This window comes from Haliotis cracherodii, unplaced genomic scaffold, assembly GCF_022045235.1.
Source record: "Haliotis cracherodii isolate W230 unplaced genomic scaffold, xgHalCrac1.p SCAF_27, whole genome shotgun sequence".
Lineage (NCBI taxonomy): Eukaryota > Metazoa > Mollusca > Gastropoda > Lepetellida > Haliotidae > Haliotis > Haliotis cracherodii.
In genome coordinates, this window is record NW_027266283.1 from 5,479,043 (window position 1) to 5,551,131 (window position 72,089).

At 41.3% G+C, this 72,089-nt stretch overlaps 1 long non-coding RNA gene across 1 annotated transcript; it reads left to right on the plus strand.

Moving 5' to 3' along the window:
• The first annotated feature begins 26,561 nt into the window (after nt 1-26,561).
• LOC139473296 (uncharacterized) lies at nt 26,562-46,614 on the plus strand. The gene is made up of 4 exons (XR_011653928.1): nt 26,562-26,658; nt 27,835-28,023; nt 46,071-46,211; nt 46,562-46,614. It is a non-coding gene; the product is annotated as an uncharacterized lncRNA (long non-coding RNA).
• Nucleotides 46,615-72,089: the final 25,475 nt, after the last annotated feature.

Genomic DNA, 72,089 nt, shown 5'->3' on the forward strand with positions numbered 1-72,089 from the left:
TCTATTTCTTTACACTATATAAATAATTTTATTTCCTCTTTGATGCACGTAACCCCCCGGCGGTACCCACTGACTGACTGTGAGGTTTTCCATCCACTTCACAGTTAATATATTACGTGTAGGTGGGGAAAGATAAATCTAAAAAATGTTTCAATATAAGTAAATCACCATACCCCAAAAAACTGAGGGAATAAACCCTAACACTAACGCCTATCCCTCTCATATATACAACTAGTGATTAATATCTATGGAGAAAAATTAAGTAAGTAACAGGAAGTATAAGCTTAAAGAGGAGATAGGTTTATTTCTCGATAGTGAAGTGTCCTTAAAGGTAAACAAGACAACCTACAACTATCCTATTGTGATTCAAATATACTGTTTATTATGTATAGAAGGAGTATAGCATAATGTGGAGTAAATGTGCAGGTGGAAATAGCTGCAGTTGGATATAGGGGCCTGATAAAGAAGAAAATGGGAATAAGAGCCTAACCTAAGTCTATAACGGATGGGGTTGTGGTGGCGAGGTGATGAGGCTGTTGATTGTTGTGTCAGTGACTGGTGACCTTGACATTTGCAGGTGGCTGTTTAAACGGTGTGTTCTGTTTAAGTGGTATGGATACAAGATATTTTGCGCGCGGGGGACGTCGTAGAAGACATTCCGCGCTGGATATTTCGATCCTAATCGGAAATGGGAAAACGTTTGTTTACATATGAAATTTTGAAGCAGAGACGTTCCACCCCCACCACCACCCCAACCCAAACCCCAAAGACTAAAACACAAAACCCGACACCGAGCACCCTCACACCCACGACAATACACACAAACAATAGTAACGGCCGACATCCACCCCCCAGCCAACCCCCCCCACCCCAAACATAACCTGACAATCACACCAGCCCCCACCCCACACCATACTTCCAACCCCAAAACCCTGCTCCCGACACCACAAGCCACCATAACAAACACTCATACACAAACATCTGCCCAAAAAGGCCTGCCCCACCCCCACACCACCCCCACCAAATAAGACAGCTACCCACAACAAACCAACCTTCACTCAACACCCCCCAATCACCTTCCCACGCCCAATCCTACTCCATATATCCAAAAACAGAAAACAATTCCCAGATAATAAAAAACAAACTCTTAAAGCAGCACCATGCTCAGCCATCACTCCACAAAAATTACACAATAACATCAACAAAATAGTTGAATTTAGAGTTGCCGCCATACTCATGAAAATGCCCACTGCAAAAATATTACACACACTGGCTACCAAATCCAAAGTCTACCAGAAGTCATTCGCCTCCCTACAAACAGCCACCCTTAAACTCTTTCTTTTTTTATTCAATTCAGTATATGATATTACAGAGTAATACATTGCTAGCACGTGGTGTGGTATTCTTATTAGGTGGAGGTTACTATACATACCTATACAGCAGACAGCAAAATGTAAGTTGGCTACAGATGTCCAACAATGTTATAAATGGTGTTACAGCTGACAGCAAAATGTAAGTTGGCTACAGGCTTTCAACAATGTTATAAATGATGTAACAGGCAGGCTACATTTTGAATCTTTATTAACTTAAGCTAAATCCTTACAGAACATTAGTGGAAATTGTTCATGTGAAAAAAATAATAGAGACACATTAACCAGACAATTCATTTACCAAATTCTTCCATTTTCTGTCAAACTGTCTTATAGTATTGTTTTTGTGTGCAATTGATTTCTCTATCCAAAATATATCAATTAAAGTCTTCAGAAACTTTTCAAGTGACAATTTGTTTTTCCTAATACTTGATACATGTATATATTGTTTTGCATGCCAGTATGATCCTTCCATGATATATGATATAAGTCGAGAATGGTATCCCATTTTTCACAGACTGTTGTGGGATTGGCTGTAGTTCTAGTCTTTCCATTAACATATCTGGTGCCTTTAGGCGCTACAAGTAAGTCCATCAAGGTTTTATTTAAATGTTGATTGTATCAGATAATGTGATTATTTCTAATAGTATCTTTCCAGGATTTTGGTATGTTTAATAGAACTTGGTAATAGTCAGTAATTGTGCCTTTGATTAGGTATTTTCTTTTAAGTTAATTAAAGGGCATTATATCATCTTCATTCTTTAATTGTGTATAGTCCCTTAAAAAAACAATTTCTTATAATGAAATCGTTTTTTAAAGCTGATGGTTACACCAAAGAGGTTCTTACATCCTTAAACTTAAAAAAAACTAACTCTTCTCTTAAATATAAGAAATCTTACTACCCATTCTTCTTCATTGATCCAAATTAGCCCCAACCATACATTTGATAAAGTCAGTTATCACCCGATCAGCCATGGCGATTTTACAATGGGACTGCAATGGTCACCAAGCAAATGGGCATGAGCTTAAGGCCCTCATAGCCCAACATAAACTTCAACCCCTCATAATAACTCTCCAAGAAACCCTCTTATCACCAAAAAAGGCCTTCAAAATACCAGGCTTCCAATTCATTCAGCAAGATAGACCCCACCCCATGAATAAACCAGGGGGACTCGCATTTTCATAAAAGACTCTTTAGACTACAACATCATTGACATCCCCACCCCCAATCAAGAAGTCCTGGCTATTATTACCACTATAAACAAAACTAGGTTAAGATTGATAATTATTTACCACACTAAAACCAAACCATTCAACATTGAGGACTTAGACATACTATCTAAATACATTAAACCAAACACTATTATCCTAGGGGACCTAAATGCTCACCATCCATTGTGGGACACAAACAATTATACTGATGAATATGGAAGACTCCTGGTAGACTGGATTGACAGACACAACCTCATTTCTCTTAACGATAACCCGCCCACCCGTTACCCTAAACACCATCTTCAAAATCCAACAGCAGTGGACCTATCTTTAACAACAGACAATTTTTCAAAAAAAATCAGCTGGGAAGTTCACCACTGTCCCATTAAAGTTTCACTAAATCTAACTCAGCGTACCTCTACCTCCCCTACTGAACCCCCATTAGACACCACCCAGCAGATAAATATCAATTTCAAAAAGGCCAATTGGCAACTATTCAATAAACTATGCAATCAAATACATAACACCAATATTGACCCCTTTCAGCTCCAATCTCACCAACACCCTATATGATATAGCAATCAAATGCATCCCCACAAGCAATTCAAACCCCACCCATAACCCAGTCCCTGGTGGAGCTCTGAAATTTAAAATTTAAGAAAACTAACGAAAGGAGCTCTCAATAAAGCAAGGAGAGATAAATCAAAATTACCACTTTGGATTAATCTCAGAAATCAAGCCAAACAAACTCTAAAGGCAGCGAGGAAAAACCATTGGCAATCTTTCTGTAACACCCTAAAAATTGGCAAAAGTAACTCTAGAAACCTGTTAATAAATTAAAAACCATCAAGGGTACTTATAAAATAAAAAATTACTCAGATCTTAAGGACCAACCCACAAATAAAATCAAAGGTAACACCATTGCTGCCAACAGCACCTGCGTCTAGAATGAATACCCTACATTTACAAAAAAAACCTGACCTCTCCCACCTCCCTATCAACAAACTATTTAACATACATGAATAACAAACAGGCATAAAAACAAAAACACAGCCTCAGCCACAGGTCTGGACAACATAAGTTACACAATATTAAACAAAATTCCCATTAAAATGCAACATTGTTCACTTCAACTCTACAATAACACATGTCTACAGGCACAGCACCACAAACATGGAAACTTGCCAAAGTCTTAACAGTCCTGAAGCCAGGAAAACCCCCAAATGAGCCTGATTCACACCGGCCCATATGTCATCCCACCTTTGTAAAATTCTAGAAACAATTGTAAACAACATGCTCAAACATCACATTTCAATAAATAACATTTTTTGCCCAGACCAGAGTGACTTCACAAACAACAGAGAAACTTTAGACCATATTTTACATTTAGCACTGGACCTTAGGACAGCACAAGCACAGAAACAATAGACACAGGCCATATTTATGGACGTCAGTAAAGCTTTTGATGTGGTTTGGCACAATGGCCTCATTCAAAAACTAGAAAATAATGCCATTAATGGGAGAATTTTAAATTTCATTCACTCATTTCTAACCGACAAAAACATAACAGTAAAATCCCATGGAACACTCTCAGACACACACCCATAACCAAAATGGCACCCCACAAGGTAGCATTTTATCGCAGACATTATTTAACTTCATGATCCACGATATTTTTCCAAATTCTATAAAAACAAAGACAAAATTTGAACTGCCAAATTTGCAGACTTCCTCATCATCTATAAATTTAATCCAAAACAAAATGCAGTCTGCACTAGATAATATTTAAAAAATGGGCTTTCAAATCAACACTAAAAAAACATTGGCTTAATATTTAAAAAAACAACATAACACCTCAATAATGAATAAATTATCTTAAAAAAAGGAGCCAAATTCCAAGGAGTTACATTTGTTTGTTTGTTTGTTTGTTTGTTGTTTAACTCCACACTCAGCACTATTCCAGCTATATGACGGCGGTCTGTAAATAATCAAGACTGGACCAGACAAACCAGTGATTAATGACCAACATCTAACCTGGACTTTAAAAATTGGTCACCTCATGTGAAAAAGATTTAAACTTAATGAGAGCTGTCATAGGCAATGACTGGGGATCTGACAAACAAACCCTCCTCTCCATATACAAACACTAATACAATCAAAATTTGATTATGCCGCTCCGGTCTTAAGTAGCATATCCACCCAAACTATAACAAATTAAAATCAGTTCAATATAAAGCCCTTAAAATAGCTACTGGCACCAGGACTGGTACCTCCCATAACTCCTCATTACTCATGACCAACCAACACACTCTCAGTTACTCACAGAAGATACCAAACTATACTTAATTACTGGGCTGAGGCCCAACACAACCCAATTTATTAAACACTCAAACACAAATATGACAACATTAGCAAATCTACAACACACAAGTTAAAAAAACACCCAGACAAAGCCCCCCACATGACCCACCTACACAATCTCACCATCTCACTAATATCACCCCTTCCACCCCCCCCCCCCCACCCCCCCACCCCACATGACCCACCTACACAATCTCACCAATCTCACTAATATCAGCCCTTCCACCCCCCACCCCCACATGACCCACCTACACAATCTCACTAATATCAGCCCTTCCACCCCCCACCCCCACATGACCCACCTACACAATCTCACCAATCTCACTAATATCAGCCCTTCCACCCCCCACACCCACATGACCCACCTACACAATCTCACCAATCTCACTAATATCAGCCCTTCCACCCCCCACACCCACATGACCCACCTACACAATCTCACCAATCTCACTAATATCAGCCCTTCCATCCCCCACCCCCACATGACCCACCTACACAATCTCACCATCTCACTAATATCAGCCCTTCCACCCCCCACCCCCACATGACCCACCTACACAATCTCACCAATCTCACTAATATCAGCCCTTCCACCCCCCCCCCCCCCACCCCCACATGACCCACCTACACAATCTCACCATCTCACTAACATCAGCCCTTCCACCCCCCACCCCCACATGACCCACCTACACAATCTCACCAATCTCACTAATATCACCCTTCCACCCCCCCCCCCCCCCCCCCAACACAGCACTATATAGCAGACCTACAAGCCCCCCATCTGACACATCACTTCATAATACACTTCTCTCACACCACCCCCCACCCCCACCCCCACACTGCTAAAACAAGACTAATACTTCATCATATCCACTCTACCTGGCCAACACACACACATATTTACTCAGATGCATCTCAGAATTAAAACAATAAACCAGGGCTAGGTATCCCTAGAGACCAGACTCCCCCCATTACCACCAACTACCATTATGACAACTACAGCAATAACCACACTGGTGAGCTACTAGCTATACTCACAGCCATTCATTCAACTAAAACACTTAAACAAAAAGAATTCTTAATTATCTCTGACTCATTAGGCTCGCTTAAACAAAAAAAAAATCAAAACAAACACTTAAAATGCCGCCCTGACCTCATTAACAACATCATACACCTTAGAGCAGAATTAAAAGAAAACAATAAACAAACAAGTCTACTATGGACACCTTGCCATTCCAAAATACCTGGCCATTCCAACATACCTGGCCATTCCAACATACCTGGCCACAACACAGCACACAGAGCAGCAAAAACAGCCCCCACACACTCATCACTACCTAGTCACTTTCATACATCCAAAACCTAACTACAGTCAAAAATTAAGAAAAGATTAAAAAATAAAAATTACCAGTATATTATTAAAATTCTAATTCCAACTGTTTTAATAATTCAACAAATGCCACAATTATAACATTTCGACATATCTCGACCAAACCATATCAAGAATAATTAGTGGCAATATCAATCTGAACTATTATCTCTTTAAACCAAAGAGACATGATAATAGCATCCGTCCTCACTGCAATAGCCCAGAAGACCTTGACCACATTTTTAACCACTGTCCTTTCTACAGCACCCTTCACTCCAGACTTTATCACTCTATCCCATCTCACTATCAGCACAATATTTCCTTGATGCCAACTTAATCGAAAGATTTTAGAACCATAAACCATACTACTAAAGCAGATAGCCATTCAGCCAGCCAGCTGCAAAGGTCAAGGACGCCAACATTCTGCCATTTGACAACACACCAGAAACAAGCTCTTCGGACCCCTCTCCCCGACCCCAGCCTATATAGACTTACGCTAGGCTCTTATTACCTTTTGAACTGAACTGCAAGGTTTTTAACCCCATTATGCTATATTTTTTCATTAGGACTAGAGTAGTCACATAATAGGTTAGATTAAGCTGCGCTCTTTACCAACTTTTGACCACAATACTCTATTAACTGTGGCGTGGACGTTAAACCCCATAAACAAGAAACAAGCAAGTGGTATAGTTGAGAGTGAAAGGTGCTGTAAAGAGGACAGTGGTTAAAACCATGATATAAGTCTTGGGGGGTGAGGCAGTTGGTGCAATTACCATTAGGGTGCCTATTTTACTTTAAAAATATAGTTTAAATTGGTATTGCCACTAATGATTTGTGGCATTTGTAGACTGGTTTATGAAATAAGATCTTAATCCAGATAGAGTTACCATTTTGAATGAGGTTTTGGAAATTTTGAATTTTGATGGATTGTTTTATTGTAGATTTCAACTGGGCTTTTGAAGTATGGAAGTCAATAGATAGGGATGTGTGTGTTATGGCTAATTAAGCTGCAATGTCTGCAAGGCTGTTTCATTGTATGTTAGAGTGGCTAAGGACCCATAGTAGAGACATTTATTTGTTAGTTTTAGCTCTGAAATGAAATGGATAATATTGTTGATTAAGTCAGGTTGTGTTTTTAAATGTTTGGTTTAAAGTTTGTTTAGGTGAGCCACGGGAGTCAGAAATGATTAAAAAGTTGTTTTGTTTGAGAGATGGGTGATGTAAGTATAGCTTGTAATTCAGCAGTATTAATATAAGTGAAATGTTTATAGTGATAATTAGTACTTATAGGTTGGGCCTGGTCTACATGGAGACCTAGCCCAGTGTTACTGTTCTTGTTCCGTCAGGCATCTGGGTATATGTGTGTATGGGATGGCCAGGTAGAGTGTATGTGATTGAGTATTGATGTTGTTGTTTTTCTGGTGGGGAAATGTTGGTTTGTGTAAGTAGAAAACTGTGGAGTGTGGTGTCTATTTCTGGAGCTGGTTGGTCAAGTATATAGTGTTGGGGTGGGGGAGTGTGTTTGATATTCATAAGGTTATGGGTCTGTAGTAGTTTGTTTAAGTGGGTAACCTAAGGGTCTCTTTCTGGATGAGTTTTGAATTTATGAATTGTAGATTTCTTAATGTTGTCCTTTTTGTGTGTGAGTGTTTTGTGTATTGGGTTGGTTTTGTTGGGCCCCAGTCCAGTAATATAGGCTGGTTTGCTGCCTGCCATGAGTGATTGAGAGTGTGCCTGTCACGTGTAGCAGTGCATTATGGGAAGTACCAGTCCTGGTACCAGTGGCTATTTTTAGGGCTTTATATTGTATAAATTTTAGTTTATTATGATTTGTGATAGAAATGCCATTTAAGACCAGAGCGACATAATCAGTTTTTGAGTGTATTTGTGTTTTATATATACTAAGATGTGTTTGTTTGTCTGTCGGTGCCTCCCATGGCCCTAATAAGGTTCAAATCTGTTTCAAAGAGCAGACCAATTTTGAAATATGGGGTGTCCAGGCGAAATGTGGGTCAAATGTGACTCCTAGAAATTTTGCTTCTTTTTGGAATGTAATTTCTTCATTGTTTAGTGAAGTTTGCATGTATAATTCAACATATGTTCTTTTTTCAAAAGCATGTCAATAGTTTTTTAGAGTTAGTTTAAAATCCCCACTTAGTTTTTTTAATGCTGTTAAGTGCAGACTGTATTTTTGTTTTAATTAAGTTTAAAGATGATGATGAGGTCCAGAATGAAATGTCGTCTGCATATTTTGCTGTTGAAATATTATTATTTTTTATGGAATTTGGAAAAATGTTGTCGATCATGAAATTAAATAATGTCCTAGCCAATATGCTACCTTGTGGGGTGCCATTTTCTAATGGGTGGGTATCTGATAAGGTGTCATGGGTTTTAACTGTGATATTTCTGTTTGTTAAAAAAGAAGTGAATGAAATTTAAAATTCTTCCATATATGGCTTTTTTCTAGTTTTTGAATTAGGCCATTGTGCCAAACCATTTTGAAAACTTCACTTAAGTCTATAAATATGGCCATTGTTTTCGTGTCTGTGCTGTGCTGTTTGTTTGTGAAGCCACTCTGGTCAGGGCTAATAAGGTTGTTTATAGAAATATGATGTTTGAGCCTGTTATCAATAATTGATTCTAGAATTTTACATAAATGTGAGGTGAGTGATATGGGCCGGTATGAGTCGGGCTCATTTTTGGGTTTTCCTGGTTTCAGGACTGGAACAACTGGGGGAGTCTATCTTTCCGAATAAATTGAAATCCTGGAATTTTGAAGGCCATTTTAGAAGATAGTCTGGTTTCCTGTAGTGCTATTAAGTGTGGTTGAATTTTGTTTTTGCTGTTGAGGCCCTTAAGTTCATGCCCATTGGCTCGGAGACCATTGCAGTTCCATTGTATGATCACAGGGGATGAGAGGGTAAGAAATGTATTTATAACTAGTATGGTGGGGGCTAATTTGGACTAAACATATGGGATTAGGGTGACGTGAAGTGAAGTAAGTTATTTAATTAGTTCTTGAGCTTTAAGGTGGCTGTTTGGAGGGAGGCAAAGGACTTTTGGTAAACTTTGGATTTTGTGGCAAGGTTATGTAGTTCTTTGGCAGTGGGTAGTTTCATGAGGATTGCAGCAACAATGAACTCAACTATTTTGTTTATGTTGCTGTGTGGTTCTGGGGGTGTGATGTTTGTAGAGGTTGCTGTTTTTAAGTTTTGTATGTTGTTAGCTTGGTAGGTTTTCCGGGTAATGTAGTGGGGGATGGGGTGGGGTGGGGTGAGGGATTGTTGGTGTGCTGAATATTGTGTGGGGTTCTGATGCCTGATTGGGCTGGTTGACTGGGTTGATAAGCTGAAAGATGAGTCTAGTGTTTGGTCGGTGAGTGGTAAAAGTAGTCTTCTTGGTCATCTGTAGTGTAATTCTACAAGGGAATAGTTGCGGGTTTGGGAAGCATGGGCGGATACAGAGGGGGGTGCGGGGAGCCGCACCACCCCCCTTTTTATTTCGAAAAAAAATCTTTATTTCTGTATAAATTACCACAAAAGACAACAAATAGATCTTAATTGTGCACCCCCCTTTTCAAAAAAGCTGTATCTGCCCATGGGGAGGTTTGATTGTTTGATGTTTTTGTTAAGTTTTAGGATGTGTTTGCTTGATGGGACATGTGTTCTGGTTGGATGTGTGACCTTGGTCTTGACAATTGACACAGGAGGGGGCCAAAAGTGCATTCTTGAATGGCATAAGGGGAGATGTTTTGCAGTTTGTTTTTTAAGGCCGTATGAGAGACAGTGTTGACATTGTTGGAGATATTTTTTCTAATGGGATGGACTTTCTATTTTAGTGCGCTGAAGGTGATATGAGTAGGTAATGTTGTTGTCTTAATTGTGATGAAGACTGTTTTGTGACTGTTCTAGCTGGTGTTGATTGTTGTTGTTGATTGTTTTGAAGTCGGCGGTACTCACAGCGATCACTACATTTATTAAAAACATCAAATTACTGTTTTACTACCGGTAACTTTTCTCATTTCGGATCGGGATCGAAATTCACAGCGCGGACTGTCTTCTCCGACATCCGCGCGGTAAAACTATGCTATCAAGACTATACAAGAAGAGAGACGCGTGAAGATCCCGGGGTAGAATAGGTCTTCAGCAACCAATTGCGTGGATCGATGCTCATGATGTCAATCACTGGATTGTCTGGTCCAGATTCGATTATTTTACAGACCGCCGTCATATAGCTGGATTACTGCTAAGTGCGGTGTTAAACAACAAACAAACAAACAAACACATATTGCTGCAGGGCGTCAATTGCATATAATGCAATGTGCAGACGAAGGAACTGTAAGTTATGGGAGGAGAGAATCGGTTTAAAGTACAAATGGTCGTTTTTAATGTAGTTATCTTTGGAAAGACCTGCATCACTTCATGATTTTTTTCCATCAAGCTGACACACCAGTAAATCAGATAAATCTTTAACTAAAAACAGTCCCTCTGCCTTCGCAACGTTTTATTGTATGCTTAGTGCTCAGCGCCCAGTTCCACCCTGCCTAGCTCACGGCTGGTTTACATGCATATTCCTTCTAAAATTGTTGATCATATTCTAAATAAAGTAAGACGGCCAGATCAGGTAGTACCCCGTCCACAGTCCACACGCCACCAGTGCAGCGGTCGTCCCGATGATCTTACTCTTGGCCTCTGAGACAGGAGCCCCAGTGAGATAGGAGACTCAAATACAAAAGAATCTATAGAATCAAGATAAAGCTCATTACTACATTACACTATTTAATGGACCGGCAGCTGTCCCAACTTGAAGATGTCCTGAATATTGTATACTGAGAGAGTGCTATACAAACATTGTGTGTAATAAGTACGTGAAACGTCAATCAGATGAGGTCTTCCTTTAAAGAAACGTGTAATGTAGAACAATCAGGCGTTCGTGGAAAGCTGAGCGTATCCTCCCCACGTGTGGCACCCATCACACACACATGCAAAGGCAAGTCAAGTGTTCACCTGAAAAAGACACGGGAAGATATGGTACAAGTCCAAATAGGGAATTGCATCAAGTATTACCTTATTAACAAACAGGAACGCACGTGCGATGATTATGTAATGTGTTCAGCTATGTCACAGCGAGGAAGCGATACATGATATGAGTGTATAAGTTTATTTGACCACTTATTATTATTCCGGATCACAGTGGGCCTCGACTCCTCACAAGAGCCAACTTATTTGGGGATAAGGTACATGTTTCAAGATTCAAGAGGCGTCCATATATTTCTTATACAGCAAACCACCATCAATGGACATAGGCAGCTGTATACAATGTTAAAATAAACACATACACAGATCGAGATAACATTTACAAAAAAAATTAAGTATCTAACGTTTAGTTTGTCTCAATAAATATAAAGCTAAATTTGAGTGGGTGACTTTTTCAGTTTATTCAGATTTGGATGTTAAATATTTCTTTAGTGCGAGTATATTCGATCATTGGTATATTTCTGTGGTATATTCAATAACTTCACATCTAAAGACATAGTGGAATTCATCTCCTAAGGAGGATGAGCGGCGTAATGTAAACACACTGTCATTTCCGTACAGACTGTCGTCGGCCGGTCGCAATGGGAACATTGTGGCTACATATTCGGAATGTTAACATTGGCAAGCACCTGTACATGTCATTTCCGTAGTGATGAATACAAGATTAATACACAATGTGTGACATGTTTCATTGTGTGGAATTTTAGTCTCCTAATATAAGGGACATGTATTGTTGTTCATGGTATTAACCACTTGTGTGAAAGGTTATACCCCAGTAATCTACAAGTTCCTGAAATAGTGATTAAATATTGATGTATAAGAAAAATAATTAATGAACTATTTTGCAATCTTTTAACATCTTAACAATGTGCAAGTCTGCTGTCTGCTGGTGGCTGAAACTATAGCCTTCAGCATCCGAACAAATAAGACAATGAAAAAAACCTGTTTCAATTAAAAACATATAATTAAGCCAAAAATACTTCATTTGAGGAACACATGTTCAATTGTACACTTTCCAATTACCCTGTACACTTTATTGGGTGCTGTTGTACAAAGCGATGTTAGCGCTAAGGAGACGGTACCTCCTATAGCCTAACATGGATCTTAGCGCTAAGGAGACGGTAACTCCTATACCTTAAATGGATCTTACGACAGTCCTGGCGCTAAGGTTGTTTTGTACAAGGGTGCCTATGGTATTGTCTCCGATGTGTCGATGGTTATCAAAATAGACTATCCACGGCCCTCTCTGCATGGATCAGCACAGAGCATGTAATTTTGTAACTTGAAACTCCACAATCTCCGCTCAGATCCAATCAAATTCTGACCACTAGAGGACACAGTCAAAAACTTCTAGCCTTGCTCCAAGTCTGTCCTTGATGATATGTCCATGTATGTATAGTAATTCTATCCTTATATTAGGCAAGTCTAGATAAGCGGACGCTCTAAGGTCGCGATTCTTTTATAGGGACACATGTTGTTATTATCAATATAATCTTGAAATTATTATTTAAAAATTAAATCGTATTGTATCTTAATATGTGAGAAACATTTAATGATTAAATAATAAAATTCATCAGTTCCCATGTTCAGATGACAATAGATACCAATCGGTCACCATCAGTAAAGATAATTTATGACAGCGGGCAAGTTACTCAGTTTCTTTGAGCTTTATTATCTTCTGAGGAAAAGTACATCCTGCACAAGAAAACGACTGTAGTCAATTACAGTAAACTATCTGTATACCAGGTATTGAACTTTGTACAAACACGCCGATCATACATGTTTGTGGAACAGAAATTCTGCGAAGAGTGTGAGATCGATTCCTCACAAGGATTTTAATATATCAAAGTTATTCCTTTATCAAACTATTTCATAATGTACATATACCCTGGTACTGTTTCATGTTATAATTCAGACTGTTCCATCTCAAAGTCATCTCATCTAGATGTCACTAAGGACGCTGTTTTGGTGAGGGAGATAGACCTTCGTCCCCTTTCAATTGTTGAAGAAGGTGACGGAAGGTCTACAGTACAGTCTCCCAGCCATACACATAAACATTACGGGATCGGGTGGTCAGGCTCGCTGACTTGGTTGATGCATGTCATGGATCCCAATTAGGTGGATCGATGCTCATGATATAATGTGGGGAGTCCAGGTTAGATGTTGGTCATTAATCACTGGATTGTCTGGGCCAGATTCAATTATGTACAGACCGCCGCCATATAGCTGGAATATTGCTGTGTGCGGCGTTAAACAACAAACAAACCAACCGGACCAGTTGCACTGCACGTGGAATATTCAATGATTAAATTAGTCATCTTTGGGCTTCAGTCATTTAATCAAATTCACATAGATCACACAGTTTCTCCCCGAAACCAAAAGTGACATTGTTTCACTGTTTAAAGTGAAAATGCATTAAATAAACTATTTAACCACAGTTATTAACTTCCTAAATCAAAACAGAACTTACATACTTGTCATTTTAATTGAAATAACAGCTGTTTATCTCCGATTTCAGTCCTAATAAAAGGGACCCCATTATAAGAAATGCGACGTGCAAGAAGCACCAGGCATCACTTTGAAACAGTGTTGCCTTGGCAAGTTTCATGACTGTGTTTGGGGCTCTTGTCAAGTGTTAATGGAATACGTTCCCCCGTGTGAATTTTATCATCGAAATCTTCCCTTATATTCTTGCAGGGTTATAAGTTTGCTTTTCGAATCTGCCCCAACAAGCACAATGTACATGGTAACAATTCCATGTGCAACAGTGTGAGATTTATACACCAGGTGCACAATTACTTCCTGGGAGTTGAGTAACCTGACAACATTGTTCTCTACACACAACCGTGTCTGACGTACAAACCCATATTGTAATCTTTATTTCGGTTTTAAAGTGCCCATGCTTTTACTCACAGCTTATCTCGACTGACTACACTCCCATCTCCATATTGTACATTCATTTGGGGATTGTACGCTTACAACATTGTATATATGGGAAGGAAAAATGTTGTTCGCGACCAATAAACACTGTCGCCCAAATGCATCTGTCGCTTTGGGTAGGCAGTTTTGGCTCACATCCAATTCCTGATCGTGGGAAAAATGGAACTTTTGTCAGCAGCTTGGTTTATACGAAAGCCTTTTAGGGCCATTTGTTGTTATCTTGAAAGTTCAAGATACTAAGTTGAAATTTCAAGATACCATCTTGAATTTCCAAAGTACTAAGTTAAAATTTCTAGATACTATTTGAAATTTCAACTAAGTATTTTGAAATTTCAACTTAGTATCTTGAAATTTCAACTTAGCGTCTTGAAAATACAACTGTATCTTGAAATTTCAAGTTCGCATCTTATTTTGAAATTTCAGGATAATGAGTTGAAATTTCAAGAACCAGAAGTTTAAATTTCAAGATACTAAGTTTAAATGTCAAGTTAGTATTCAAGTTAAACTGATAATCTTGAAATTTCTACTTAGTATCTTGAAATTTCAACCTCTGTATCATGAAATTTCAAGTTAGCATCTTATTTTGAAATTTCAAGATTATTCTCTTGGAATTTCAGCTTAGTATGTAGTATCTTGAAATTTCAAGATATGAAAAAACCAAAACCAAACCAAATGGCCCTAAAAGGCTTCCGTTAAAAGGACCCACCATGTAATATGGGATGAATTCAGTATTCAAATAAATATAAATATTAGAGAAACTGCCTGGGGAAACTACTCAATAAGTACGTCACAAAGTTTGGACCAAGTTTAGGGGGGATAGGGGAGAACGGTTATGAATTGTGTTAATCAACAACACACATGCAGGTTCACCTGATCTTGATTTGATCTTGTTTTGTTTCAAGCAGTGACAAGGACGTACCTTGACTTAACACATTTTTTGACATTTGCAAATCATTCATGTCTATGCATTTCTCAAGAAAAATCGGCGACTGGGCATAACGTCTTTACACACTGTTTGTCAATCAACAAAGTTTGTTGGATCTCAAATCAACATGACACAACATCGTTAAGGTTTTTTTTTATGAATGGGCATGTTTGGATTTACACATTCCAAAACTGAGCATCCAGGGATAAAGTATATTTTTTACGTGACGAATTATTTGAAAATAAAATCACAGCATTATTGAAAACAGATCAATGTATGCAATTAAACGCTTTTCTTCCTGGGTACAAATAAGCGCCAAATTTTGCAAAGTTGATCAATCAGTGACGACCTTTCTTACACGTGTACCCGTCAATCACAGAAGTTTTAGCGGGAGCCAATCAGTGACCACCTTAGTTTTTGTTTCTAACACGTGTACCTGTCAATCATGGCAGTTTCAGCGGGACAATAAAAGACAGCGCCATCACTACGGCGTCATTCTGCTCTTTCTTTCCAAGAACACAAACGATGTCTGGAAATCGACAACTTCGCCGCGGACTCTCTGTGGATCGGGATATACAGTGCGACTGTCCATTCCTCTCCAGGTTTGCCAACCTGTTTGCTCCAAACCCGGACAACAGTGTCATCCCAACTTTGGAACTCTTCACGGAGTACAAGGCCAAAGTGGCAGCCTGGACTGAAGACCAGCAACTCGTAGCTCTCGCCGGTAGACGCCAAGCCTTCACTACTCAGTTCCGGGCGGTCGCCATCAACGTGGGCTTCGCTTACGTGGAATCTCCTCGCCGTGGGTATAAGGTTAAGAAGGTCAGGGTAGGTCGGAATTTGGGGGGAGGGGAGGGAGATAGGGACGTTTTGGGGGAACCCTTGCGGTATTCTTTGAGGGGTCACAATACTCGTAGAGCAGTGCAGGAGAGGGAGAGGAGGGGGGATATGTTTTCGGCTCCTATCGTTGCACCTGTCGGTGGAGAAATTGGGAAGGGGGTTTTTGCCACTCGGAATTATAGGAGGAAGGAGGTGGTGTGTGAGTACTTGGGCCAGCTGATTCCGAGGGCAGACGTTGCTGGGAGGTTGGATGAGTACGACAGGCTAAATTTAACTTACCGGTTTATTCACGTTCAGGGGGCTCATGGTCATGAGGCACTTGTTTTGGACGGCCATCGAAATCACCAGGGCAATCGTATTGACCCTGATTCAAATTTGGGGGCAACCATGAACCACTCTAGGGATAACGCTAACTGTAGGTTAACCCGGGTTATGGGGAGGAGGGGGGAACGGGACAGATTCTGGATGGTGACCAAAACGGGGGTAAGTGCTGGCGCGGAGCTCCGGTGGGAGTACGGGGACTTCAGACGAGGAGTGGAGGGCTTCATCGACCACAGGGAGTTCGGCCGCCGCTAACACCATGTCAGGAACCTAGTTTCCTCGACGGCCTTTTTCAAGGCCCCAAATGACCCAGAAGGAAACTTGAAGCATGAAATGAAAACTTGAATGAATAACTTGAACAAGAATGAATTTTTGAAAATAATAATGGCCCTGAATGTGCTAAAACCTATTTTTCACAAAAGGAAACTTGAAGCATGTATTGAAAACGTTAACAGAATAACTTGAACAAGAATGTATTTTTATAAAAATCAAGAATGGTACTATATGTACTAAAACTGATTTTTTTACGGAAGGGAACTTGAACAAAATGAAAACATGATTGAATTTCTTTTCAAATTACGCTATATCACGGCCTTAAATATATTGCCTAATGATGTGCCATTTTTTTCTCGCGGAAAACAGGAAATAAGATCTTGATAATGAAATTTGAAAAACAGGATAAAATGTTAAAATTAAAGAGGAACAATTCATGTTGAATGAAAAACTACAATTATATAACATTGTTTCATAGTTCACTCGAAAATTAGTAACTTTCCTTAAATATACACAGGAGCTGTTCTTCAGAATGTATGCGATCCTTAAAAACAGAAACCACGTTACCATAAATATTAAGAATAAAGGTAAACAGTACAAAAGTATTTTTTCACAAGGATGAAAAACATACAAGCTATCAATGACACCACCAGGATCCTTGCTTAAATGTGTTTGTGCCCTCCGTCCAATGATAACAAACAGCTGTGTTTAAGGTCACGTGAAGAAAGTAGGGTTTTTCCTAACTGCCTTGCCCCACTATTCATAGGGACTCGCCATTTGGTATTCTGATGGCATGTGTATATTTTTTAAATAAACACCTTTTCCAGACAAAACAATTATTTTTTTCCAGACAATTCCTTTTACAGAAATGAACTGTTTCCAAGCAATGAATGTCTCCAACAGAAAGCCCAGCCAAGAGGATAAATATTGCAAAACTCTGTTTCTTTAAGTAGACAGAATAATACTTGCTAGTGAACACTCAGGTTGATAATGATAATAATATACAGAGCCAGTTTGGTTGATGCATGTCATCGATCACAATTGCGTTGATCGATGCTCACTGGATTGTCTGGTCCAGATTCGATTCTTTTCAGACCGCCGTCATGTAGCTGGAGTGCGGCGTTAGTGAACAGAAAGTAATGCGACTATTGGCATTAACGTTTTGACAATGCATCTACAATCGTTCCACCTTATTTTGTTCTGAAGAGCTTATCTTCTAACGACTCCCTAAGAGGCGGATTAAAAGTAATTATATCACAAAACAAGAAGCAAATTTCCAACTGTTTCTGTTGATTCGTGCCAGAGATGTCAAGTTCAGTAACGAGACGTTATAACGGGGTAGTGCCCAGTCCTGAATATACCGCAATTTCCGGAGTCCTTTAAGCGATGGTCTCTCAAGCGACTTTTAGTATCGTTGCAAGGTGCTATCTCATTGAAAGATCATAGCGCGTGGAAACTTTGAAAAAGACATTCACTTGGTCGTATCCAGCGAGGGATTTCCCACATTCTACAGTTGGCTCATGCCACAAAATATTAATTATTTGTTGATCGGACAGATATTTTTTGTTTGGTAATTATACCGAGGGTGTATTTTAAGAAATTGCAACAAATTCTAAAGCCTAATGTAGCGATATCTGCCACACACCAAACTCTAAATGTTACACAATGTAGTTCAGGCAATCCTTGGGACATTTCAAATTATGCCATAATATATACAACCAGTGTTATAAAACCACGGTGTATTTATTTACTCGCAAGTTATCAATCACCTCAGGGAGTGATAGTTTTCTTTGGGTGTATTCAATGTCGCTTCTAATGTGCACCAAAATATACATGTAGTCAATTTCACAACACTGATGCATATATTAAATACAGTAAGCAAGAAATAACATGGTTAATACATATATATTGTTGTCTACAGTGTCCAGTTCTGTTCCCAAGTGAAGAATAAAGTCTTATCGAAGGCACATATGATTGTATTGTAGTGGGCAGCGTTGTTCCGAGAAGAGGTAGCAAGCAATATCCGACTCTTTGTCTCTGAATTGGACGGAAGCCGTTTGGGGCCATTTGTTCTTTGTTTTTTCTTGCAATTTGAAGATGTTATATTGAAAGTTCAGAATAATTTGAAATTTTAAGACCATAACTTTTATATAAATAAAATTTTAACTTAGTATCTTGGAATTTAACTTAGTATCTTGAAATTTAACTTTGGATCTTGAAATTTCCACACACAAAATAAACAAATGGCCCTAAAATGCTCACCAACAGGCTTCCGTAGAATTTGTCTGGCCAAGGAAACTATGTTACAAATTGTCAGTATCCTTGGCTCCCAGAATATGGCCAGTTGCATGCATGGGACACGTGAAAGTTATGCACCGGTGCCACTTCAGTTTCAACACAGTCTGCCCCTTGCCATGCCTGCTGGCATGTACAAAAATCATCGGGCATGGCCCACGGTGGCTGACAGTGTTGAAACGGTTGAAATTTAAAGATACTAATTTAAATTTGTAAGTTATGATCTTGAAATTTCAACTTAGTATGTATCTTGAAATTTCAATAATAAAAAAAAATGGCCCTAAACGGTGTTACACTATAAATCTGAAAGAAAATCTTTAAACTGTCCAAATTACAAGTGTGTTTGATTTGTCTTTTGAGATTGTGTGTCTAAAGTATATGAATAGTTACAGATAGTTATATATCAATGTTATAACTACCGGTAGCCCGTCTGGGTTCCGGGTTAGAACAGATCCCCATTAAGCCATGCTTGTTGTAAGAGGAGAAGAAATGGATCGGGTGGTCAGGCTCAGTGTCTTCGCTGACTGCATGTGCTGGAATCACAATTAAGTGGGTCAATGATCATGATGTCGATCACTGGATTGTGTGATCACACAGATTCGATTAATTAACGACCGTCGAACAGCTGGAATATTACTAAACCCAGCATTAGGCAACAAGCAAACCCCCTTGAAATAACTATAACAAGACAATATATGTCTACTGCAGTATGGGCACACACACCAACGAATGTATTAATTATTTACTTTTTTATAGACAAACGTGTATGTTATGTGTGAGTCTCATTTCACTAAAATAGATTGTGCTATCCTTGTGTCTTAATCTAGTTATGGAGCAGGTTAAAAGTTCGTGTATTCAGGACTTAATGTATTATATTCTGACACTGGGTGGGGATTCGAGGTTATTGCGGCATGGTATCTCTGTGACTCGACGTTAAACCCCATTTCACCTCACCTCACCAAGGTGACTATGCTTGTCGTAAAAGGCTACTAACGTGATCGGGTGGTCAGAGTCGCTGACTTGGTTGATGCATGTCATCGATCCCAATTGCGTGGATCGATGTTCATGATACCAATCACTGGATTGTCTGGTCCAGACTCGATTATTTGCAGACCGCCGTCACATAGCTGGAATATTGCTGTGTGCGGCGTTAAACAACAAACCAAACTAATAATCCAGCTGTATCACGGCCGTCTGTAAATAAATCGAGTCTGGACCTGACAATCTAGTGATTGACATCGTGAGCTTCAATCCACGTAATTGGGATACGATGACATGCATCAACCAAGTCAGCGGCGTGGGTCGTTATACTCATAATATCAATAACTGGGTCGTCTGGTACTGATGCGATTATTTGCAGATGATTTGAATATTGCTGAGTGCGGCCCACAATATTCTGTATTTTGGCCAGGTGTCATAGCCTGACAATAGTGGCTTTAAGTTTTCAGATTGTGTTAAACAATATAGGGTGTGCTGGACCTAATTCAATAAAATCTACAAATCCTGCAATTTGTAGGATTGATCATATTTGACCATATTTTAAGTATTTCATTAAGCCATACTTAATTTTAAATCCAATAGAATTTTTTAAAATCTAGATCTAAATCAGATTTTGTGATTTGAAAGCATGGTCCAACTGAATGAACAGGCGTGTTGCTGGGGTATGGTAGATGTGGATTCGAATGTTTGAAAAGCCGTCACAAATTAGAGTGCCAGAGTATTATATGTATTGCGAGCTATGGGACCTGCAAGAGATTCTTTTCCATTTCTCTGCCTGCCTGTAATATTTTCAGACTACTGCTGTCCTGTACATCTCCCAGTGTGTCGTGTCAGTTTCAACCACGTGAATTTCGTGCAGCGCGTGCACTACAGTCGCCCCAACTCATGGTGGACGAGAAGCCAATGGTGAAGCGGCCTTAGCCAGGTTATAACACTTGGACAGACTGTAGACAGGCGCGTGAGCCTGTAAGGGATTGAGTGGAAACTTTGACAAGCAATACACGAATGTGGTCACCAGGGGCTATCAAGAGACACAGAAGCTGGGTCGTCCTGTGACATTTTAGAATTGAATTCACGGAGATACAATTTCCTTCACTTTACACATTCGAATGGCAGCCTCAGAATAAAGCATCTTTGTTCAAGCATGTTCTTTAATAAAACCATGATTATTGAAAAATCACAATACATCATACATTTAAAACTGAAAACAGTCTTTGAATATTATGTAATTAATATTCATGAAAGCTGTTAAGTTAAAACAAGAGTCATCAGAAGATGACAAATCACCCAGGCCCCCACAAATTAAAACAAGAGTCCTCAGAAAGATGACATATCCCCCCGGCAGCTGTCTGTAAAGTAACCACAAGTAAATGTGCAATTCTCTATGTAATGAGTCAAGAGTTGAATGTTCTTTAAGAAGCATACATTGTTTACCAACAAAAGATCCACCATGGTCGCATCCATATGAAATGAAAAGTAAAACGTGTGTTTCTGTGGGTTTTTTTATGCCAACAAATGACAAATTACAAGAAACAATCGTATAGTCAACGAAGTCATCTGTATCCCCGACCCATTTTAACACGTTATGGTCCCAAACAAGGTAACTGACCAAACATTTCTCTTAGCCCATGTCAAAATAGCTGCAATGGAAATTCTAAAGTAAACATTTCTAAAACTCCTTAATATCAAATGGCACCTGTTCAGTATGTACTTTATATATAGACATGCAATGTTTGGCAAGGAAATATTTAACAGTTTATTTGTTATACTCCACAAGTGAACCCACCCTATATGAAAAATTAAATCCAACTTGTTGCCATGGAAACGTAAAAAATAAAAATTCCTAAATAGCAAAAGGCACCAGTTCAGTATGTGCCTGGTAGACATGCACAGTTTTGTAAGGAAGTATTTAACAGTTTTTGAGTTACGCTCCGGAAACGAACACCATCCTTATAGAACCTAGGTCCAACTTGTTGCCATGTAATCGTAAAAAATAAAAATTTATAAAATTCCTAAATAGCAAAAGGCACCAGTTCAGCATGAGCCTGATAGACATGCAAAGTTTTGTAAGAAAGTTTTGAATGGGTTTTGAGTTATGCTCTGAAAACGAACTCTACCCTATAGAACCTAAGTCCAACTGGCCGCCATGGAAACGTAAAAAAATTTATTTTTTTAAAATCCTAAACAGCAAAAGGCACAACTTCAGTATGTGACTGATAGATATGCCAAGTTTCAATCAAACACACTGAATTATTTTCCAGTTCTGCCCCGGAAAAGGAAATGATTACGGACGGACAGACTGGCTGATCGCTATATCCCCCCGCATTATATGCCGGGGGGGGGGGGGGGGGGGGGATAAAAAGAACAGATCATGTGTTACTTAACTTATTGCCATGGAAACAGAAACAAATATAAATTGGGTGCCGGGTGCCGTTGTACAAAACAACCTTAGCGCTTAGTACAACGGCACCCTGGTCTCTGTGTGTGCAAAGTGTCATGACAGAATACCTATAAACACCACTATGAACAGATTCAAAGTCAAACTTGTTGCCATAGAAACAGGGAATTAATAATTGTTTTGACATTCCTAAATAGCGAAAGGCACTATTTCAGCCCTTGGTCAACACATGTACCAAGTTTGAATAAAAAATGGTAAACAAATTATTAGGGTTGGACGGAGAGACAGACGAGGCGTGGACTATATGCCCCCGCATCATAGGGGGGGGGGGGGGGGGGGATGATAATTCTCAGTGTTAGAGAATAACCAGTCTTGATTATCACCACAACAGATTCCACTTGGAGAGCAAAATAGATGTAAAATTGTATGAATGGACCACCAAATATCATCCCGTGAAGATCCGGGGTGGAATGGGCCTTCAACAACCCATGCTTGCCGTAAAAGGCGACTATGCTTGACGTAAGAGGCGACTAATGGGATCGGGTGGTCGGGCTCGCCGACTTGGTTGATTCATGTCATCGTATCTAAATTGCGTGGATCGATGCTCATGGTATCAATCACTGGATTGTCTGGTCCAGACTCGATTATTTATACAGACTACCGTCGTATAGCTGGAATATTGCTGAGTGCGGCGTTAAACAACAAACCAAATATCAGTGATGACACCAGGTGTTCTCAAAAAGGGTAAGCATGTCCTGCTCTACCAGTAGCACCCGCCATAGTCACTTAAATTGCACGATTAAAGCCGTCGACCAAACAATCCAGTGATGGATGGGCCAGAAATCCAGTTACAGGATACTGCGTTTACTGATTATGATGAAACTAATAAAACTAAGCAATGAGCACATAATGCAGATTTCTCCTTAAATATTTGATAAAGGTGGCCAGGTTTAGTTTAATTGTTGTTTAACGCCGCACTCGGCAATACTCCAGATATATGACGGCGGTATCATGCTTAGTATCACTATATGGTCATGATGACATGTATACGGCCTCACCAAATTGGCATTTAAGATGTAGCGTGTGGATTGCACATTTTTGAAAGCCTAACAAAGTTATAATTTGTTAACAATATTAAGCTAAACGTTGCTGCTAACAGCCAGTTCCCAGAGCCAGTCAAACAAATGAATCAACTCTTAATAATTGTAATAACACTAAACGTTGAATACTGTTCAATCGTGTACTAATGGGATCGAGCAGGTTCGATGCATGTCATCGTATCCCAATTGCGTAGATCAATGATATCAATCACTGGATTGTCTGGTCCGCCATATAGCTGGATTATTGTTGAGTGCAGCGTTAAACAACACACAAACAAAGAAAACCATTCAATATGGACACAACAGACAATGCATGATGTGATTTTATTATACTTTTATACATTGTACGTCATCCTAATCACAAGTAAATAGGGGGCACGGGTGGCCCAGTCGTCTAAGGCGCCGCGATTCGCTGTGCAGAGTTACGTCCCTTGGGCACGCCAGAAACCTATGATTGTGGGTTCGAATCCCGGTTCGCCCCGATTATGTTTCTAGGTTTGTCAGCACCATACCCGTGCTCGTGGGTTTCACCGAAGTGGTAAACGTCTTAGACCTGCATCACTTCGGGATTTCCTCCCACATTAAGCTGACACGCCGTGATATAACTGGAATAATGTTAAAAGCGGCGTTAAACCCAACTCACTCACTCACTCACTCACTCACTCACAAGTAAATAATTCCGACGCGGCGTTAAATTTTAACTCACTACTAGTTTGTCACATGTCGCGGCAACACTGCCATCTCAGGCCGCCTGTGAATACCGAGTCTGGGCGGGACACACCAGCAGTCTATAGCATGTTAGTCTACCATACAGACCCTGAAACAAATATATCCAATACAGCCCATGCAAGTCTATAATAGATTACTTCAGTATCTGAAAATGATATGTCCCTCCTGTTCAAACCTCACTTTGAAGTCGAATAAAATTCAAAATACATCACGCACACAAAAGCACTTCACAGTTTTGAATTCTGTGGGAAATTCTCTGTGATACCGTCCACTGTCCACTGTTAGGCAAAGCAAAATCTCTGAAAATGACCTCAGAAAATATGGTACATCGTAAATCACGCCATTGTTTACACATTATAAAATCACCATTCAGGGCGTTAATCCATTTGAAATCCAAATGACGGATAATTACTCGGAGAAATAAATTGAAAAAAATGGCATATTAGTGATCACAGGTATCTGTCTTTTATCAAAGCACCAATGATCATTAAAAAACGTGCCGATAACCCTATAATCGTTTAGAATGTTTTGGAAAATAGGCAAACACCACGAAGTGAACTTTCCGCATATATATTGGATAGTGTTTACAAAATCACGTTTCACGTATGCGGTTATGAGGCGCCTATGACATCACGTATATTTCAAACTCAGCTTGTACATATATCCTTGAATGCTTTGGTCCTTGGTCCTTGCCCTTGTCACCAATACAAAATGTCTAGATAAAATCAAACGAAATAAATCAGGTGTAGAAACGAACTCTGTGCTCGGAAAACTGCACTTGTTAGTAATGTAGAGAAAGCAACATTCAAATTTTACACAGTGTAGCATTCCTCCTACTTTGAACTATCTATACGTCTATTCGTTGCATACAATGGCCTCAACATTTTCAGACTATGCATGGGAAGAGAATTGTAGCAGGAATTAGGGAACTAAAAATAGAAACATTGCAATGATTTGGTAAATTCAACTGAAATTGTCAAAGTTTCCGTCCTGCGTGACGTAATGAATTACGCAAAATCACGCACAACCACATAAGAATCAGCTACTTTGTCTACAGATCTAGAGCTGTCACACACACACACACGCACACACGCATCCATATATTATCTAGTGGAAATTGTATGCATATTTCTCAGTTTACTGAATCGCAATGTTTCCAAAGTTTGCTGCAACATTAGTCCCGTGGACATTTATTATTTAGAAAACCTATGCTACACTGAAAAAAACCCATAAAGTTTGGTGGTTCAATAGATTTATAGTAAACCAAAATTATTTTTAGGCTTTAATTCATATATACGGAAGCCTTTTAGGGCCATTTTGTTTTTTTGTTTTTTTTTCGATACTATCTTGAAATTTCAAGATACTAAGTAGAAATTTCAAGATACTAAGTAGAAATTTCAAGATACCAAGTTGAAATTTCAAGATACCAAGTTGAAATTTCAAGATACCAAGTTGAAATTTCAAGATAATAAGTTTTTAACATCCTAAGATGTAAAAATACATTTGAAATGAATTATCTTGAAATTTCAACTTAGTATCTTGAAATTTCAAGATAATATCGAAAAATTTAAAAAAAACAAATGGCCCTAAAAGGCTTCCGTACATATAAGATGCCCAATAAGTATTAAAGTCTGTTGTGAAGAACAAAAAGTCCTTTTTTCTGTAAAGGGTCAATATTTTTTTCAGTTTGCTCTGTTCTCTGTTTAATTTCTGTCCACGCCCGCCATCACAAGTCACGTTATGTCATATCCTATAATTTTTCTACATATTGCAGAAGCCTAGCTTTTTCATTAGACTATAAAGGTAAAATTTGTGGTAACATAAATCCATTCTTCCTATAAACGTATTGTAATTATTGCATGTAAGTGCAATTCAGGCAAAGAGAGTCTGTCTAACAGGGACCTTTCGATTGAAAATATTTCTTTAAATTTTTCTGATTTTCAGGCCAAGCTGAGATTTGACTTGATACCACTGTTAGCTGAGTCACTTCCAAGTTTCTAACATGCAAGGACAAAGATAATGACGTCATGTTTTTTGGCTCTGACGTCAGTATCTTCAGGCCGTCTGTGAAAAGATTTAGATCAAGATTTGCTGTGGGAGATTTCAACCGGACTGGTTTCCTTCTGTGTGTGGCGAAACGAGTTCTTGGTACCAGTTTTAATAAGCTCCTCACATCGATGTATTGTTTTCTACACATTCAATATGGTATCCATACCGCGGGTAGTATGCAAAGTAATGGAGTTTTTTTCTGAAACAGAAGGAAAACTAGTTCCACGCTATTGTTGCGCCCGAAACTTATAGACGGGGCCAAGCTTTCGCCTGTGTCCAGCGGCCAGCGCAGTAGTGCCATCCAACACGACCTTGAACTTTCTTGAACCAAAACATGGCGGCCAGGAAGTGAATTTTAGAAATCATCTTGATGATGTTTGCTGTTTTATAAGGAAAATGTGAAATGTCATCGGATACCTTACCAGCCCGTGGATACATAAGGTAGTATGTTTACTGTTAATACTTTTTAAAACTATTTTGCATGGATAGATAAAGTTGTAGACACGGATGTAGCAAGACTTGCATTCGACTGCACCAACAGGCACTGGGTGTGACCGAGGCAAGACATGCTCATTGGTGTCAATTCTGTCTCCTCTCAGGAAATATGGAGCAATGTTCAATAATATTATGACCGCTATTTGTGAATGAACATCATTCTGTAATCCATAGCTGCACCTTAAGTGTATCCAGTGTGAATTTGGATTGTTTTGACTTTTTCTAAAAAAAACAAAAAAACCACACCCAAAGAAGCTCAAACTCGGATGAGCGATATATTGCCAGGATACATTATGTTCAAAAGATAAGCATGCCATTGTTAGCCACTACGCGTGTGTTATTTTTTTCAGATAATTTGAATATATTGAAGTGGCCATTGACTAGTTTGGAATCGAAATAGCAGGTTGGTAACCATTGGTAACCTTGCCCAGAGACCGTAGCTTGTTTTATGGTCTCTGCTTTGTCTCAGTGATATCTTATAATCTTTAAAAATCTTCTTTTAAAAATAAACTGGTCACAGCTAGCAGTTAACCTGATATGATATGTAGTACAAGCAGATTTCCAATGTCCTGTCCCATACTAAAACTCAGAGAATGGAATGAAGGCCGACATGTTTGCAGTACAGTCTGGGTGCCCCCCTGGACATTTCACATCCATTCCTTTTCCTTTTAGCCAAGCACCAGTCCAGCAGAGCTCATTCATATCCTGTGTATTCAGTTCAGTTACAGCATTAGCCACCTTGTTGGAGGTCCTCTGCATACTGCTCCAGCAAGGGGGTGTGGAGTGGCCATGTTTGCCATCTGTAACCTGGCTCTTGTGTTTCCAATAGGGTGTCTGGTATTGTAGACCCAAGGCAAGTCCTGTGTTAGGTGCTACTTTATTTGGTCCAGGATTTCCTGTCTTGATTTTGTTGTACAACTTCATTTCAGGTGCTATGAAGTCACACATAACACATTTCAATGTTATTTTCAGCATGCTCCCCATTTTCTCTCCTTGGCTATCTGCAGCTGAGGCTTGTCAAAGTCAGTGGGTGTCGAACAATGCAGTCGCAGAGCTGTGTTCCATGCTTCGGCCATCTTCTCATTGTCGCATACCCTCAGCTTTGCTTGACCCTTGTTTCAGGTCTTGCTTGCTGCCGCAGTTGGACGCAACAGCCACACACAGGAAGAGATGCTGTCACAGTCTGGTGTTGACAGCCCAGTGCCATCCAACCTCGACTTGGTAACTATTGAGAAGTCTTCAGCACTCATCCTAGTGACAGTCCTGGATATCTGGGGTAGAGAGGCACTTTCTGGCTCTTCAGATTGAAAGGTGAGATATTTGTTCCAGGCAGTGTGGCCCTTCCTTAACTGTGACTTGATTCTCTTGTGACTGACTTTCATTGTGATTGTTTTATTAGAAGCTCACATGATCTACGCATTTCTTGAGCAGTTGAGGTGTCTACACTGTCTGACACTTTTGGGCGTATTGGCAGAGTGTCAGCTAGGAGTGGTCACACCTGGTGGCTCGCTGCACTTGATTGGCTGTACACAGCTACCTGGGAAACTCATCAGTGTAATTGTGGTCTGAGGCCTTCTGATCTGAGTGGCCATATAGAGCATGTATTCATGTTACATTGCAGCATGGTATCTCAGTGAGTTAACACCATAAAACTGGCATGAGTCTCGCCTGGTACAAACACACACCACACCAGGACTCTAAGTTGCAACAGTAGCCAATGCGACCTAAATTTCAGTTGGTCTACTGTCTAAAATACAGAGGTAGCCAAATGACTACCTTGAAAAATATCTTGTGGCAACTAAATTCTATTGCTACACATCTAGTAACAAAATTGCATCATTGTTCAAGTCACAAGTAACAAAATTCAAGTAGAGTTTCCATTAAGATACAATTTCAAGACTAGTGCTGTAACTGGTACATATTATAATAGTTTTTTGATAAAGATATTTTCAAATGCTTTTGGCTACCTACAATATTGCCTTGACTTCTTGATTTTACTACTGGTACAAAAATTTTACACAAGAAAAAAATACTTGTAGCCATATGGCTACTTAGTAAAAAATTAAACTTTGAGGCCTGCTCACCTCACCTCAGCTCACCTCACCTCACCTCACCTCACCTCACCTCAACCCACCCCACCCCACCCCACCCCACCCCACCTCAAATGATGGACAGAGAACATTGTGTGCACTTCAAAACACTCTAAGACTGCAATACACACCTTTCCCACAACTAGATTGGAATGAAAGTGTTTGATTGTTTCATGGTTTGTTATTTGTGTGGTACAGGTGGATGTTTGTTTGTTTGTTGTTCAACACTACCCTAAGCAGTATTCCAGCCATATGACAGGTTTTTGAATAGTCAAATCTGTACCAGACAATCCAGTGATTGACATTATGAGCATTGATCATCACAAGTGAGACAGACCCGTGAAGATCCGGGGTAGAATAGGTCTCCAGCAACCCATACTTGCCGTAAAAGGCGACTATGCTTGTCGCAAAAGGCATCTAATGGGATCGGGTGGTCCGGCTACATCATGTACATGTCATCATCCCAATTGCGTGGATCGACGCTCATGATGTCAATCACTGGATTGTCTGGTCCAGAACAGGTTCATGTTTAATAGGGATGGTCTGGAAATGAGATTTAAATTTAAGGATGGTTTGTGTAGCTTCAGGTTGAAGGCTTTCTCTGAAAATGGGTCAAGTGGTCAAATAGACTATGCATACTTATACTGCTTTGCACATCTTCAGGGTGTTTTGTGAGTTTTCTGGCTGATGTCATTCTCTGGAGATGAATCAAATGGTCACATCAACTGTGTCCAGTGACCAGGGTGTCTTAGGGGTGTTTTGTGTTGTTTCTTGTTAAGGTCATTCTCTACAAATTGGCAAGTGTTCCAATAGGTAGTGTATAGTAACAAGACACCTCATAGCAAGGGTAGGTGTAGATTACAAGGTGTCAAGTGTTCCAATAGGCAGTGTATAGTAACACATCATAGCAAGGGTAAGTGTAGATTACAAGTTGTCTTAAGGATGGATTTGTGCAGTTTTTGGATAAAGTCATTCTCTTGACATGGGTAAAGTGTTTAAATAGACAGTGTTCTTAGAGCATAAGGAGTGAGTGAGTATGGTTTTACGCCGCTTTTAGCAAATTTCCAGCAATATCTCGATGGGGGACACCAGAAATGGGCTTCACACATTGTACCCATGTCAGGAATCAAACCCTGGTCTTCGTCATGAGGAGCCAACACTTTGACCACTTGGCTACCCGACCGGCCCTAAAGCAGATATATCATAGCATGGGTAGATTTAGATTACAGGGTGTCTTACGGGTGTTCTGTGCTGTTTCTTCTTGAAGTCATTATCTGGGCATGGGTCAAGTGGTCAAATAGACTGTTTTTTACTAATTGTAAATTAACTAGATTTGACCAGAAGCATCCGTAGGTGGTGAGGATTCAAAATTGTACAAATGGTGGTGCTGATCCCCTCCGCCTTCCAAGGGGTTGAGGGGCGGGGCCAAATAAGGGTAATTTTGCCATGTTGCTTTTGGCGACTTCTTTGGAACTCAGAGCTATCCATACCCTCCCGCCCCACCCCCCATTAAGCCATACCCCCCACCCCAATCCAACATTTAGCCATACCCTCCCACCCTGTCCGACCCTGTAGCCATACCCCCCTACACCACACCTCACCAGGTGGCCATACCATCCCACCCCTCACCACCATAGAACCATACCCCTCCCCACCCCTCCCCACCCCTCACCACCATAGAACCATACCCCTCCCCACCCCTCCCCACCATGTAACCATAACCCTCCCACCCCTCACCACCCCTCACCACCATAGAACCATATCCCTCCCCTCCCCGCCATGTAACCATAACCCTCCCACCCCTCACCACCCCGCCCCACCATGTAGCCATACCCCCCTACACCACCGCACCCCACCAGGTGGCCATACCATCCCACCCCACACCACCATGTAGCCATACCCCTCCCCACCCCTCCCCACCATGTAACCATAACCCTCACACCCCTCACCACCCCTCCCCACCATGTAGCCATACCCTCCCACCCCTCACCACCCCTCCCCACCATGTAGCCATACCCTCCCACCCCTCAACACCCAACCCCACCATGTAGCCATACCCTCCCACCCCTCAACACCCCGCCCCACCGTGTAGCCATACCCTCCCACCCCTCAACACCCCGCCCCACCATGTAGCCATACCCTCCCACCCCTCACCACCCCACCCCACCATGTAGCCATACCCTCCCACCCCTCACCACCCCACCCCACCGTGTAGCTATACCCTCCCACCCCTCAACACCCAACCCCACCATGTAGCCATACCCTCCCACCCCTCAACACCCAACCCCACCATGTAGCCATACCCTCCCACCCCTCACCACCCCACCCCACCGTGTAGCCATACCCTCCCACCCCTCACCACCCCACCCCACCATGTAGCCATACCCTCCCACCCCTCAACACCCAACCCCACCATGTAGCCATACCCTCCCACCCCTCACCACCCCACCCCACCATGTAGCCATACCCTCCCACCCCTCACCACCCCGCCCCACCATGTAGCCATACCCCCCTACACCACCGCACCCCACCAGGTGGCCATACCATCCCACCCCACACCACCATGTAGCCATACCCCTCCCCACCCCTCCCCACCATGTAACCATAACCCTCACACCCCTCACCACCCCTCCCCACCATGTAGCCATACCCTCCGACCCCTCACCACCCCTCCCCACCATGTAGCCATACCCTCCCACCCCTCACCACCCCACCCCACCATGTAGCCATACCCTCCCACCCCTCACCACCCCACCCCACCATGTAGCCATACCCTCCCACCCCTCAACACCCCACCCCACCATGTAGCCATACCCTCCCACCCCTCACAACCCCATCCCACCATGTAGCCATACCCTCACACCCCTCACCACCCCACCCCACCGTGTAGCTATACCCTCCCACCCCTCAACAGCCAACCCCACCATGTAGCCATACACCCCACCCCTCACCACCCCACCCCACCATGTAGCCATACCCTCCCACCCCTCACCACCCCACCCCACCATGTAGCCATACTCTCCCATCCCTCACCACCCCACCCCACCATGTAGCCATACCCCCCCACCCCTCACGCCCCACCCCACCATGTAGCCATACCCTCCCACCCCTCAACACCCCACCCCACCATGTAGCCATACCCTCCCACCCCTCACCACCCCACCCGACCATGTAGCCATCCCCTTCCACCCATCAACACCCAACCCCACCATGTAGCCATACCCTCCTACCCCTCAACACCCCACCCCACCATGTAGCCATACCCTCCTACCCCTCACCACCCCACCCCACCGTGTAGCTATACCCTCCGACCCCTCACCACCCCACCATGTAGCCATACCCTCCTACCCCTCAACACCCCACCCCACCATGTAGCCATACCCTCCTACCCCTCAACACCCAACCCCACCGTGTAGCTATACCCTCCCACCCCTCAACACCCAACCCCACCATGTAGCCATACCCTCACACCCCTCACCACCCCACCCCACCATGTAGCCATACCCTCCCACCCCTCACCGCCCCACCCCACCATGTAGCCATACCCTCCCACCCCTCAACACCCCACCCCACCGTGTAGCCATACCCTCCCACCCCTCACAACCCCATCCCACCATGTAGCCATACCCTCACACCCCTCACCACCCCACCCCACCGTGTAGCTATACCCTCCCACCCCTCAACAGCCAACCCCACCATGTAGCCATACACCCCACCCCTCACCACCCCACCCCACCATGTAGCCATACCCTCCCACCCCTCACCACCCCACCCCACCATGTAGCCATACTCTCCCATCCCTCACCACCCCACCCCACCATGTAGCCATACCCCCCCACCCCTCACGCCCCACCCCACCATGTAGCCATACCCTCCCACCCCTCAACACCCCACCCCACCATGTAGCCATACCCTCCCACCCCTCACCACCCCACCCGACCATGTAGCCATCCCCTTCCACCCATCAACACCCAACCCCACCATGTAGCCATACCCTCCTACCCCTCAACACCCCACCCCACCATGTAGCCATACCCTCCTACCCCTCACCACCCCACCCCACCGTGTAGCTATACCCTCCGACCCCTCACCACCCCACCATGTAGCCATACCCTCCTACCCCTCAACACCCCACCCCACCATGTAGCCATACCCTCCTACCCCTCAACACCCAACCCCACCGTGTAGCTATACCCTCCCACCCCTCAACACCCAACCCCACCATGTAGCCATACCCTCACACCCCTCACCACCCCACCCCACCATGTAGCCATACCCTCCCACCCCTCACCGCCCCACCCCACCATGTAGCCATACCCTCCCACCCCTCACCACCCCACCCCACCGTGTAGCCATACCATCCCACCCCTCAACACCCAACCCCACCATGTAGCCATACCCCCCCACCCCTCCTCACCCCACCCCACCATGTAACCATAACCCTCCCACCCCTCACCGCCCCACCATGTAGCCATACCATCCCACCCCTCAACACCCAACCCCAACATGTAGCCATACCCCCCCACCCCTCCTCACCCCACCCCACCATGTAACCATAACCCTCCCACCCCTCAACACCCCGACCCACCATGTAGCCATACCCTCCCACCCCTCACCGCCCCACCCCACCATGTAGCCATACCATCCCACCCCTCCCCACCCCACCCCACCATGTAGCCATACCCTCCCACCCCTCAACACCCCGACCCACCATGTAGCCATACCCTCACACCCCTCACCGCCCCACCCCACCATGTAGCCATACCATCCCACCCCTCAACACCCCGACCCACCATGTAGCCATACCCTCCCACCCCTCACCACCCCACCCCACCATGTAGCCATACCCTCCCACCCCTCAACACCCCGACCCACCATGTAGCCATACCCTCACACCCCTCACCACCCCACCCCACCGTGTAGCTATACCCTCCCACCCCTCAACACCCAACCCCACCGTGTAGCCATATACCCCACCCCTCACCCCACCCCACCATGTAGCCATACCCTCCCACCCCTCACAACCCCACCCCACCGTGTAGCTATACCCTCACACCCCTCACCACCCCACCCCACCGTGTAGCCATACACCCCACCCCTCACCCCACCCCACCATGTAGCCATACCCTCACACCCCTCACCGCCCCACCCCACCGTGTAGCTATACCCTCCCACCCCTCAACACCCAACCCCACCATGTAGCCATACACCCCACCCCTCACCCCACCCCACCATGTAGCCATACCCTCCCACCCCTCACAACCCCATCCCACCATGTAGCCATACCCTCACACCCCTCACCACCCCACCCCACCGTGTAGCTATACCCTCCCACCCCTCAACAGCCAACCCCACCATGTAGCCATACACCCAACCCCTCACCACCCCACCCCACCATGTAGCCATACCCTCCCACCCCTCACCACCCCACCCCACCATGTAGCCATACTCTCCCATCCCTCACCACCCCACCCCACCATGTAGCCATACCCCCCCACCCCTCACGCCCCACCCCACCATGTAGCCATACCCTCCCACCCCTCACCACCCCACCCCACAATGTAGCCATACCCTCCCACCCCTCACCACCCCACCGTGTAGCCATACTCCCCTCACCACCCCACCCCACCATGTAGCCATACCCCCTACACCACCCCACCCCACCATGTAGCCATACCCTCACCACCCCACCCCACCGTGTAGCCATACTCCCTTCACCACCCCACCCCACCATGTAGCCATACCCCCTACACCTCCCCACCCCACCGTGTAGCCATACCCTCACCACCCCACCACACCGTGTAGCCATACTCCCTTCACCACCCCACCCCACCCCACCATGTAGTCATACCCTCACACCCTTCACCACCCCACCCCACCGTGTAGCCATACTCCCCTCACCACCCCACCATGTAGCCATACCCCCCTACACCACCCCACCCAACCATGTAGCCATACCCTCACACCCCTCACCACCCCACCCCACCATGTAGTCATACCCTCACACCCTCACCACCCCACCCCCCACCCCACCATGTAGCCATACCCCCTACACCACCCCACCCCTCCATGTAGCCATACCCCCCTACACCACCCCACCCCACCATGTAGTCATACCCTCACACCCTCACCACCCCACCCCCCACCCCACCATGTAGCCATACCCCCTACACCACCCCACCCCACCATGTAGCCATACCCCCCTACACCACCCCACCCCACCATGTAGCCATACCATCCCACCCCTCACCACCCCTCCCCACCATGTAGCCATACCCTCACACCCTTCACCACCCCGCCCCACCATGTAGCCATACCCTCACACCCTTCACCACCCCACCCCACCATGTAGCCATACCCCCCTACACCACCCCACCCCACCATGTAGCCATACCCTCACACCCTTCACCACCCCACCCCCCGCCCCACCATGTAGCCATACCCCCCACCCCATCCCACCATACAACTACTAATTCTGTTTAAAATGTTTTTATTTGACTTCTAATGTGCATCATGCGCCCCCTAAAGCGTGTCATGTGTCAAGCTCACAACACTGATGTATGTCTGTATAAAATACAACAAGCAAGAAGTAGCATGATAAATACATGTATATAGCTGTCTACAGTTTCCAGTTCTGTTACCAAGTGAAGAATTAAATCTTGGAAGGGGCCCCTATACTTTTATTGTAGTGGACAGCATGTCCCCGTAGTTTCTGGCAGGATGAGTGAGTGATATTTTTTAGAAGAAGCAAGAGTTTGTCTAGCCAAGAAAACATTTTTGTGACAATACGTTAGGCTTAAAAAATAAAAGAATTGGTTCTCAGGCAATGACCTTTGAAAATATAGTGTGCGAGGGTGGTGTTTTGGGGAGTTTTTTTGCTTGTTCTAACTTGTATGTCACCAAATACACAGTTGTTGTTTGTTTGTTTGTTTAATGCCGATATCAGCAATATTCCAGCTATATGACAGCAGTCTGTAAATAATCGAGTCTGGACCAGATGATCCAGTGACTGACATCTTGAGCATCAGTCCAAGCAATTGGATTCGATGACATGCATCAACCAAGTCAGCAAGCCTGACCACCAGATCCCGTTAGTCGCCTTCTACAGCAAGCATGGGTTGCTGAAGACCTCTTCCACCCCGGATCTTACACAGGAGGGTACCATCAGCCTCCCTACATAAAGAAACATACAGTCTCCTGTTGCCACAACGACCATAACACGAGATGTGCAGGAAAGCAGTGTGCATGTAAAGGGAAGTAACTGCGTGCTATATTGGATCGCATTGTGTTTAAGTATGTGGATTCTTCATTTTTAATTTTGAAAATGGAAATAAAAATGAAACTTGCGGCGGACTTTATGATGATGCAGGCAGCGCCTGAGAACCAAGACTGTTATTTTTTTGGCCTTAGTACAATATTCCCTGATAATATCAGCATTCGTAGCGGCCATGATGGGCCTGGGTATAGGCAGATGAATGTCATGTCTGTTTGTCATGTAAATGTCATGCACCAGTGTCACTTCAGATTTGACACATGAAGTAGGGAATATGTCTTCAGCAACCCATGCATGCCGTAAGAGGCTACTAATGGATCGGGTGGTCAGGCTCGCTGACTTGGTTGATGCATGTCATTGTATCACATTTGCGTAAATCGATGCTTGTTATGTCAATCACTGGATTGTTTAGTGCAGACTCGATTATTTACAAACAACACTTCAGTTTCACACAGTCTGCCCCCTGGCCATGCCTGCACGCGGCATGTTAAAATATCCGACTTAGTCCACAGTGACTGACAGTGTCAATATCAGTCTTCAGTTCTATAAACTCTTGATCATGCCCCATTGATAAGCTGTGTGACACGGTTCATTTGAAACAATCTTGAAACAGTCCAAATAACAAATGTGTTTGTCTTTTGATATTGTGTGTGTAAACTATATGAATAGTTACATTTTGATTTATATCAGTGTTTTTACTACCAGTAGCCCGTCTGGTCAGGCTCAGTGATTGCATGTCCGTGAATCTCCTTTAAGAGTATCAGTGCTCATGGTATCACTGGATTGTCTGGTCCAGACTCAATTATTTTCATAATTATAGTTGGAATATTGGAATAGTGTAGCGACATCACCCATACAAACCTGAAATAGCTATAACTAGATGACCTTCAGTATATGTCTACAAGAACACACACCATCAAATGTAGTAAATATTTACTTTTCTTTATAGACAAATTTGTTTATTATTTGTGAGTCTTATGTCACTAAATATAGATTGTGTTATCTTTGTGTCTAATCAAGTCATCAAGCATCTTGAAAGTTTGTGCAGTCTGGACATGCGGTATTATATCCTGACGCCCTGAGGGGATTCGGGTTACAACTGATCCCATCAACAAGGTTATATCAGCTGAGTGGCCAGGTTGACAGCCTGTCATACCACACAGCGTGGGTTGTTACTCGTAATATTAATCACTAGATTGTCTGGTCCAGATGTGATTATTTACAGACTATTGGACTAATGCTTAGTGTAGCCTGTCGTACCCACACAGCGTGGGTTGTTATTCGTAATATCAATCACTAGATTGTGTGGTCCAGATGTGGTTATTTACAGACTATTGGAATAATGGGTCAAGTGGACCAATAGACTATGTACACTGACCAGATACATGATAGCATGGGTAGATTTAGATTACAGGGTGTCTTTAGGGTGTTTTGTGTTGTTTCTGGTTAAAGTCCTCCTCTTGAGATGGGTCAAAGGGTCAAATACACTATGCATACTGACCAGATACATCATAGCATGGTTAGATTTAGATTACTGGGTGTCTAACAGGGTTTTTGATGTAGCTTCAGGTTAAAAGCATTGTCTGGACATGGGTCAAGTGGTGTAATAAGGTATGTACAGTGACTAGATACATCATAGCATGGATAGATTTAGATTGCAGGGTGTCTAACAGGGTGTTGGATGTAGCTTCAGGTTAAAATCATTGTCTGGACATGACAAATCCACACAGATGACAAATCGACTCTGATGACAATCCACACAGATGACAAATCCACTCAGGTGACAATCCGAAAAGAGGACAGATTCCCCCAAGGGTCCAGTACCAGCATGTCTCCTGACATCCACCAGTTTCGACCAGGTTAATGAGTGGTGTTGATATGTCTGTGAGTACCAAGCTGCCTCAAAGTCTTCACAGGTTGGCCATGTTTGAGCTGAGGGGTTTGCTCCAATAACTCATAAAGTCGGAGATGTCATGTAGCTGGAATATCTGTGACTGTGACAAGCAAACAACAGTTTCTCAACTGTAGACAAGGGGGAGGTAATTTGCAACATTGGTGGAAGAGTAAGCTCCCTTTGGTCTGTTGTCCTGAGGAGGATATTTGAAATTATTGTCTTGACCCTGACCATTATTTTTATTTGTTGGATCACAGATTGTCAAAGTCATATGTCTGAGTTGGGAACAGCCTGAATCAGCTTCATATTGGAAGCCTGCCCCATTCCCCAGACATTAAACCTTTTGGTGGACTGTTTACCCCTGAAGAACAAGATTGTGTCGACGCAGTGGTCTCCACATCCCCAAGTTTTCATGTGGATAATGACGGGTTTAGACACTGCCCATCTTGACTTGTTTGCCATGTGTCTCAACCACCAGCTCCCCATCTATGTCAGTCCAGGGGCCCGTTTCACAAAGTGATCGTAGCGCTACGAGTACCGTAACTCCTATACTTTAACATAGACTTACGGCTGTCTTAGCGCTACGAACCCTTTGTGAAATGGCCCCCAGTACCATATCTGCATCCATAACTCTCCACATGGATGCCCTGTCAGTGAGTTGGGAGGGTTGCTTGCTTACGGTTTTCCCCCTAGGCCTCTAGTGGACCGAGTCCTGAGACATGTGGAGGACACGGATCGGGTTCCATAGTTCTTGGTTCCCAGACTTGGTTCCCAGACTGTTTCCACTTCTCATGACAGTGCCACTCCAGCTCCCACTACCTCGCAATCTACTTCGTCAGCCTCAATCAGACACGGAAGCCTCCACAATCTACACCTACACACTTGGAAACTAGCATGGCGAAAGTGCAGGCTTCCGTTTTCTCCAAGTGGCGCGGTTTGGGAGACTTCCCTTCTCTGCCATCTGATGGCTCAAGTTCGGACAATGGCTTTGAGGAGTGGTTGGGAACACATGGCAGCAACTATTCCCATGGTAGCAGATTTTTTGGCTACATCTCCGCCAGAAGAATAATTTCATACATTATACGATTGAGGGATACTCATCAGTTTCAGCATCGGTCCTCCAACATGATGGGCTCTCCATCGGCAACCATCCAGTGCAAAATGGCCTCATGAAGTAATTTCAAATGGAGAATATTAAGCGGAATCTGGCTGAGGTCCTGTGTGCTTAAATGGTTGCTTGGTTGGTTGTTTTGTTGTTTAACACTGCACTCAGTAATAATCCAGTCTGGAGCAGACAATCCAGTGATTGATATCACGAGCATCGATCCACGCAATTGGGATCGATGACATGCATCAACCAAGTCGGCGAGTCTGACCACCCGATCAAGTTAGTCGCCTCTCACGACAAGCAAAGTTGCCTTTTACAGCAAGCATGGGTTGCTGAAGACTTATTCTACCCCGGATCTACCCCTAGTTTGCTTGTCAGTCAGTCAGTCAGTCAATCAGCCTGTCAGCCTGTCAGTCAGCCTTGTGTGTGTTTGTGTGTGTTTGTGTGGCCACTTGTTCTTGTCTGAACTTAAGCCAATTTTATTGTGGTATCCACCGAGATACCATTTCTCGCTTTGACATGAATATGCAACTAACACAGTATACAGACTCCAAGAGGACCCGTCCTTGTTTTAGCCCCTTATTGCCTGGGCCAGGCAGGGTAACAACAAGTACCATTCATTAAATGTCCTTGGTATAACTCGGCTACATATGAAACCCCGCTCTATCCACTAGACCAGGGAGCCGGTTCTGTTGTTTAGTGACCAGATACATCATAGCATGAGTAGATTAGATTACAGGGTGTCTTAACTCTTTCAACACTGTAGGCCAGTAGACCAGCCAAGATGTCATGACTTCCCAGACACCATAGGCCGGTCTACCAGCCTGCGTGTATACTAGTAAACAACAAATAATTATACATCCTATACTCACGTTAACAAGTCATCTTGTAGCAGAGTTGAGAATAATGTTATTTGAAGTTATTTGGTGGTGGATTTTAAGTTCAATCTGATTAATTTAGTATTTCCAAGATAAATGAATACTTCCCACAACTTGGAACATTTCAAGTGTGTAGTTGAGTACAGAATAACTGTTGATACTAAACGTTTGGCAGTTTTGTCTATGCAGTTAATTATTGTATTATTTGGTGTATTTTCTATGCTGTAGGTTGGATACGGCAGTGGTGACCAGGTTAATACCTGCTTGTGAGAAGACGTACTGGTAGTTCAGCACATAGTTGGTAAATATAAGTGTTGTATATATTGCCATCATTTAATTCATGATAATTATGGTAAGGTACAGTACAAAAGATTTTGTGAATATCTCTATTGTAATTAGGCAGTCACTTGCCATTTACCTTTTGTTAATGTTTTGTATGTTGTAATGTTATTTTGATATTAAGTTATTTTGTATGTCCTGTACAGAGTAATGAGCATCCAGCTATACATGTATGTCTGTTACAGTTGTATAGGACCGCCTCCGTGGTCTAGTGGTAGAGCGTCCACCCAGAGAGCGGAAGGTCCGGGGTTCGATCCCCAGCCGCGCCATACCAAAAGACGTTAAACGATGGTACTTGTTGTTACCCTGTCTGGCGCTCGGCATTAAGGGGCTAAAACAAGGACTGGTCGGCTCGGAGTCAGTATACCAGTGTGCAGCCAGTTCAAGCAGCCACACACACACATACACGTGCATGCACGTCGCTGTATATATGCAATAATCTTGGACACGACATTAAACCGAATTTCACCTCACCTACAGTTGTATAGAGTATTTCATATTGGATGTGATGATGTTGACAGGACCGTTGTAACCACGAGATTAAGCTAAGCAATGAAGAACTCAGCCTAACGCATGGATCATGTCTTCACTGATGGATGCATGCGCTACAATCTGACTACCAGAAACAAGGTTTGATGTATTACGGGATGTTTATCTAGAAAGTTTTCTTAGATCGCTGAGTTTCTGAAAGTAAACTTTGTGTTGCGATTTTAGTTTGAACACGTTTGCAATGGCTGCAAGTCATGATTAGCGATGAGATTTTAGACAATGATTTTATTGATTGTTGGTTGTTTTGATATGCTTGAACTAAATCCTGAGGGCGAACGGGAATTTCGCAAACTTTTCGGCAACTCTGATGATGATGATGATGATGATGATGATGATGATGATGATGACGACGATGATGACGATGGTTTCGAAGACTTCATGGAATATTTTCCTCCAGATTTTTCTATAAGAAACGTAGGACTATGATTGTGGGCATGACCGCGAGAAATTTGTGAGTGACCCAGATCCCATGATGATGGATTTGCCTGAAGATGTGCTCATGTTGGATTACTTGGAAATGAGGAAGCTGATAAATTGGCAAAAGCTGCATTAGAATTTGAAGACTGAGAACGGGATGAAACAATTTTACCTTCTCCTGCAGAGTTAGGCATCGTCAGTATGACCCATACTAAAAGAAAATGGCAGCAGAGATGGGCATCATCCTTCAAAGGACGTCATCTGTATGGCATCGATCCTTTTATGACTAAATTACACATATCTAGAAATAATCAGCGAGAGGAGTTTCTCTTAACCAGACTTCGTCTTGGGCATTGTGGTCTTGGTGCTTATCTAAATGTTATTAATAAAGACATTTCTTCACATTGTACAGTGTGTAATCAGCTTGTTAATGTAGCTCATTTTTTATTGCATTGACAATAGTATGTTAATCAGCGTAAGGCAATGGTGGAGTCTCTAGCAGTTTTCAATATTGACTTCTCATTGGCTGGACCTTTATGTTCTAGGAATATTGTTCGCCATGATGTTCAGAATGTCATTCTCGCTTATATCAAAGTGTGTGGCAGGTTTACTAATTTATGAAATATCTAGGTACTTAGCAAACCTTTATCATGGGCAAGGCCTAACACCTGTAAAACTTTTAATGATCAATCATCGCATGCATAGACGTGTTGAGGTCAAATTGAGGCAAATTGCCATATTTAATGCATATCTCATTGTTTGTTTGTTTGTTGTTTAACGCCTGTAAATAATTGAGTCTGGACCAGACAATCCAGTGATTAACATCATGGAGGGTAGCGGTCAGGTCCATCAAGATGAGTGACTTCGTTGGAACAGGAGTGCTTGGATGGTAGCGGCCAGGTCCATCAAGATGAGTGACTTCGCTGGAACAGGAGTGCTTGGATGGTGGCGGTCAGATCCATCAAGATGAGTGACTTCGTTGGAACAGGAGTGCTTGGATGGTGGCGGTCACTAGCTTGGGCCTGCAGGTGGCAATGACACCCGGTGGGTGGTTTCTGAAAAGATACACAAGGTTGGCTGACAATCCATTTAAGTGGGCCAAATCATCAATCAGTTGCTGGAAGTGCAATGTCCTTCTGTGTGTGAATCCCTCCGAATTATACTTCCTCAACTACCACACCAACGTGCAGTCTTGGCGCTGATGTCTGCGATTAACCTCCTTCCAGTCTGGTCCCGTAGGGTAGAATAGTGTAGCATCCAAGTATTACATTTAGTTAGTATTTGGCTCAGTTTTAAATGTGATATGTACATGTTCTGTCCATGAAAATTTGCTATATTATATACCATTGTTTATATATAGATGTGACCCGTGAAGATCCGGGGTGGTTTAGCCATGCAGTCAACCCATGCTTGCCGTAAGAAGGCCACTATGCTTGTCGTAAGAAGGCCACTATGCTTGCCGTAAGAAGGCCACTATGCTTGTCGTAAGAAGTCCACTATGCTTGCCGTAAGAAGGCCACTATGCTTGCCGTAAGAAGGCCACTATGCTTGCCGTAAGAAGGCCACTATGCTTGCCCTAAGAAGGCCACTATGCTTGTCGTAAGAAGGTCACTATGCTTGCCCTAAGAAGGCCACTTTGCTTGGCGTAACCCTAGAGGAAATTTCTGTGGGATTCCCAGTGGGAAATTAGGTTTGGATCCCAGTGGGAAACTTGGGTGGGCTCCCACCAAGGATGAATGGTCTTGGTCTGAATCACATCACACAGGGAGTCCAAACCTTGTTTGATCTCAACTTGACATGGTAACGGGATCAGGTGGTCAGGCTCACTGACTTGGTTGATGCATGTCATCGATCCCAATTGGGTGGATCAGTGCTCATGATGTCAGTCACTGGATTGTCTGGTCCAGGCTTGATTATTTACAGACCGAAGTCATATAGCTGGAATATTGCTGAATGCAGCGTTAAACAACAAACAAACAATATATATATATGTATGTGTGTTGGTTGATGCATGTGATCATATTCCAATTGCGTGGATCGATGGTCTTGATGTCAGTCACTGGATTGCCTGGTTCAGACTCAATTTGTTTACAGATCACTGTCATATAGCTTGAATATTGCTGAGTGTGGCATTAAACAAACTAACAAACAATCCAAACAGTCTCGCTTTCTATCAGTGGTGGCATGTTTTTATTCATATAGTTCTACTCAACCTGATCCCAAATAAAAAAACGTAGAACCAAACAAGTCATCAAAGTTATTTTTTATATAAATGTTCATTTCAGAGGAAGAATAATCAAAGGGAGATAATCCACACATTCAATACCTGTCAATCCACTTCCTACAGTCACCTGTGCCATCTTGTGTTTGAAAACATATAAATTCTCATTGTCTGTGTATGATATTGGATAGTAAACGGATATATTTCAGCCTTTTCTATTTTTTCTCTCTTTTTTTCACTCGTCTCGCTAACCAAGGTTAACGAGATGATATTTTTGGGGTGTTGCTGCTGCAAAATATGAAATTTTATTATTCAAGGTTCAAATATAACATTCATATAACTCAAAAGCAATCATATTTCAACTATTCAACAAGACAAACTGTTAAAATCCTTTGTTATATTATCAGGCGAAGAATACGTCCTCAGACCACAGTTATCCCCCCTAAGTTTTACCATGAACCGGAAGGAAAATAGGAGAATATAGTGCCCTGTTCAAATGGGCTGTTCAGCCTGTGCCATTTATTTAGAGTGACTTGTGATAGCTTAAATGAAAGATTAGACATTGTAGTTTGCTGCCAAATTTTTGTTAGCCACAATCGGTGAAGGTATTGACTCCAGCTTCCCAAGACTTGACTCCAAGTTGAAGGCCGCTGTGTGTTTTGGCTTGAAACTTCCGGTGAGCACTGTTGACATTGGTTACTGTGAAAGGTAGCTGGTGAATGTCGACCGAAACTTTGCGTTTTGAGTCACAAGTGGCAGGTCTGTCAACATGCAACAGAACGGCCTACCACTGATATTAATTATGGAGGGCTGTCATGTCACTGTAGATAGCAAAGAAGGAAATTAATTGTGGTCTGAGGCCTGATATGGTGAGGCTGGTGCATATGTTTGATTCACTATATCTCTATCATTATGTAAGAAATGGACTTGAAACTTGGCATATATACTAACAGTAAGTGTTGAAATCTGTGTACATGTGTTTTCAGGTTGAAATATTTTTTATATATTTTTAAATGAATTTGTTTACTTTTTTTGAACGTGTGGTTTTATGCATGTTGTTGAAATGAGTGAGTGCAAGCATCATGATAAGTCATATGAGTTCCTATATAGTAGAATCATGTATCACTACACCTGTTGTGCCTATTTGAGCTTACATGATATTAATATGGCCAACATTGAAACCTTTTTCAAGAAATACAGAGATGTATTTGCTTGTCATTCAGCCAAAAGTGACCAAAAGGGCAGTTGTCAAAACGGCCAGTGTCAAATCTGGTCCAGTGCATGTAAGCCCAGTCAATGGCTATGGGTTTTTTGAGGTACCATTGCCCCATATCCAACAAGTGGCACACCGTAAATGCTCACAGACTAAGCCATATAGTGCATAGAGAAGATTTTGATGATTTGGTTATCAGCCATTTGGGCCATAATTCTAAATACACTTATGTCAAACATCTGTCTGCAGAGCCACATAGTTTTAATGCAGACAGAGTAGTCTGTGTAAACAGGGGTACATGCAAAGGCCATGTGCCATAATTCTAAATACACCCATGTCAAACATCTGTCTGCAGAGCTACATAGCATTAATGCAGACAGAGTAGTCTGTGTAAACAGGGGTACATGCAAAGGCCATGTGCCATAATTCTAAATACACCCATGTCTTACATCTGTCTGCAGAGCTACATAGCATTAATGCAGACAGAGTAGTCTGTGTAAATAGGGGTACATGCAAAGGCCATGTGCCATAATTCTAAATACACCCATGTCTTACATCTGTCTGCAGAGCTACATAGCATTAATGCAGACAGAGTAGCCTGTGTCAACAGGGGTACATACAAAGGCCATGCGCCATATCCAGATTGCCTTTCGGAAGTGAAGCTGTGACAGGAGACAACAACAAGCTAAGTAAAGGATTAAGATTTTATTCATTAACTGATTTTCATTACAGTGACAGCTGATTGTAGCATTGCAAATATTCAAAAGACATAGCTTTACAGCAACAGGGACCTATTTTAACTCAGTTACACAATGTCAGTCATAAGCAAGTCATTAGCTACAGTATTACTGTACATGTTAATTTTTTTTAATATGAATGTTCGGTTTGTTTACAAAAACATGGCCTAGGGTCAAGTTGACACTTTTTGTAGTCCCCCTTCTGTTTGTCACTGAGTTTTGACTTTAAAAGTTCACAGAATTTGCTCCCATGCTGCACAAGTTTTCTGTTCACAACACTGGGACTTTTCTGGTATTCCTTGTGATAGGCAGCTTCCTTGTCCATTTGTTCAAGTGACCGCACTGCTCGACTTGATAGTTTGACTCCAGAATTTTGGCACTTGTCGATTACTGATGTCCTGGGGCCATTCTTGAGCCTATGAATAGTCGAAGAAGCCCTTCCAATCATATTTCTGGAAAAGTTCACATTCTTTGGCAAAGAATCATTGATTGGTTCACGGCTTCACATTTCTGTGTGTCTGTGTGTCTGTGTACAGTTTCATTTGTTCGACAACCTCAACACTCAACTTCATCATGAGAATTTCATTCAGCAAGTGTTTATCATTGTCATTCATATTGAAATGAGTGATTTTGTTGCAGCCGAGGAACATGGACCGCTGCCACCAGCTGTTTGTTACACCGCTAGACACAACAGAGTACCGGGCAGAACTGGAGCAGCATCCCATGACTTGACTCCAAGTTGAAGGCCCTCTGTGTGTTTCAACAAATGACAAGTGGCAGGTTGGTGGGCTGTCATGTCAGTATAGATAGCAAAGAAGGAAATTAATTGTGGTCTGAGGCCTTACTGACACATCCAAGGGAGATAATCCACTTTCATCGCACCTGCCAATCAAGCTCCTACAGTAACCTATGCCATCTAGTGATGGAAAAATAATTAAATCCTTTTGTCTTTGTATGCTATACAATAATATTCTAATTTAACCTTTTGTGTTATTTCTCATATTTACTTACCTTGGCTAACGAGTTTACCTGGCCTAACGAGTATACCTCTAGCAGGCAACAGCAGCAGCACCCATAACACCCCTGTTCTGTTGTTCCATTGAAAAATACAACTCAATTTATTCTTTCAGGTGCAGCATTTCCACACCTCCACATCAGTTCTCACCTGTGCAATGCCTACCTTTCTCCATCTTCCCGAGGCAAGGGAATAAACTGACTATATCACTCCATTTTCCACCCTTGCCGAATTTCCTGACTCGATCATAGTGCCACCAGTAGCTTTATGTGTTATGGCCCTTCTATGTCCATCAATCTCCCTCTCATATCACTTGTATTTGTTTCAAACAATATGGCAGCGCATAGTCAAGATGATCTGATCGGTAATCAAGATCTATTTTGTAATAAAATGGGCCTTACCTCGCAAAGCGCATCAGATCATTTGAGCACCATGATTTGAAACATGAAAAGATTTGGAAAATATCTGTCGACTACCAGTTGACGGAACACATGCTTGGAAATCATGCATTCGAACAAAAGCTGCATGATAAAATCCATGTAGTTTACAAACCGGGTGTCTAGTTTGTTACACGATTTTGATTGGACTATGCACAGACTCCTTAGTCCAGCCACAATGTAACTCCAGAGTTCCAGCCTAGTTCTGCAAGGGTGGAAACTGCACTTTTATAGTCAGTTAACTCCCTTGCCTCAGGAAGATGACTTTCCTCCTGCTGCCTGAACATCAGAGGACTATTTATTCCCTGTTATCACAATTTCTGTTACGGTAAGTCTATTTATAGCCCCTATGTTGTCTGTTTTTACTGATTGTACACCTGCAATTACCTTTACTTGAAGAATGGTAAATATTGAAACATATATTCATTACTTTTCAAATGCTACACAATCTTGGATTTGCAGTGATAGGTAGCTTGTTGGTATTGCCACAAACATAAATATACCAGAACAGTTTAAAGAAACAGGAATACTTTTCTTTAACAAGTCTCTTGGTGTGCAGGGTTCTATGCCTGTGGGAACTTGATGTACCAAGGGAAATAACTCTGGTTGGCTTGTGTTGAAAGAGTTAAGGTGGTTTGTGCTGTTTCTGGTTAAAGGTTCTATAACACTAAATCAGAATCAGTAGTGCCTGAGCCTTTGAGGGCCTGACCCTTTCGTGGCCTGAGCCTGTCTTGTGAATAATGAATTTTTGTAAAATGATGGAATTTGAATAATTCCAGCTTTTTCTTTGCATGGCAGTCGTTACCTAGTTATCTATGACCATGACAAGGTTACCCTTTCACATTGGCAAAGTCTTGGCACAGAACGCCCCTTGTCCGTCTCCCCAACATGCAACAAGTGATAAACATCAGCAGCAGCCCTGCAGATAAAAAAAATCCATTGATTTCTTTGGAAACTTCTAAATAAACCTTTTAAGCATGTGATAGTGTTTGACATTTCTGAATTATCTCCCCTGGCGGATCAATTGCTTTTTCTATTTCTATCCCTCTTAAGCCCTTAATTAGACTGTAAAAACATTGGGGTTTTTTATATGGTATTGCAAAAACACTGATATGTATGTGAATTTGATCCCTTGCTGTACCTAACGACTGAAAACAAAAATTGAAAGTTTATGAAATGGCCTCATTAAAAGACAAAATACTTGAATTTGGGAAGTTTAACCACATAAATCATTTAACATTGAGCACTTTTATTCCCTGCAAGTATTTCAGAGTCTGGACCAAAGGAATAAATAGATTGAAGTGTTATGACCTTTTACTTTTTGTTTTCAGGGAACTGTCATCCTCCTCAGGGGTGTTTTCCTTCCTTGGCCTTAACAGACGGTACAGCTCACTTGTCAGTGTTTGTACTTGCTGGACACCAGCCACCCCTACACTGCACACTTTCTTGTGGAGCTCAGAAGTCAACCTGACAGTTTTGGGCACTTTAAAGTTCCTTTGCTTTTTATTGGTAAATATTTTACCCAAATTCCAAACTTTATGTGCCACTTTAAAAGATGTTTTCAAATTCTTTCGATGTCTCCCAATGTTTCCAGAGTCGGTCCAAGATGCTGACACTAGGAATATTTCTTTGGAATGAAAGCATCAACATTGATTCTTGCCCTCCCGTAGTTAAAATACCAAATATGGACCTGTCATTTAGATATTGGACTAAGTAAACAATGCAGGGGTACCAGTTCCAGCAAGCTCACTGAGTCCAGCCTCTTTTATGACTTAATGTCACAGGTGTCAGAACCAAATTCCATGTTATGTATCAGACTCTGCTATCCTCAGTTGCTATCAGCTCAGGTCTGCAGACAACTCACCATTAATAAACTTAAAATATGAACGCCTAATTTGTTTTGAATTTCCCAGCATTAGCTGTCATATACTTTTGGGCTGATATGTTCGAAGCAGCGTCAGGCAAACATGGAATTGGCCTTGGATCCCCTCCTGGGAAACAAGAATAAACAATGAAGGCCTGTGTATGTTCATAGAAAAATCTTTATTAAGACAGATTTAGATTTTGTAATAAGTTAATCTTAATAATTTAACTCTCACAGCTATTTTGGTGCATCAGGGCTTAAATTTTCGAAACGATCGCAGCCCTAAAATTATCGAAAAGTTAACGTAAGGAAATCTTCGGCTATCGTAGCCTATTTTTGAAACTATTGTAGCCCTGAGATATTTTAAGTTTGTCATAAATCTAAGATAACCCCATACCTGTCTTTAGTTATTTTTTCTTCATCCAAGATGGCGGCATACTTTGCCATAGATATTTTGCAGATATATTTGTCTGCTTTACGTTCAAACATTGACATTTCATTTTGTTCAACTGTGTGATTCAATGGCCTTGGAGCCCCTCCTGTGAAACAAGAATAAACAATGAAGGCCTGTGTATGTTCATAGAAAGTTCTTTATTACTACAGAATTAGATTTTGTAATAAGTTAATCTCAAACATTTAAAGTTTTCACAGCTGTGATTGGATGACATTGTGTAAGATTTTTATGTCTTTTAAATGTACATCCATCCAGTTATTAAAAGTGCATGTTTTTCAATATTTGGTGCCGACGTTTTTAACAAGATGACTTGCGCTGAATGTGAGCACAGATATTAAGTATCAAGTATTAAGTAGGTGATATTTGGTGCGGAACTGGGGTTCTTGTGCTCAGCTTCCTGTACTCGGAAAAGGAGCTGGCTAACCTAGACACAATACATCACAACATGGGTGGATTTAGATTACAGGGTGTCTTAAGGGTGGTTTGTATTTTTTCTGTTTAAAATCCTTATCCTGAGAAGGGCCTTATGGTCAAATCAAGTGTAAAGTGACCAGATACATCATAGCATGGGTACATTTCCATTAAAGTATGTCTTATTGGTGTTTTGTGCTTTTGTCTGCTTAAAGTTAGTCTCTGGAAATGGTCAAGTGCTCAAATAGACTGTGGTCTTAGACCAGACATAGGCAGATCCAGGGGGGGTTGTCCCTTTTAAGAATACTGGATCCGCCGTTACCAGATACGTCATAATTATCATGTGCAGATTGAGATTATGGAGTGTCTTAAGGGGGGGTTGTATTTTTTCTGTTTAAAATCAATATCTTGAGAAGAGCCTTGTGGTCAAATCGAGTGTTAAGTGACCAGATACATCACAGCATGGGTGGATTTAGATTACAGGGTGTCTTAAGGGTGGTTTGTATTTTTTCTGTTTAAAATCAATATCTTGAGAAGAGCCTAGTGGTCAAATCAAGTGTTAAGTGACCAGATACATCACAGCATGGGTGGATTTAGATTACAGGGTGTCTTAAGGGTGGTTTGTATTTTTTCTGTTTAAAATCAATATCTTGAGAAGAGCCTAGTGGTCAAATCAAGTGTTAAGTGACCAGATACATCACAGCATGGGTGGATTTAGATTACAGGGTGTCTTAAGGGTGGTTTGTATTTTTTCTGTTTAAAATCAATATCTTGAGAAGAGCCTAGTGGTCAAATCGAGTGTTAAGTGACCAGATACATCACAGCATGGGTGGATTTAGATTACAGGGTGTCTTAAGGGTGGTTTGTATTTTTTCTGTTTAAAATCAATATCTTGAGAAGAGCCTAGTGGTCAAATCGAGTGTTAAGTGACCAGATACATCACAGCATGGGTGGATTTAGATTACAGGGTGTCTTAAGGGTGGTTTGTATTTTTTCTGGTTAAAGTCATTCTCTGGAGATGGGTCTAGTGGTCACATAGACTGCAAAGTGACCAGTTTCATCATAGCATGGGTAGATGTATATTTCAGGGTATCTTCTGGAGTGTTTACATAGCTTCAGGTTAAACATACTTTTCTTGAAATGGTCAAATGGTCAAAGTAGACTTTTTACTAACTCCATACATCATAGCATAGGTAGATTTAGGCAACAGAGTGTCTTAAGGGAGTGTTCTTTGCTTTTTCTGGTTAAACACTCTTCATATGGGTCAAGTGGTCAAATAGACTGTGTACTGACCAGATACATCAGGTCATGGGTAGGTTTCGATTACAGGGTGTTTGATGTATAATGACAGTGTTGTAAGAGTGGTTTGCATGCATACGTGTGTGCCTTCGTGTGTCTGTACAGACAGGTGAGGTGAAATTGGGTTTAACGTCGCGTCCAAGATTATTGCACTTATATAGCGACGTGCATGCACGTGTATGTGTGTGTGTGGCTGCTTGTACTAGTCCGGACTGATGCCGATTTATAGTGCTAGCTCACTGAGATACCATGCCGCAGTTTAACATGAATACCCCACTCAGACACAGTATACTGACTCCGAGCCGACCAGTCCTTGTTTTAGCCCTTTAATGCCGAGCGCCAGACAGGGTAACAACAAGTACAATCTTTTAACGTCTTTTTGTATGACGCGGCCCGGGATCGAACCCTGGACCTTCCGCTCTCCGGGCGGACGCTCTACCACAGGACCACGGAGGCGGTCCTGTACAGACAGACAGACAGACAGACATACATACATACGTACATACATACATACATACATACATACATACATACATACATACATACATTATGGAAACACTACTTTAATCTTCGTTTATGAAATGTTGCAACAGTTTCCATGGATACTTGTTGCCATGACAGTTATTTCCTTTGAATGTTGTCCTTTCACATCAACTATATTTAGTTGCTACGGATGTTACTGTATTCAGTCTGTGCCTGACACTAGTATCATGTTTGTTAGTTAGTATCATATTTGTAACAGGCGGTTTGGGTTGTATACTCCCCAGGGAGCTGAGAATGATTCTCAGCGATCCAGTGACTGGGGTAATAATGGCGCTTTGAGCATGCCCGAGTGGTCTGGAAATATCTGCTATATAAATAGCCTATTATTAGGGCTCCAAGCCGAAAGGCTGTAGAGCCCTATTGAAATCGTTCGATTTATTATTATTATTATTATTATTATTATTATTATTTATTATTTATTATTCCGCCGATTTTTGTACCAGACCTAGCAAAATAACCACTTGCTCGATTCTGTTCAAATTTTGTGTGTGTATGTAGACCGTTGGGTACTAGTGCCCGCCAAAAACCCAAGGCCGTAGGCCCAAAGGCCAAGGGCAGATAACCAAAAAACGAAATTTTTTTAAAGATGTATTTCGACCTATTGCTCGGCAACCGCTTATCCGATTACTTTGAAACCTTGCATGTATCTGCTGCTTGAGCTGCTTGACATTTTTTGTTCTTTGCCTTTTGTCATTGGTCACGTGGTTTGGCAGCCATATTGGATTCAAGGTTTTTACAGTGTCTTTTGGGTACCTGTCTTCAAATGCAAACAACTTTGAGTCCACTGCATGAAATGCTTTCAAACTTTCTGATAATTGTCTCCATACATAACACATCAAACGTTAATAGCCGATTTTGGATATCATTTTTAGTTGCGGACATATTGGATTTTGATTTTGATCATTTTTTTCACCGAAATGTTACTTTTAAGATCATAGCTTCTAAGGTTCTTAACAGAAACTATTGAACGTTTGCATAAAGTTTTAATACTATATGTACCTAATTTTATTTCTGGGTTGCATACTGAAAGCTCCACCGCTTGGTGGTAGTATTTGATTTTAGTAAAAAATTAGACTTGAGTACAAATACTGAAGGAAGCGCCTCATAAATCTACCATAAACCTCCATTCACTGGCTTTGCAGATACCCAAGCGTTCTCCACAGTCTTTTCAGTATTATGTGTACTACCCTTGATGATCAGGGTTAGAATTGGCCTTTTTCAACCGATGCTTGTCTCAAGAGGCAACTACAGTAAGCTTGTCACATGAGGCGACTGATCGGATCGGGTGGTCAGACTCGCTGACTTGGTTCTTCATTTCTCAATTGCCAATTGCTATGGTACCTTACTTTTGACGGCGTTATTAAAAGCAAACCATTTGTGGATTAGAATAAGGTCGAGGTCGGAAATGGGTTAAGTACAATCTGGGAAACTGTGGCACACGCCAATTTGGTAGCGGCAGTGTCCTGAAAACGGTGACAATCTTTTGACGGGAGTTGGTACAAGCAAACCATATGCAGAATCGAACATGGTCGAAGTAAAACATGGGTTAAGAACACACTGGGACACATGTGGTGATGTCTCACAAGCGGTTTATTACATTTGACGGCGTTGGTGCAACCAAACCATATGCGGATTCGAACATGGTCGAAGTCAAACATGGGTCAAGAACACACTGGGACACATGTGGTGATGTCTCACAAGCGGTTCCTTACATTTGATGGCGTTGGTACAAACAAACCATATGCGGATTCGAACATGGTCTAGTCAAACTTGGGTTAAGAACACACTGGGACAAATGTGGTGATGTCTCGCAAGCGGTTCCTTACATTTGATGGCGTTGGTACAAATAAACCATTTGAGGATTCGAACATGGTCGAAGTTGGAAATTGGTAAAATCATCCTGGGACACCCAGGCACATGTCAATTTAGTAGTGGTGATGTCTCACCAGAGGTTCTTTACATTTGACGGCGTTGGTACAGGTAAACCCTTTGAGGATTCGAATATATGAAAGAGGTGGGAAACAGGTTTAGCACTTTATCTCAGCAATGCGACAGGAACCCAGGACCCGGACGAACGCAGAACGCTAATCCGTTTGACTGGAGCCCAACTGACAAAGAAGTTACAGCCTGTTAAAGAGTCACCAAGCCGAAAGGCTGAAGAGTCCCAGTGTTAGCGTTTGATTTAATATTATTATTATTCCGCTGATTTTTGTACCAGAGCTAGAAAAATAACCACTGGCTCAATTTTGTTCAAATTTTGTGTGTGTATGAGGACCGATGGGTACTAGTGCCCGCCAAAAACCGAAGGCCGTAGGCGGAAAGGCCAAGGGCAGATAACTAAAAGAACAGAATATTTTGAAGATGTATTTCGCCCTATTGCTCCACAACCGCTTATCTTATTACTTTGAAGCCTAGCATGTATCTGCTGCTTGAGCTGCTTGACATTTTATGTTCTTTGACTTTGGTCATTGGTCACGTGGTTTGGCAGCCATATTGGATTCAAGGTTTTCATAGTGTTTTGGGGTACCTGTCTTCAAATGCAAACAACTTTGAATCCACTGAATGAAATGCTTTCAAACTTTCTGATAATTGTCTCCATACACAACACATCAAACGTTAATAGCCGATTTTGGATATCTTTTTTAGTTGCGGCCATATTGAATTTTGATTTGGGTCATTTTTTTCAACGAAATTTTGCTTTAAAGATCATATCTTGTAAGGTTCTCCACAGAAACTATTGCAAGTTTACATGAAGTTAGTGTGCCATATGCATCTCATTTATTGTTATTGGTTGTATGCTAAAAGTAACACCGCTTGGTGGTAATATTTGATTTATATTTGGGACACCCCTGGAACACGCCAATTTCGTAGCGGCGATTTCCGGTGACTATCTTTTGACAGAGTTGGCACAAGCCAACCTTTTATGGATTCGAACATGTTCGAGGTCGGAAATGGTTTTAGAACAGACCTGGACACCCTGGCACACGCCATTTTCCTTGCGACGATACCCTGCAAGTGGTGCCTACATTTGACGGATTTGGTTCAAGGAAACCCTTTGAGGATTCGAACATGGACGTTTGGGCACAGTGTTTCTTGGAGCCCGCCATTGCTGCTTGCAGCTTTAATTATTATTATTATTATTTTATTATTCCCCGCCCCAACAAAGTGCGTGCGTGCGTCCCAAAATCGTTAAATATTTCTCTCCGAAACTTTGCATGTCTATCAGACTCATGCTGAACTGGTGCCTTTTGCTATTTAGGAATTTTATTAATTTTTGTTTTTTATTTTTCCATGGAAACAAGATGGACTTATGTTCGACAGGTTAGAGTGTTTCCAGATCATAAATCAGGACCCATTCAATACTTTCTTACAAAACTTTGCATGTCTACCAGGCACATACTGAACTGGTGCCTTTGGATATTTAGCACTTTCCAAACTTTATATTTGTTACCTTTCCATGGCAACAAGTTGGACTTAGAAAACAATTAGGTAGGGTTCCATTCCGGATGTAATTTTCCACATCTATCAGACACATGCTGAATTGTTGCCTTTTGCTATTTATGAATTTTAGAAATTTGTTTAAGTAATAACACAACTCATAACAAATACAGTTACATATTCCATCATAAACTGCAGAAGGCAAAACAACACCAGTAATAACTTTTTTAGTGCTGCAATTAGGCCATTTACACAAAGGTCCAGTGAACATAGTTCACAGGAGCTAATGCATTGCATATGTCATATTGACGGGGAATATGAGAATTTCATGCTTATCATTATTGTACATTTTAGTGTAATTGTATAGATTTTTATTAGATCAAACACTTGAGTCTAGTAGCACTAACTTAGCTCAAGTATTATGTTTTTTACATTTTAGTGTTATCGTGTGGACTTTTATTAGCTGAACCTTCTGGACTGAACAGCACTTTGCTAGACTCGGGCTTGGGGCCAGTGGCTAAAGTCACAGACTGCATTTAACTTTCATCTTTCTCTTAATCTACCTGCATGGTAACAAATAGTTCCAGGACACTCTCTTTGTTACAAAGTTTTCAAATTGAAAATTCTTTACTTGTGTACCGGTAATCTGTTTGGGTAATTCTGTTGGAATCGATGGTCTAAAACATGTCACCTGACATAAATCTGGAAGTCAGCGGGCAACATGGCTTTCCGTGGTCACAACAAAGTCCTTGGTTTGATTCCTCACGTTAGGTTGCCTTGTTATTCCCCGGCATATAATGGGGGTGGGGTGGGTGGGGGGGGATATAGTCGACACCTCGTCTGTCTGTCCGTCTGTCCGTCCGTCCGTTATCATTTCATTTCTGGAGCACAACTCAAAAAACATTCAATATTTTAGTACAAAACTTGGCAGATATATCAAACATCCTGAAGTGGTGCCTTTTAATGTTTACAGATTTCTGCCATTTTTTATTTTTCTCGATTTCCATGGAAACCGTTTGGACTTAGTCTCTTAAGGTATGATGGATTTCGTTTCCAGAGCACAACTAACAAAGTGCCCAATATTTTTCAACTAAAGTTGCCAGATACGAGTATGTCATACAGATCCTGAAGTGGTGCCTTTTCCTGTTTGCAGATATTTGGCATTTTTCTTTTTCTTGATTTCCATGGAAACAATTTATACTTAGTCTCAAAAAGTGTGGGGGTCAGTGTCGTTTCCACAGCACAACTTGAAAACTGTGAAAGACTTTTCACCCAAACCTATTCACCGTATGTATTAACCATTGGCTGAAGTGGTGCCTTTTTCAAAATTTGATTTTTCCCTGTTTACCATGGTAATAAGTTAAACTTAGCTGAAAAGGAGGTTGTTATATTAATCAAGGGCTGAAGTGGTGCCTTTTGCCAATTAATAGGAAATTAAAAAATGATTCCTGTTTCCATGGCAACAAGTTTAACTTTGAATTTGTTCATACTGGTGTGTTCGTCTGGACCATATCACTAAAACTAATTGGTAGTCTTCCTTGAAACTGTGCACACACAGAGACCAGGTTGCCAAATAGTGCCGTTTGCTACTTAGGGGTGTTTAGAATTTATATTTTTTCCGTTTCCATGGCAACAACTTTGACTCTGTTCTTAATGGTGTGTACCTGACATAGAAATTCAAAGTTCCAATTCCCAATTCCATGGTATTGTTTTGTTGCTCAAAAACTTACATTCGCCCCTTAAGTCACTGATTGTTTAACCGGGAAGATGGATGATTATTTACCTGGGTCGGTGGATGGGTGAATGTTCACTTAAGTAGATGGGTGATTGTTTACCTGGGTAGATGGGTGATTGTTCACCTGGGTAGATGGGTGATTGTTCACCTGTGTAGATGGGTGATTGTTTACCTGGGTAGATGGGTTATTGTTTACCTGTGTAGATGGGTGACTGTTAACCTGTTTAGATGGGTGATTGTTTACCTGGGCAAGTGGATGGGTGATTGTTCTCAATAGGTCAAAGTTCATTTGGAGACAATAGACATTCCTTGACAAGATTGAAGTGTACCAACAAACTTAGAATTGTTTTGTCTGACTTCATCAATTTGTTCCATCTCTACAAAAAAGAGCTCTTGGTGTCTTGAATGAGAATAGATTATAAATTGAACTGTGGTCCATGGATCCCAGAAAATCGTCCACATCTCCGATGGTCAACAAGTCTGACTCCATGACTAATTAGACGAGGGCGACGACATGTTTGTAAACACTTACAAGTAGTACCCACCTGACCTTTGTGCACCTAGAAAATAGCGTATTTATCTGTAAGATAGTTTTTAACTGTCATCTTTTTCCTGCTGAGAGAGCTGTCAAAGCTGCAGTGCTGTCAATGTCGTTTGTTATCAAAATACTGAGAGATGCAGTTCCTGTCTATCATATCAAGAATCACACACAAACAGATTGTCCAGAACAGTTTTATATGCCCTTATATGCAGTGTATAAATTAAGCATGTCAAGGGGTCTTTGTCCTAACCCTAATGTTTAGATTACAATTTCCATACTGATATTTGTGCATATTATGAGAATGATTATGCACAGTTAGTGTTGATGTGTGTTAATATGTTACATATTCTAAAACTTGTGAATACTGTAATGGAGGCCTCCTGGCCCTGACATTAAATTCTTTTATTCTGTTATTCTGTTATTCAGTATGTGTTAAAGAAGAGCAACAAATTTGCTCAGGTCTAAGTTTCAAATTCTCATTTCAGGTCTTGCTTGATGACCAGTTCATGTCAACCTGATGACACAGATGCATGCCTGTGAACTCCCAATGCCATGGCGTGCTGTGCCGTGGCTGGGGTGCTGTGCCGTGGCATGGCGTGCTGTGCCCCGCCGTACCTTGCCGTGTCGTGGCTTGCTGTGCTGTGCTGTGCTGTGCTGTGGCATGCCTTACGACACACTATGTCTAGATGTAACAAGTCTGTCCCTGACTGGGCAGGCTCCCCTTTTAGAGTCTTGGGGTTAGGGAACCAGGGATAGGGTACAATGCCCCTTTTAGAGTCTTGAGGTTAGGGAACCAGGGATAGGGTACAATGCCCCTTTTAGAGTCTTGAGGTTAGGGAACCAGGGATAGGGTACAATGCCCCTTTTAGAGTCTTGGGGTTAGGGAACCAGGGATAGGGTACAATGCCCCTTTTAGAGTCTTGGGGTTAGGGAACCAGGGATAGGGTACAATGCCCCTTTTAGAGTCTTGAGGTTAGGGAACCAGGGATAGGGTACAATGCCCCTTTTAGAGTCTTGGGTTAGGGAACCAAGGATATGGTACAATGTCCCTTTTAGAGTCTTGGGGTAAGGGAACCAGTGATAGGGTACAATGCCCCTTTTAGAGTCTTGGGGTTAGGGAACCAGGGATAGGGTACAATGTCCCTTTTAGAGTCTTGGGGTAAGGGAACCAGTGATAGGGTACAATGCCCCTTTTAGAGTCTTGGGGTTAGGGAACCAGGGATAGGGTACAATGTCCCTTCTAGAGTCTTGGGGTTAGGGAACCAGGGATAGGGTACAATGCCCCTTTTAGAGTCTTGGGGTTAGGGAACCAGGGTTAGGGTACAATGTCCCTTTAAGAGTCTTGTTTGTTATGTTAAGCATATCCTGTTGTAATTGTCTACCTGCACCAATCTGTCCACATCTGTCAACAACCCTGATTAACTGTAAAGATAAAGGTAAATAAAGAATTGAATTGTTGTTTAACCTAGTTATGAAAGCCTGCACACCAGATACAATGTTGTTGTGAGCATCCTTTAATCCCCTGTGTACAATGTATGGTGGTGGTTGGGGGTGTCTATTAGTGAGAGAGTGTTTTTTATTACTTGCCCGTGAAGAGATCACCCGTTAAATAAACATACTGCTGTATTACACATTGTGTAATACCAAAACGCGTGCTTATGTACTCTCGGAACACGTTTCACGAACAAATTTTGAAAACTCTCAACATCCCTTGGCTTATTCAACGACATTGCGTGTGGAGATGATAGATCACTGAGAGGAGCTTATGCACACTCGATGACCCCAGCAACCTTGTTGCTAGGCTGACGTCACATGGCATTGTTTCGCGGAAGGATCTTGCAACAAAATTCCACAAATTACGTCATCGGGTATTGTGACGTGATTGTAAACTTTGAGGTGCATGGCCCCGTTCCACAAGGCGATCGTAAAGTAGCGCAACGACACTCGTTGGTCTTAGTTAAAGTATGTGAGTTGCGATAATCTTAACGCTACGATAATTTTGTGGAACGGACGCCTCTAAAGGTGGACTGTTGTCTGGTATTAAATTCATACGTTTCAACTTTTGACGTGTTTGAAGTATTACTGTGTTAATCTCAATTGGATTATGCCTGGATCGTGTAGGTGTCAGCCTATTCACACTCAACAGTATAATTCTAAAAACGTTATAAATGGCCAGTAATAAATAAAATACTAAACTCGCTCCCGTGTAAAACCAAATTTATGAAACTCATGAATAGTTGTGGTATCTGACTCGCTTTCGCTCGTCAGATACCAGAACTATTCACTCGTTTCATAAAATTGGTATTACACGGGAACTCGTTTAGTATTCTATATGAATCTAACAGTCAGTCAATCAAAGATATATTTGTGTTTATATGATGCATTAAGTCAGACTACCAGTAAGTTAGTTTACATAATTTCTTGTGAATCACAGATATAGACATAGAAATAGACATGGACATATAGTCATGGACATATAGACATGGACACATAGTCATGGACATATAGACATAGACAGACATGTAGACATAGACAGACATGTAGACATAGACATATAGATATAGACATGGACATATAGACAGAGACATATAGATATAGACATGGACATATAGATATAGACATGGACATATAGACATAGACATATAGACAGAGACATATAGACAGACATATAGACAGAGACATATAGACATGGATATATAGACATGGACATATAGACATAGATATATAGACAGAGATATATAGACATGGACATATAGACAGACATATAGACATAGACGTATATACATAGACATATAGGCATAGATATATAGACATGGACATATAGATAGACATGGACATATAGACAGACATAGACATGGACATATAGACAGACATATAGACATGGACATATAGACAGACATATAGGCAGACATATAGACAGACATATAGGCAGACATATAGACAGACATAGATATATAGACATGGACATATAGACATAGATATATAGACATATAGACAGAGACATATAGATATAGACAGAGACATATTGATATAGACACAGACACATAGATATAGACACAGACATATAGATATAGACAGAGACATAGATATAGACAGAGACATAGGTATAGATAGACACATATAGACAGAGACATATAGATATAGACAGACATATAGATATAGATAGACACATATAGATATAGACAGACACATATAGATATAGACATATCGATAAAGACAGACATATAGATTTAGACATATCGATATAGACAAAGACATATCGATATAGACAGACATATAGATATAGACAGACATATAGATATAGACATATCGATAAAGACAGAGACATCGATATAGACAGACATACCGATATAGACAGACATATACATATAGACAGACACATATAGATAAAGACAGACACATATAGATATAGACACACACATATAGATATAGACACATATAGATATAGACAGACATATAGCAAAGACATAGATATATAGACATGGACAGATATATAGACAGACATAGATATATGGACATATAGACATAGATATATAGACATATATACATAGAGACACATGGACAGATATATAGAAATAGACATAGACATATATACATAGGCAGAGACATATAGACAGACATATAGACATAGATAGATAGTCATATAGACTTAGACATATGTACATAGACAGAGACATATAGATATAGACATATATAGACATAGACATATAGACAGAGACATATAGATATAGACATATATACAGAGACATATAGACATAGATATATAGACATAGATATATAGACAGTCATATATACTTACACATATATAGACAGAGGCGTATAGATATAGACATATAGAAATAGACATGAATATATAGACATGGACGTATAGATATAGACATGGACGTCTGGACAGACATATAGACATGGACATATAGACAAAGATATATAGACAGACATATAGACATGGATATACAGACATGGACATATAGATATAGACATGTAGACATAGACATAGACATTGGTTTTGGTTTGGTTTGTTTGTTTGTTGTTTGACGCCGAAATCAGCAATATTCAAGCTATATGACGGCGGTCTGTAAAAAATCAAATCTGGACCAGACAATCCAGTGATTGACATCATGAGCATCGATCCATGCAATTAGGATACAAAGACATGCATCAACCAGGTCAGCGAGCCTGACCACCCGATCCCGTTAGTCGCCTCTTACGACAAGCATAGTATATATTGCATTAATTCAACATGTGATGTGGTGTGGTGTGAGTGTGATGTGGATGTGGATGGATGTGATGTGGATGTTATTTGTTGGTTTGTTGTTTTACGCTGCACTTGGCAATATTCCAGCTATATGACGGCGGTCTGTAAATAATCAAGTCTGGACCAGACAATCCAGTGATTGATATCATGACCATCAATCCACACAATTGGGATCGATGACATGCATCAACCAAGGCATAGACATTGACATTTAGATATATACATATTGACATATAGACATAGATATATAGACATAGACATTGTTATATAGACATAGACATGGACATTGACATACAGACATTGGTTGGTTGGTTGTTTAACGACGCACTCAGCAATATTCTAGCTAGATGACGGTGGTCTGTAAAAAATCGAGTGTGGTAAAGACAATCCAGTGATTAATATCATGAACATCAATCCACGCAATTGGGATCGGTGACATGTATCAACCAAGTCAGCAAGCCTGACCACCCGATCCCGTTAGTCGCCTTTTACGGCAAGTATGGGTTGCTGAAGACCTATTCTACTCCGGAATCTTCACTGGTCATATAGACGTTGAAATATAGACATAAGCATAGAGACATAGACACAGATATGGACATATAGACAGAGACATACACACATACAGACATAGATATAGACATAGACATTGGCTTTGGTTTGTTGTTTAACGCCGCACTCAGCAATATTCCAGCTATATGATGTCGGTCTGTAAATAATTGAGCCTGGACCAGACAATCCAGTGATTGATATCATGAGCATGAATCTTGGCAATTGGGATTGGTGACATGCATCGTAAACATATAGATATAGGCATAGAGACATAGACACAGATATGGACATGTAGACATATAGACATAGACATCTAGACACAGACATGTAGTTATAGACATACATATTTCCTGCCTTCTGCAGTGGACAAATAATACTTGTTGATTACAACATGAAGTTCCAAACAATCTCGATTCTTTATTCTTTCTTATTCTTGTGTCTCAACTCTCATGTACAAACATTAGATTAACTGTAACAAATAGAAAGGATTTCATTGAGTATATGGCTTTTGAATTTCCTAAATTTACACATTAACTTCATAATACAGCAGTATTATACTAGGTTGGGCTTGTTTACTTTACAAAGGCATGAACATTTAACAATAAGGTGTACAACACAAACCTGGAAATTGCACTAAGTACATAATAGTCCAATAAAATGTACAGAAACAATGCCTTAACTGCACTAAATAAACAGGAAGCTTACTATTTCATATACCTTTCATAACTTTAGGCCATGAGAATATTTATGAACAAAGTTGAAGTCTAGGGCGTATTTCCATGAGCCAAGTCTAAACCAGCCACAAACCCACTATTATGAAAAATTAAGATACTGTGTATTGTAGAAATTAAGAAGATGCATTTATAAACAAATTCCTATTTATGAATTTTCAAATGAGTGACTAAATGTGCCTTACCATTACTTTAGACTTCACTGGCTCCTAGCATGACTTCCTCCTGCATGCTGCTTAAAGCACATGGTGACATGACCACACCAATCTGTGCTTATCTCCCTTCTTATTAAGGTTGATGTAAAATTGGCACATCATCAAAAAATGAAACATAACATTCAAACCCAGGAAATTAAATAAACATCCTAACCATAACAATTATTTAACATTGTATATTGCTGTTGTTATATATAATACATAATTTGTGGAAATTCTAAAAACCAGATTTGATACCTCCTTAACCAATTAGGCTATCATAATTGATAGAAAATAGAATTAAACATTTTGACCATTACAATACTGTTTAGCCGCTTGGGGAGGAAATGTATTTAATTTCAACACTTTTAAACAAGAATATATTTCTTCCTCTGTAAATGGTTTGTTTAGATCATTAATATTGTTAAAATGTTCTGTCGGATGGAGACAAATTAATGTCAGTCCTAGTTGAATGTACAAATACAGTGTCACTGACACACAGGGTGACACCACTGTTCAACTGATAGATTCATGGTGATTGTACGACTGCTTCACCCTCTTTTAAGGATTTTCCAAAAACACCTGGGATCCTTTCTCGAATGTATCAACAGTTCTTTGTTGCTAAAAATAAACTTCTTTTTTTCCCCTGAAACACAGCATCTTAAAATCATTTTTAGCCTCCTGCAAGTATCAAAGCTAGTACCGGTAGCTCTATGATCCCTCAGGGCTGCATATTTCTACTGTTTTAGACCCTCTAGTCTGGAGCACTGTCCCACCAGGGGGGTTGCATTAAGGCAGTTTGATTTATCTCTGATTGGCCGAGATTGTGTATTTTCTTCACGTCACTAGCTGTAGACTGCTACATACAAGTTTTAATATTGATACACTGCAACACGTTTTAATATTGATACACTGCAACACGTTTTAATATTGATACACTGCAACACGTTTTAATATTGATACACTGCAACACGTTTTAATATTGATACACTGCAACACGTTTTCTTCAACAGTTGCAGGGGCGGTCGGGTAGCCTAGTGGTTAAAGCGTTCGCTCGTCACGCCGAAGACCCACATTCGATTCCCGACATGGGTACAATGTGTGAAGCCCATTTCTGGTGTCCCCTGCCGTGATATTGCTGGAATATTGCTAAAAGCGGCGTAAAACCAAACTCACTCACTCACTCAACAGTTGCAAATATTTGGCCATGTATCACAAGAGATAGGAGTCCAACCAAAATATCACAAACACAATATGTAGACCATTATTTGTTTTACTTTATATATTTTTTTGTGGGGGTGGGGGTTCATTTATGAAAAATAGGGGAGAGGTATGTCTACTCCAGCATCAACCAAACCACACCCCACATGTAGACAACTATCAGTGGAAAGACTCCCTGACTTGATTGATGCATGTCGTTGTACCTCAATATTGCGTGGATCGAGGCTCATCATATCAGTCACTGGATGGTCTGGTCCAGACCCGTATATTTACAGTCCTGTCGCTGAATATAAGAGTGTAGCGTCATGTAGAGTGCGGCGTTCAAGAACACCAACTAGCCACCTCCCCATGCCCCCACCCCCACCCACCCACACACACACCCACCCCCACGGTATCCCCACTGACATAATGTTCATGTCTGCTTTTTTCACAATATCTGGTATAATGGTTAGTTTGTTGTTTAACGCCACACTCAGCAATATTCCAGCTATATGACTGTGGTCTGTAAAAAAATCGAGTCTGGACCAGACAATCCAGTGATTGGTATCATGGGGCATGGATCCACGCAATTGGGATCGATGACATGCATCAACCAAGTCAGCGAGCCTGACCACCGAATCCTGTTAGTCGCCTTTTACAACCAGCATAGTCACTTTATATCTGGTATAAACACATGCAGGAATTGGTAGCTGTACGTGGCTGTACGTAGAAATACTTCCCCCATGAACGCCATTTCTTCCTTATTCAGGCCACAACAAAAGTTGACGCTGGTGAATCAGTAAGCATGGGTGGTGTCCCACCTGATAGGAAAAGCTATGTGAATAAAAACAATGTTCATTACCGTATTTGACGTAATTAGCGCACAGGGCGCTCCCCAAACTAGAAATAGGGGGCTCATATTAGAAAGATAAATTTCCTGCTTTATGCTGACAGCCTGAAATGTTTATATTCGACAGATATATTTTTCCAGAATTTAATTGCCAATAAGAAAGGGTGCATATAACACACGAGTGCGAATAGGGGTCGGAAGGGGTGCTAATTGGGATTGTTCACTAGCCAATATATTAGCAAATCTCGGCGTGGGCGCTTATTAGAGCGGGGCGCTTATTACTCGACTACTTCATATCACATTAATTGCTCATTGCTTGTGCTTGAAATAAAAGACAAGGCAATGACAATTTACTTTGTACCCCATGCCAATCATCTAAATTGGAAGAGAAGCGAAAACGGTGCCGACTACCCTCATCCTATGTTTGAACTTCCGTCACTGTCGCCTCGCCTCTAGGTCTAGCTTCAGACCAGTATGGCGGTGGTCACGTGACGTTATAGATAATTTATCAACGTAATATAAGTCTTTTTTTGCTATAGCTCCTTTTAAAAAGCAATCCCTGGCCTTATTAATACATATCAATTAGGAGTGTAATTATGACATTTCTACAATTCCAAATCCGGCCCCATACACTGACGCGTTGGGCAACAAACGTCATCTTTAAGTTGACCCGTTTTCTGGCCAAATTCAACAGAAATTTGACCGCATAAAGCGTCATTATCAGGTGTCTCAGGACCAAGGTCACAGAGTTCAAGTACAGAGCGTGTGACGTCATCATCGCCAGTTCTGACGTCACAGGTTTCAAGTCGGCTGTAGGTCGAACTTCCAGTGTCGAGAAGACTTTAGTGTAAGCTTGGTTCCGTCTCTTAACGTCTCAAATATTGCGCTGGGAGAGAGGAAAACAAGTTCAAGCAGACTGGTTTTGATTAAAATATTCTGTGCGTTCTTCTATAGACGTATCCAAGTTCAATGCCTTTGGGTGTCAAGACGAAATCGTTATTTAATTTTGGTTCGCATTATATACCAGCTACATTTGAAATTATATTTACCTTGTATAGGAAGCTATGTGCATTGTTCATTCTTTTTTTTAAATTCATTCATACAGATACATATAGATCTGCATCTAGAATCTTCATATTATTTATATATTTACTCACACTCTTGATTGTTCACAGACACGCCCCCTTTTTATAGAAAATGCGTTAATTTGGAATGGTTCAACAGTAAACCTTTCCAAAAGTTTCATTTTTCGCTCTGTAAATAAGTGAATCCTTAAAAGCCTGAAAATTAACGACTGTCTTAATTGCAAAACCTAATTTTGATTCAATCTAAATGTATATACTAGCACTACATGTACAGTGACTATTCTGAATCGGTGCCACTGATGCAGGGCATGCTGACGTATACGTCCCCACGATGTGTGTTTCGGCCACTCCCACTCTGAGAAACGCCAGCTCTTACGGGCCTGTGGTCCATCACAAAAATATCCCCGGCGTTCTACTATTCCATAGTCTTTTGTATATTACCGTACATATTCATATTAAATCTGGTATGTCCAATTCGTTTCGCGATCCTATCAACATGTTTAGGTATGACTAGGGAAATTACATATAGCTCTACCTATGTGGTTGTTGCGCAGTCCGTAGCGTATCACCGTTTGAAAACAGATATCTTGAGTTCGAATCCTTACGTATAATAATCATTTTAATTATATTTCGAAGATAGCTAAATGAATCGTTTACCGTGGCTTTATATGTTTTAATACATCATTAGAGCACGAAGAAAACCGACGCATTTGTTTGTAACACCTCGTATTAAGGAAAGGCGTTTTAGCCACTGTATCAAACTTGGTTCCTGTGAACGGCTGTTTTCAAAAAATTGTCTGCTGCTTCAGTTAGTTCTATCATATATTGACCTGTCCAGCGGGAAACGGCTATTTTTCAGATACTTCTCAGCCGCGTCAGTCGGTCAGCCAGTCGGTCGGTCAGATAGACGATGAATACTCGTGTCAATGGAACAATAGCATCGTCCTAACCGTAACCCAAACCAACCCAATGGAGCCATTATTTGTATATTCTCCTACATATTCATATCAAATCTGGCATGCCGAATTCCTTCTGCGAAGCCCTCAACGTGTTTAGGTATGGCTAGGAAAATTACATCGCATATGGCGCAGTCGGTAGTGAGTTAACGTCTTAAATTCAGAGTACCCGAGTTCGAATCCTATCTGGTAACAATCGTTTTTATTATCATTTGATATTATAAATGCATAGCTGAATAAATCTTGAACTGTGTCGTTCGATTTGACAAGACATTATTAGAGCGCGTGGAAACAGAAGAAATGTAAATTATTTGTTTGCTACACCTCATACTTGCAAACAAGCCAGTTTCAAACTTGGTTTCTGCGACCCGTTGTTTTAGAATATTTCTCTGCCGCTTCAGTCAGTTCTAACAAATTGAACGCCACATTCAGCCGCTCGAACCACAAGCACAGGCTGCTGCGTTCAGAAACGGCTTTTTCTGTTTGCCAGCCCCTTCAGTCAGTCAGTGAGACAATGTTTGTTTGTTCAACGCCACACTTCGCAATATTCCAGCTATATGACGGCGGTCTGTTAATAATCGAGTCTGGACCAGACAATCCAGTGATTTACATCATGAGCATCGATCCAGGCAATTGGGATACAAAGACATGCATCAACCAAGTCAGCGAGCCTGATGTGGATGTGCATGGATGTGATGTGGATGTTGTTTGTTGGTTTGTTTTTTTAAGCCGCACTCGGCAATATTTCAGCTGTATGACGGCGATCTGTAAATAATCATAAGAGGCCCTAATGAAGAAATTTGAAAATATTGGAACCCATGCAATTACGCTGTATTCGCAGTATACACATTAACTCGGACAGAATAGTGTGTGTGTTGCGACAGAAGTGAAGCATTTTAAATACATGGAGCAAAAATGTTAAGATGTTATCGTTTGTTGTTTAACGCCGCACTCGGCAATATTCCAGCCATATGACGGCGATCTGTAAATAATGGAGAATTGACCAGACAACCCAGTGATTGACACCATGAGCATCGATACACAAATAGGATAATAAGACATGCAGCAACCACACTGGGATTAAGCATTGTCTCACAAATACTTAATTATGTTTCAGACTCTTCAAATTATAAGAAATTGATACCCAAAAATGTAGAAAACAATCATATTCAGGCTCATAGTTTTAATAAAAGAAATATCTGGTTTTGCAGCTGCAGCAGACAAAATATCTAGTCTCCATATAAATATCAAAGCCCATCCCCCTCGCCGGATCTATTGAAGGGGGCGGGATGACTAGTTTTATGTTATAGACAACCCTGAAACAGCAAACGTGCAGGCTCGCTTGCCTGTTGTTTTTCCCTCGCCTGGGTTCCACAAATTTCATGTCTTTGAGTTTCATTTTTAATCCGCATTATTTCTAAATGTGTCTTTCCGTTCTCAGGGAAGTAATGCTTGTATCTGGCGGTTACTGGCCATGTACGTTTAAACAGCCGCCTTCTCCCGGACTTGTCGGGCGGTCAGGCTCGCTGACTTGGTTGATGCGTGTCATCGATCCCATGTGTGGATGGATGCTTATGATATCAATCACTGGATTGTCTGGTCCAGACTCGATTATTTAGAGACCGCCGTCATATAGCTAAAATATTGTTGAGTGCGGCGTTAAACAAACAAACATTGTCTCACTGACTGACTGAAGGGGATGGCAAACAGAAAAAAAGCTTTCTATAACTATTTTTTATTAAACTATTGTAAATAACTCATGTTTTCGTTGTTGAATTTTAGTGTAAGGATTGAGTGTATTGTTTTCGATTCATTGAGATATGAATGGAAAAACCGATGTGTCACTGTATGAATCCGTCAAGAGAATTCTAACAAGTGTTTGCACATTGTTCTTCGTTTCATACCTCAATAAATCGAAAACAACACAAAGTCTTTCCTTAATTATATAGTGGATTATTCATGTGGTTAGCTGTGCCGAAAATATGTTGACGCTTACCTTTGGGAAGTGTTCAAAATCGAAGCCAATGACCCAGTGTGGGCCCAAATAGGCATAATTATAAGCACAAATTAATTTAAATATGTTCAAGAACTAAAGCATTAAACTTATTTGTTATTGACGTCTGCAAGGCCTCCACGAACACATGTGTAAACATTTTCTTCTTACATTCACATCTTTGTACTAAAGATAACACTCGTATCCAGGCTGTGAATGTAGACTACAAACTACGAACACTGTGAACACAGGAGGGAGTCCGCCCCGGCGACATTTTATTGAATAAAACGTGGTACGTGGTGTTAGGGGCACGCATTTTCCAGTGTATTTTAATCCTGAGGTGATGGAAATTACAAATATTCATTCCACTTATTGTCAATTATTAGTTAAATTTGGTAAACAAAATATACTCTGGAAAAATAATTTTCCTTGAGGGACATTACTTAGAACTGGCAGATCAGTGTCGTTTATCTGAAGTTCTATTCACACACGGCCCATTGCTTGTACTTGAAATAAAAGACATGGCAAAGACAATGCACTTTGTTCTCCATGCCAATAATCTTAATCGGAAGAGAAGCGAAAACGGTGCCGACTTTCCTCATCCTATTTTTGTATTTCCGTCACTGTCGCCTCGCCTCTGGGTCTGGCTTTAAGCTGGTTCCCGGCTCCCTATGCGCGTCGTCAACTTGCGCCAAGCTAGGAGCCGGTACAGGCCAAAATAAAAAACACTCAGCGTGTTTATTTGACGTCACATCCGGTGATTTTCAAAAATGGCTACGCTAATATACCGATACAGGGGAGGGAGGGACACACCTGTGAAAAGCGTGTCATCTTGCGTTTGCTGTGGTTAAACCAAAATCTGATGGCGGGCAATTTTATAGAGTGGAAAATAGACAAACAAAATCAACTGACAACAGTCTCGCTAATTTTTTGGAGCGCTAAGGCAGATTAAAAGTGGTTCATGGGTTGAATTCTAAGTGAAGACAGAAAATATTTGAAAAATTGTATTTCTGAAATTCGATGATTTTGTTTGCGTTTGTATATTCACATAAACCTAAAACAATTAGATCCTGCCCTCTAAATGGTTAAAAGAGCTGCATTGTTGACATATTTATTTACAAGAATTCACTTCTATATTTTGGAGCACCTTTAGAATACGGTACTGAATTCTAAAGGTTGGCCGAAGATTTTATAGATTTTCGGGCAACGAGGTCCATTTACACCTTGTCCAGAATGAAGGCTTACAAAATTCCTAAAAATGTTATGAAGTAGAGAAACTGACACAGGCTTTCCCCTTGGATGATAGAGGGATATATTTGTCCCTCCTCTTCAACCCTCACTGTGAAGTCGAATAAAATTCAAACTGCAGCAGTCACAGTCCGTCATATTGGATAGTGTTTACAAAATCACGTTTCACATATACCGGTTATGAGATGCCTGTAACATCACATTAATTTAATACTCAGCTGCGATACATACATCCTTGAATTCCTCATACAGAGTAGAAGCAAATGACACATGGTCCTTGTCACCAATACAAAGTGTGTAGATGAAATCAATCAAAATAAATTAGGTGTGAAAACGAACGCTGTGCTCGAAAAACTACACTTGTTTAAAATGTAAACAGGGCAAAATTCAGATTTTACACAGTGTAGCATTTTCTCCTATTTTGAACTATCCATTCGTCTATTCATTGAATACATTGGCACAACAATTTCAGAATATGCATGGGAAGAGAATCGTATGAAGAATTAGGGAACTTAAAATAGATACATTGCAATGGTTGATATTTTCAACAGAAATTGTCAAAATTTCCGTCCTGTGTGACGCCATGACTGACGCAAAATCACGCACAACGACAACGGTATTTATCGGAATTTCTGACTATTTCCGTTGGTTTCAATGAAAAATATCACAACAAATAACAGTACACTAATTGTCGGAATGTTTCCGATTACTTACATGTCACATTTATGCATGCACGATTCCTGAATTAACGAAAGTCCCATCTTAAAATCCCGCGTACTGTTGACAGTGAACACGCCATTTTGTAAAAGTCGGTCACCGGTCGTGATGTCATACGCCAACGTTGTTGAACATATTAGGTAATTTCTTGGAGGTGAAGGTCTTTCTTGGAATGAAAGCACACACGATCATTGTATCCTGCTGTTTACAGTTATAATTATTTTGTAGATTTTTCATATCTTTCATACATTTTTTCGCCTACTTTGGATATTTGTCAATGTTCGATATGATATTATACGTAGATCTAGGCCATAACGTGTATCTACCTTTGATAATCTCCTGTTTGTTTGGACAAGAAATCGATAAGTTTATATATATATAGTGTTGTATACGATATTTCTTTAATCTGGACAGTGTTACATCATTACCTTACGTTGAGTCACATATTTTTGACAATGCAGTTATAATGAACTGTACATTGTGCAGAAATGTTTTTATTATGCTAAATATTGAGATATGCAAGACAACAATGCCCGAGACGAGGTAAGAGAACCTCTTCTCTCTGATTGTTTGGGGATAGCTGTAATGCATTAATAAAAGGTTCGATGCCACAGACAGAGATAACTCCTTTTGAGGATGATGCCCATGTCTGTCATGTTCAGTAATATGGAAAGCAGTTTTCTAAGAACGCATACCATAAGACCCCATACCATCTTTACAACGATCTTGAAAATTATCAACATAATCACTTAACACAGGTTTATGTAAATAGTTACTAAATACCATCCATGTTTAAAAGAAAATCGACACCTGGACGCACCCAGGTGCAATCTTAGACTACATTACTACTATAGTATTATTTGTAACACTTTGAAACGGAATGTCACCTTCATACTGCTGTCACTCAGCTACAACGTTGTACAAAGTTAGAAGTGATGACTGGGTGAATGAATAGAAACCATCCATTATGATTCTGCCCATTTGTTGAGTAACGGACATTGACTTATTTCGTTGGTATTAATAATTGTATTGCATTTGAATGTTGTTTAAAAATATATAGCTAGAAAATATCAACATCGGCCATGGGTAATTGCTATTCTATTCCAATTTCAATATTTTCAACAGAGGTTTTATCATTTTAAA